This window comes from Archocentrus centrarchus, chromosome 6 (genome assembly GCF_007364275.1).
Source record: "Archocentrus centrarchus isolate MPI-CPG fArcCen1 chromosome 6, fArcCen1, whole genome shotgun sequence".
Classification (NCBI taxonomy): domain Eukaryota; kingdom Metazoa; phylum Chordata; class Actinopteri; order Cichliformes; family Cichlidae; genus Archocentrus; species Archocentrus centrarchus.
This window is the reverse complement of record NC_044351.1, coordinates 13,885,077-13,957,165: the sequence shown is the minus strand read 5'-3', so window position 1 is coordinate 13,957,165 and position 72,089 is coordinate 13,885,077. Positions and strand designations below refer to the sequence as shown.

The following is a 72,089-nucleotide window of genomic DNA, read 5'->3' as shown; positions in this document are numbered from 1 at the left end:
GTGCTTTATGAGTCTGATTGTGTACTTATTTTTACAAGAGAAATTGTGTATCTTACAAATTGAAGTAATAGCTATAAACTGCTGTTTGGATCACTTAATTTTTTATGAACTACTTGATTCAAATACTGAATTCACGTATAAAAACATTATCTTTATAAGCTTAAATATGTCACGAATAACTATGTAATACAACAAAGAAAGAATACTGATACATTAAAATGTATCTGAAACAGCCCCAAATACTGATCCTCAGCGTAGTATATAAACAATACATGCTAAGTGAACTGGACTAATGACAATACAATACACTTGGACATCTTGGTAGTGGTGAACCAGAAAGAAATAGGAACCTGCAAAACCACTGAGCTTTGTCAGCCTACAGTGGATGCTGCTCTAAATGCAAAAGGCTTCCTAGTGTTCGGTCAGTGCCTCTGTGTGTAGTGTCTGTCTTGTGTCATGCTGAGTTAATGTTTTGTGATTCATGACAAATCAAATTGAAATCACCTTGTCTGCTTTTTCCAAGGCCTTCAAGAGGGCAAGAGAGTTTGTCTCTCTCCTCTTCCTCCCACCAGTTTCAAAGGAATGCACACACACACACACACACACACACACACACACACACACACACACACACACACACACACACACACACACACACACACACACCCTGAGGTGCATTAAGTCTGAAGAATTGACAGATGGAATCAAACAGTGAGAAAAGATGAAAGACAAGCCACAATATGTCTACGTGTGTGTGTGTGTGTGTGTGTGTGTGTGTGTGTGTGTGTGTGTGTGTGTGTGTGTGTGTGTGTGTGTGTGCGCACGAGCGATCAAAGCTAATCTTGCCTTTCCTTAAGGCAATGTCTCAAAACACAGTGTCACTGTTTGCGCAGCATAGGCCTGGTTGTGAATACATAGCTATGACTGGAATTACACAGTTTTTCAGCTCCCAGGGAATGAGAATGCAGGTCACTACCAATTGAAGATGGGAAGCAGCAGCAATCTTTTTTTTTTTTTTTTTAGCTGCCAAAAGGACATGTTAATAAAATTAAAACACTTTCAACTTCATCTGCCAGATTTGGGCTTAATTTTGTCTCGTTTGCGAATCAATCCTTGGGGGAAAACCGGAAGGTTTCCCCCATGTTATCGCTGCATTGCGTCATTTCAGAACCCTCACAAAGGAATTATCAGATTTATACTAACCAGGATAATGTATTTCAAAATCAGATATGCATTTATTATGCTCTCAACTGTGTAGCGTGATCGCAGGACACCTTGCAGGTGATTTAGTACAGAGGCTGAGAACCCCTGAGCACTGTTGTGCTCACATAAATGTCAATAACTCAAATAATGTCACAGCACAAGAAGAAAAAAAGATGATTGATATTTGCTGAGACTTTACGCAGGGCTTATATCATGTCTACATTCCTAACATTTTTCAGTGCTGTGTTGCAGGTCTGCTGGGAGCAGTGAGATCTATACTGCTAACAAATCTCTTGCTCATCTATCTTCCTTGTCGGGGTCTCTGCTGGTTTCTTGGCCTTAATTTGGAGTAATTACTTAAACGCAACAAAGCAAAGTGGAGCAACTTAGATTAGCAGTGTGTTACTAGAATCAGAAGACCACTGACTATGGGACTTAGATTAGCAAGGACATTGATAAATTGTGTGTGACTACCAGAAGATAACTGGCCACTGAGTGCAAAGTCTGTTAAGCGTAAAGCCTGCTTTTGCACTGCAAGGTTGGGATCTGTTCAGTTCAGAGTATTTTTTTATTGCACATCTAGTTTTAGCGGTGGTAAAAAAAAAAATTTTGATACACAAAATTATGATCATGCTGTTTTAACACTTTTTAAATTTCCTTTTCCCGTACTCAATGTTCCCTGTTCTTTCCCTTGAGCTATTAAAATTATATTGTTAGTTTTACAAATGGTCTTTGAGTTGATGATTCACTTTTCTGCTTTGTCTTGTGTAGCCAAACCTAAGCAGTGCATGGAAAAACAAAGGTTTATGTACAAGAGGAGCCTGTTTCTTTTTACTGCATTATTTTCAGCCACTCGCCAAGGACACCAGTAATCAAGGATTGTGCTGGCAGGACAAATGCAGAATATCAGCAGATATCCTAGGCTCTGTGCCCTCTCTTGTAGTAGTTAATACTTTTCGTGACAGCATTAAGAATCACGAAATTAAATTCCATTGTTGTTTTTTTCCCCCTTCTTTGTGATTTGGAAAGACGGTAGACTGGTCGGGGTTTGTCGTGTTCCTCACTCAGTTCCTTAATGAAGCGAGTTCTTTCATAAAATAACCACTTGGCAGGCAGCAATTATTAACCAAAGTGAATCTTTTTGAGGTTAATAATATTTTTATAAAGATGGCTAAACATAGTATAATGACATAGGTTATACTGGCAACACTGAATCTTTTATCTAAACTCTCTAAATTCTTCTGTGAATTTGTGCAATTTCATGACAGGCCATCCAGTAGCGTACTTATTGATATGTTTCAGCAAAAGGCCAAAGTGGTCAAACCACTCAAAACATTCCTAGAGTCATGCTGCTAGCAGGCTAAATATTATTTTTGCCTACTTTATAGCTTTTTATGGTCTTTCTCAGTGAATAAAGCTTGCACAATGGCAATAAAGTAAGATTTACTGAAGTTCTGTACTTTAGAGCTGTTTTGAGATACCTGATGTTCAGGTGGAGTGAACATCTTCAGCCACAACATTAAAACCACTGAAAGCTGACATGAATAACTTTGTTACAATGCGATGTTCGGATCCTGGAAATCCTCGATTCCTGGCATTTGTGGGGAAATTACTGTGACACATCCCATCTACCTAATCATTGTTGCAGGCCAGACCCCAAGTACCTAGAGATCTCATGTACAAGCCCCAACAGGTCTTCTGTGATGGGATGAGAAGGAGCTTAACAATTGCTGCATTAAGAAAGGGGAATGTACTCCACTGCAAGTTTTTTCACAGTTTATAGTTTGAATACAGCAGTCAATTCTGCATAGGGAGTCTGACAGGGAACATTTTGTAGATGTCAGATACTGTTTGTACTGTATGCGGACTGAGTGAAAGCAGAAGGCCTCAAAAAGCCTTAAAATAGGATTTAAAAAAATGTAATAACAATTAATGACAACAGGATTTTAATAACATACATTATCTAACTTAATGTCAAGGTTGCTGCAGCAGGCAGGGCAAAGAGGACCTCGAAGCAGGATGTAAGGCAAGACCTGAATTGTATTTAACTTTTATTGAAAATTCAATTCAATTCAATTCAATTCAATTCAATTTTATTTATATAGCGCCAAATCACAACAAACTGTCGCCTCAAGGCGCTTTGTATTGTGGGTAAAGACCCTACAATAATACAGAGAAAACCCAACAGTCAAAACGACCCCCTATGAGCAGCACTTGGCGACAGTGGAAAGGAAAAACTCCAGCAGAACCAGGCTCAGGGAGGGGCAGTCATCTGCCGCGACCGGTTGGGCTGAGGGGAGAGAAAGACATGCTGTGGAAGAGAGCCAGAGATTAATATCAATTAATGATTAAATGCAGAGTGGAGTATAAACAAAGTAAATAAGGTGAATGAGAAACAGTGCATTATGTGAACCCCCCAGCAGACTAGGCCTATAGCAGCATAACTAAGGGATGGTTCAGGGTCACCTGATCCAGCCCTAACTATAAGCTTTATCATAAAGGAAAGTTTTAAGCCTAATCTTAAAAATAGAGAGGGTGTCTGTCTCCCGAATCCAAGCTGGAAGCTGGTTCCACAGAAGAGGCGCCTGAAGGCTGAAGGCTCTGCCTCCCATTCTACTCTTAAGTATCCTAGGAACCACAAGTAAGCCAGCAGTCTGAGACCGAAGTGCTCTGTTGGGGTGATATGGTACTATGAGGTCTTTGAGATAAGATGGTGCCTGATTATTCAAGACCTTGTATGTGAGGAGAAGAATTGTAAAATCTATTCTAGATTTAACAGGGAGCCAATGAAGAGAAGCCAATATGGGAGAAATATGCTCTCTCTTTCTAGTCCCTGTCAGTACTCTAGCTGCAGCATTTTGGATCAGCTGAAGGCTTTTCAGGAAGCTTTTAGGACAGCCTGATAATAATGAATTACAATAGTCCACCCTAGAAGTAATAAATGCATGAATTAGCTTTTCAGCATCACTCTGAGAAAGGATGTTTCTAATTTTAGAAATATTGCGCAAATGCAAAAAAGCGGTCCTACATATTTGTTTAATATGTGCATTGAAGGACATATCCTGGTCAAAAATGACTCCAAGATTTCTCACAGTGTTACTGGAGGCCAAAGTTATGCCATCCAGAGTAAGTATCTGGTTTGACACCATGTTTCTAAGATTTGTGGGGCCGAGAACAAGAATTTCAGTTTTATCTGAATTTAGAAGCAGGAAATTAGAGGTCATCCAGGCCTTAATATCTTTAAGACATTCCTGCAGTTTAACTAATTGATGTGTGTCATCTGGCTTCATTGATAGGTAAAGCTGAGTATCATCTGCATAACAATGAAAATTGATGCAGTGCTTTATAATAATACTGCCTAAGGGAAGCATGTATAATGTAAATAAAATTGGTCCTAGCACAGAACCCTGTGGAACTCCATAATTAACTACACAAAAAGGAACTCAACCCACTGGGCCACTGGCCCACAGCCATGACACTTAACAGTTGTAACTTACACTCACTGGCCACTTTGTTATGCACACAGTCTGCTTCAAGCTGACAGAGAGGCAATAGCTCAATCACTCATTATAGCCAAGCTATACAGAAGAACGTCTTTGAGTGCACAACACACTGAACCTACAGCAGCAGAAGACCACACCACATACCACCCCCGACAAATACGGTAAGAAAAAGGAAATTGGAAACTGCTACAATTTGCATGGGCTCAGCAAAACTGTACAGGAGAAGACTGAAAAAAACGCTGCCCAGTTTGATCAATTTTGATTCCTGCTGTGACATTCGGATGGTAGGGTCAGAATTGACTGTACACAACACGAAAGCATAGATCTAGCCTGCCTTGTGTTCAGGCTGGCGGTGGTTTCTTAAACATGATAATGAGTGCACTGTACTCAAATAACCTCCACAGTCACCAGATCTCAATCCAACAGAGCACATATGGGATGTGGTGGAACAGCATATTTGCATCATGGATGTGCAGCCAAGAAATATCCAAGAACTCTGTGATGCTATCATGTCAATATGGACCTAAATCTCTGAGGAATGTTTCCAGAACCTTATTGAATATGTGCCATGAAGACATGAGGGGGTCCAATCCAGTACAAGTAAGATGTTACATTTAAAAAAAAAGAGGTTGGCAAGTTTAAGTGTCAAAAAATAAAAATTGTGTAGAAATACAAAAATGCTTAGGGGACCAACTTAGGCCTGATGGCCACTGGGGTTGTAATGCAATAGCAGAAACTCTTAAGATAATGACGAATAAAAAAACCTTTCCAATCAGCGTGCTGTTTAGTCTACAGAAATGGGAGGCTGTAAGACAAACGGCTTGTGAATAACAATTTGTTTTGGTGGTGAAGCAAATCGTGCTGTGCATTGACTGTGTTTGCAAACAAATGAGATACAATTTAGGATAACAATATTATCACATTAATAAACACATCTGGGCAATGTTCTTAATCTCAACCAAAATACAGGAATTGCACTGTTCATGTTGAACTGACATCAGTGTTTTTACAACTCTTTTTGATGTGCATTTCCATGGTGAGTTTGATCTTCAATTAAGACATTTCAAAAAAAAAAAAAAGTCTCAGAAACTCAAGAACAGATAAAAAACAAAATCATTGACATCTGTCAGGGTTACAAAGCTATTTCTAAGGCTTTGGGACTCCAGTCAACTATGGTGAGAATCATTATCCACAAATGAAGAACACTTGGAACAGTGGTGAACCTTCCAAGAAGTGGCCAGCCTACCAAAATTACTACTAAAACTAACACACCATTTCTTAAAAAGGTCATCATACCAACAGTCAAACATGGTGGTGGTAATGTTATGGTCTGGGACTGTTTTGCTGCTTTAAGACCTGGAAGACTTGCTGTAATTGATGGAACCATGAATTCTGCTCTCTGATCCTAAAGGAGAATGTCTGGCCATCAGTTCATGTCCCAGAGCTCAAGCGCACTTGGGCTATGTGGTTGGTTAAAAAAAAACAAACAAACAAAAAAAAAAGAAGGTTTTGGAGTGGCTGAGTCAAAGTCAGGACTTAAATCCAATTGAGATGACATTAAATAGGCCATTAATGCTCACCCCCCTGTAGCTGCTTTGTAATTGCGATTCCACAGCCAGTTTACAGCATTAGGAAGACTAGCAATGAAATTTTATTGATTATGCCAACATGTACAAGTGACAGTACGCCTATGAGTTTTCTTCTGTCATCAGTGATTGGACAGTTTATATTTATCCATCCAAGCATCGGCATTACATGACCTTCCTTGAGTCACTCAGCAGATGGCAACTCCAATCAGGCTGCTTATGACTGACAGTCATGCCTGAAAAAACACACAGAGGTCAGCACTCATCTATACAGCACACAGCTGAGAGATAAGACACATGCATGATAACAAGAGACTGATATATATCGTGTACACCTGAAATGTGCACTCATACCACCTTGAAGATTGTCAACAGGACAAAGAAAGCCTGGTGAGTTGATAGATGAATTATTCAGAATAATATGGTGTGTAGTCTTTCACTCCATATTCCCCTGGCTTTTGAGCTGCACTCACCTTCACCCGCCGTAGCTGAAAGTGTTTCCTATAGAGCCACTGCTGGAGTGCCATGAAATATTTAAAAGCAACCACAGCGCACTGAATGACCTACGCGTTTTATTATCTGTTGTCATAGTATGAAATGTTTCTATAGTTTCCCACTTACTCTTTCTAGATTATCTGACCGTTATAATTAAGGCGGAGCAACACTTTATTAATGCGATTTTTTTCTGTTTGTTTTATAATTCCACATTGTGCTATAATTTATTGATCTTGGGGAAACGTGATTTACAGATTTGTTGAATTAAATTAATACATAAAATCTTCATAAACAGGTGTTAGATTAGTGCATCATTGTGCATCAGCATCTGCATTCTGGATCTCAAACTCAAGTGTGTGATGGGTTGGGTCTGTTAATATCGTCAGTTTACAGAGGGCAGAGGTCATCTCATCAGTCACGGAGTGTGAGCTCTGCTCACACCCCCCAGGTCTCTTGATATTACGCCGAAGGACCCATTCAGAGGCACAAATACACGAGTGTGCTCTTGAAGGCAATTCAATAACTGTCTAACGACCTTGTGCAATCGCATGAAAAGACCCTTATGCTGATTGACAATTAAAGTCCTAATCATTATTCTCTCTCTAATCAACAACAATTTCAGAGGAAAGAACTTTGCCACAGATGCCCCCCCCCCCCCCCCCGCAACTTTTTTGTTCATCCACTGTTGAATAAATTATTGTAGCAGTTCTTTATCCCCTTAGCCACCTGCTTTTGCAGATGCAAATGTTTTTCACTTGAGATTGTGGAGCAGGCTGTAAGGGACTAATATGGGCCTGTTCTCATACTGTACCTTTTAATAAAAGGACTCTGGGCAATTTTCAGGCATTGAGAAGAATAAACAGGTTTAATTCACTTATAAAAGTGCTTCAAATGGTGTTACAAAGAACCTGCTGAAGGTTTGCATAAGTGCCTATATGGCAGACTCTGGGCTAAAAGTAATTTCAAGACTACACAGTAAGCACCCTCTACATGAAACAAAAATGGGAATGGGAATTGTGACTCCCAGGAAGATAATCATTTCTTATCATTTCCTTGAGCCTGTCCAAAAGCAAATACTTTGATGGAAGGATGTAAGATTTATAAAGAATACATTATTATGTTGGGGGAAAACAACTCTTAAAGAACTCACTTTGTCAGCCACTACATTTAACAAAACACACACACACACACACACACACACACACACACACACACACACGCGCACGCGCGAAAGAAAAAAGAAACAACCACTTGGCTGCTATAAAGTCACTCAGCTGGCACCACAGCTATAAAGCACTGAAAGGGTTGAACTTGAAGCAATGCTGCTGCTAGACTCCAGGCTGCTGGATGGAAACATGAACATATTTCAAGTATCTTGGCCACATTACGCGGGTTACCTGTGCAGTTTTGGATTAATTTAAAACACTTTAGTTCAGTTATGAATGCTTGCCGCTGAGTATCTATCAGACATGTTACAGTTTTATACCTCATGCCAAATGCTTAGGTCAGCTGATCAGCAGCTGTTAGTTCCAAGCACCAGACTGGCTCTTACAGCCAATCAGTCTTTCAAAGTTGCAACTCTGAAACTCTGGAATAGCCACCCCCTCCAGATCAGCTTGTCTGCCTCACTAACAGCTTTCAGATTTCTCTTTTCTTTAGGCTTTTTCTTTTCTTTTTAGGTCTAATTTACAACTTGCACCTTTCTATGAACAATATAGGTTATTTTCTTTTTAATTATGATTTTGTGTTCCCTCACTGTTTTGTAATTCTGTTTTCCTAATTGTTTTATTGATTGTTGTGCAGAACTACATGTGCCATATAAATGAACTGAAAACCTGATTTGCGCAGCCTGTTTTCAGTCCAGAGGGTAAGCAGGCTGGCGACAGTGTTGTGTGTCACAAGTTACAACTTGCTGTTGTCAATAAATATGTCCAGGAAAGGTAGCAGTGCAGTGGCAGTGTTGTAGTTACGGAGAAAGCTTGAGAGCTTTGATCCCCACAGCAACTGGCAGTCATATGGCTGTGCCCATATTAACTACCAACACATTTGGAATCCCTCTGGATGAATATGTCTGTAAAAGCCTCAGATGTAAACATGATACAAAGGGTTGTGTTCAGTGCTGACAGGCTCTGTGTGTCCTTCTTGTAAAAGGCCTCTTGGAGGATTTTCTTTAAAGCATCAGTGGTTTCTAATGTGTGTGTCAGAGAAAACCATTTCACCATCTCTCTCCATTTCAGACGCAGATGTCTGTTTCTTTCATTTTGAATCAATGGATGCATCAAAATGAGGAAAAAAAGAAAAAAGGTCACTATTCATAGAACCAAGAGCAAAGATGAAATGGAATGGACTGGCATTTGTATAACCAAGTGCTTTTTTTAGTCTTGTTGACCACTCAAAATGCTTATACTACCAGCCACATATAACCATACAGTGCTTTATTTTGTGCACTTAAGTCACTTTATCTACCTTACATCTGCAGACAGTTTAAAAGGTCAAGGTCAAGATATCAATGTGTTTTTGATCACCCCTCTCCTATAATAAATAGGTTTTTACTCAATATAAAAAAAATCAAAACACATCATCAATGCAGAGACCATTTTCATTGCTCAGAACCACTGTCTGTTATATACAGCATACAGTCATGTGAAAAACGTCAAAACTGAGTATACCCTCACTGTTTCAGTAGGAATTAAGAGGGTAAGTAGCAGCCAAATGCACTTCACTTAATCTTCATCAGCAGCTGTGACCCCCTCTATGAAAACAATTGTTATGGCAGTTTGCTGGTCTCAAGCATTCAAGCATGTTTTAACACAATGCCACAATTCTCCCAGGAGTGGGAGGATCTCACCCCTAGGTCAGACCATGCAATACTAAGAGAAGGGGCTGCATCTCAGACTCTACAGGCTTCAGTTAACATGTTAAATGTTAAAGTTCAGTACAGTTTGAAAATGACTGAACATGTGTGGCTTATTTGTAAGGGTTCCCAGGAGAACCTATCAGCATGGCTTAGGTTTACAAAATTGCATCTGAAGAAACCACAAAACATCTGAAATAACATCTTTTGGACATATAAGACCAAAATGAAGATGTTTGACCATAATGCACAGCCCCAACGCTGGCAAAACCCCCCCCCCCCCCCCCCCCCCCCCCCCCCCCCCCCCCCCCCCCCCATACATGCTCCATTTCAGCATAAATATTTCATACCAACTGTCAAGCACGGTGGTGGAGGGGTAATGATTTGGGCTTGTTTTGCAGGATCTGGGAACCTTGCAGTCACTGAGTTGACCATGAACTCATCTGTATACCAAAATATGCTAGAGTCAAAATTGAAGTTCATCTGTCTGACAGCTAAAGCTTGGCTGAAAATAGGATCATGCCACAAGACAATGATCCAAGCACAGCAGCAAATCTACAACAGAAGGTCTTGCAATGGCACAGTCAAACTGCAGACCTCAACCCAGTTAATTTGCTGTGGTAGGACCTTAGGAGCGCTGTGCATAAATGAATGCCCTCAAATCTCAATGAACTAAAGCAACATTGTAAAGAAGAGTCGGCCAAAATTCCTCCACAATGATGTGAGAGGCTGATAAAATCATACAGAAATCACTTAACTTCAAGTTTTGCTGCTAAAGGTGGTTCTGCTGAATCAAGCTGCTGAATCACAGGATGTGCTTAGTTTTTCACAGGACTTTACACTATATGCTATTTACTATGAGAAAACAAGCATCATCAACAAGAAACAAAATCAAAAGAATCTTATTGCTACAAATCAAAACTGAATATGGTTGTGCACTGCTTGTGGCAGATTTAAAATGACTCTTTATTATCCAATCTTGATATAAGAGGTGATTTTATGAAGAGTTAGAGCTGCCTTTGCTCACTGACAGGATGCCAGGCCCACAAGTTGGAGAGTTATGAATCTACTTCGGAGACGTGAGGAGCCAGGTGTGTTAGATTGGACTCGGGTAGACATAACAAAAGCCTCTTGCCACAAAGATTTGCAGTTTAATGTTGCTGTTAAACATTTTTGCCTTAATGCCAGAATGAGCTGTATTTTACTTTATATTCCCGGATCGTCCCACCCACACTTCTTCTCTGGTTTTAATTTGTAGCTCCACGTTGCTGAGGCTATCAGCCGCATTGGCATGATGCAGGAGCCTGAGCTATAAAAGGCTTATTAGAAGTAAAGCAGAAAGTTCTTAAAGTCCTCCTCATAAAAGCCAACACCTGAAGGACTTTCAGTCTGCAGCTTTTCCTCAAATATTTCTTGAGTACACTAAATTAAAAAAAAAATCTAAATTTTTATTAAAATGTGAACAAGTAATCTTCACATAGCTGTTTTGAAGACTTTTTGTTTTTACTCTCTCTAAACTTATTTGTGGCAGAAAGTGGAGGCAAGGTCAGGAGAAGATACCTCCAGTGATTATCAGGAACTCTGAACTTGAAAACTTCACACATCTCTGTGTTGAACGCTCTACCATTTGTGCTTTCTTTTCTTTTTGTCTGAAGTCAGACTCTCAGTCTTTGTTACTGTTAAAACCTGTCAGGGAACCTTAAAAATTCCTAATTTTCATCCTTGCTTTTCATCAGTTATGCTACAGTCACTTCCAGTTTTACAGTTTTAAAGCCCACGGTCCTGATGCAGTGCTTCATTTTATTATCTATGCTTTAAAGAGGGAAGAAAAAAAAAATCCTTTGCAGCCACTGCTTCTAGCAGAGAGAATTAAACTGAGCTCCAAGAATCTCTACATTGTTTTCTCACTAATTATCCAGGACCAAATTGACAGTGAAAGCATCAATCACTGCAAAAGACACAGTTGCTGTTGAGGTGAAATGCTAATAAACTTTGCACAAAAAAACTATTTCATCTCAGGGGGTTTATTGCTGTAATGATACATGATCTTCATTTACAAACACAGAAGTAAGTCTAGTGCTTGATGACAGCAATAACAATGCATCGTCCGTGACGGTGACCGTAACTGTGAGAAAGGCTTTATTTTATTTACTTATTTATTTTTGCCAAAAGTATGTTTTCACGTTACATTTAATGCAGATAGTCAGGCAAATTCCTTTTTTAAAGCTTCAACACAAAACCTCATGCAAAATTTAGACGAATCTCCAGTTTCATGAGTCTCTGTCAGTTTGACTGATGGATGCTGGGGCTTCAGAGTGAAGTATCACGATAGGTGACAGTGATCTGAGGCTTTGTTGTTTACACACAGGTGGGGGAGAAAAAAGCTGAGAGACTATTGGCTGACGCTAAATATTTTATGGAGCTGTCCTCTGTCGTCTAAAATTTCACTCAGTTTCTTCGTGTTTTGAATATTTCGGTGCATGTGTGTGTGTGTGTGTGTGTGTGTGTGTGTGGGGGGGGGCTTTTAAGGACACTGTAAAAACTGGCTGCATTGTTATTTCATAGCAAAATTTCTGTGTAATCGCCACAGCTCTGGCACATCACAGACCCTTTCGACCCACGCCCTTATCATTTTAATTACATAAAGTAATTACTAGAGAAATCAAATCCCGCACATGCAATTTTTGCAATCACAGTAGTGTCCAGAGTATATGCGCTGAACAAGAATCCGAGTAATTTAATGATCGTCTTTGTTTAATGTGGTAATTGAGTCTTGACAGTCGCTTTGAGTTTAATTTAAAAACAAAAGTATCTTAATTATTCCTCTCTGACTACTTTTATGATGAAACTTTTACGACTAAAGAAAACCATGAATAAAAAAATGTCCTAAAGATCACACAGACTCATTTGGTGAGTGGGATTTTGCCTTGATAAATAACTGAAATGATTTGTTGATTACAAGAATCTTCACCTTTATTATATAACACGTTCCCCCTAATGAACAACAACGCTGTGAGATTTTGTTATCTTGAGTTTTGACAGCACAAATGTGAATCCGTATGTGATGATGGTGAAATTAATGGCACAGCTGAAAAAAACAGCGCCATAGCCAAAGTGAGTCTTGGCAGCATGACGACCGCCGTGAGAGTTCAAAGTTTGCGCAGAAGGACTCGGAGAGAGCAAAACTATTTCAGTGCCATGACTGAAATGCCACGACCAGTTTGTCGCTTGCGCTGCTGGAGATGACATTGATTGGACATGTGACTGATTTGCAGAAAACAAAACATTTTGGAGGAGTGATTCAAACCCTGTCAAACCCTTTCTGCTCTTTCAGCAAGGCTAAAAAGATCAAGGAAGAAACGTTGACTTTGAAGTTGTACTTCATCGTAATCTCAGAAAATCCATCCACCAAACTATAGTTTTACCTAAAAAGCCTTTTAAAGTTATATTCTGCAACAGTAAAAGTTAATTTTTCTGCATGTAAATATGCAGCTAACCTCACTCTCTAACTCCATCCAGATGTCAAATTTACTGAGACAGAGCCCATGATAATAAGTATTCACCTTTTCAGTAGCATATTAATGTGGTCATCAGGTTTGTTTTTTGGAGGAGGCAAAAAACAATTATTTTTTGAGCCATTTATGATTGAGTCTTGTAATTTCCGATGTTAAGTGACACCCCGTTGCTTTCAAGATGGGGTTTACAGCTTTGCAACAGGCAACACTGCCTTCGAGGCAATTAAGAAAATACACTTCACTAACTGAGGGAAATCACACGGACAGCTACCCATTATGGGTTTGGCTAACAGAGAGCAGGGTTCTTTCTGCATTTTGGCATTCTTTCCTAGTGGATTCTTATATGGTTTGGCAATCCTCTCAGATGGCAGCACCGTCCCCTAATAGCTGCACCAGTGCTAGTGTTATGTTACCATTTGGACCCATCTCTTGCACTTAAATTGCTTCAACTCCTAGAACTCAGCCTTCAGGCATTAGGTGACCTGGAGCCAAGAGCTCGAACTGATACAGCACGGGTCCATCACCGTGGCCCTTCACCATACTAATGACCCCTTGAGGGGATTCGGGGTGGAAAGAGTTCTCCTCTGAAAAGAGCCCTCTGTGGCATAGAGTTCCCATTGTCATTTGGCCTGGGGATCACCGTGTCACTCCTGGCTTACACAGCCAAGCCCCTACCTCCTCAGCCAATTTCTGCTGCATCTGCATCCCCGCCCCCAAATTTTTGCCCATTTATCTTGCCCCTTCTTTTTTTTAAATTACAGTTGGGAGTGAAGTTAATATAAATGGCCAAATGTTCATTTTTCCTCATTAACCTTTTGAGTTAAAACCAAAGCAAAAGGAAGAACTGCACCTGAATTTCTAAAACTGGCATCTGAAGACTGACTTAGTCATTAGACATTTTCTATTATCAGCATCCACATAAAGAGCAGAGGACATGTAATGACTTGTAGGGATTTGCACATTTCCCTGTTTGTTCTCTGACCTTTATGTAATGCACTTAAGCAAGGCCCCTGAGAAATGCTTGACAACAGCCTTCACTCATTTTATTGCCAGGACACAATGCAGCATCAGCTGCAGGAATAGGATTGGGAGCTGATCAACAATTTGCTAAAAAAAAAACCTAAACGCTTTTTAAAATCTGCAATCTGAATTTTTCAGCTCTTGAGGATGGTGTTTCAGAGGGTAAAAGAAGTACAGAAAAACATTTTCAAACAGTCATTTCCTTGCACTTCATATAATACAAAGCTAAGCTGAAATAATCCCCCCCCCCCCCTTTTTTTTTTGAATATTGGAAATCACATCTGTATCAAATACCCTCTGGGTTTAATGGTGGACTGTGTAAGCTGATCCTCTACATTTATGGAGCCTCCTAAAAAGATTCAAAGAAATCTCCTGGAGCTTGGCTGAAAGGAAGGAAACCCAAGCACAGACAGAATAACTCCTATCATCTGATTCTCACAGATGAAGCAAGAGGGACATTAAACAGACAAGGAAACTGCAGCAGATAATTTAAATTCCATCTGTAAGAGGGTACAGGTATGATAGAGGCGACGAACACCTCCATGCTGATTACTATTGAACCCGGTTGTATGGAAGGCAGTTGAGGCCAGGGGCTTATCATGAATACAACCTGACACCTGAGTATGATCACCGACACTCTCTGTGTAGTGTCCAGCTCATCGAGACCTGGAAGTGAAAGCTCTTTTGCCAAAAAACGACTGCAAAAAATGATTGATCGATTTACAGAATAAAAGACTTCAATACATTGGCTGACTGACATCATTGCAGACATTATTTTGTGACTGAGTGCCGCTAGCAAACAATCCAAGCAGCTCCCTTGCTTTGCATTAATTTATCATCGCTCTATTTCCTGAGCAGATGTGAAGCTCCTCAGTATTTCATTGTAAAGGAAATGTGTAATATTTACTATCTGGAACTGTAGATGAGTGTTTCATATAAAAAAGAAATTCTAGCAAGAATTTCATCATAGCTCATTTCTGTGACAAATGAAATGATCTTTTTAGTTTCATTTTAAGGCTTTTTTTGTGTGTTCACATGCAGTGAAAATGCAATATTTTAGCAGTTTACTGTAGTTGCACCAAATGGCACTTGAGATGGCATTTGGATAAATGTGCTGCATCGGAAATGACCAGCTACACTCACCAAGTCCACATATAGAGACACAAATATGCAAATACAAACTCAGAGGATATTTTAGTCTATATCTCTCTAGTCCACCTCCTCCTGGCTGAACATCATACACAACCTGCTTCAGGCATCCACGTCGGCTCATCCTCCCTTTGAGAGAAGCTGGCAGTTATCACAGCTCCCTCCTCCTGCTGCATGTGGCCATGTGTCTGGGAGCAACACCCAGCAGTCTCAACAGCACAATACCCACAGTGCTCCATGGGAGCACTTCTTGCTTGCCCGGTCAACAGGCCAATGTGCAGCATCAAGACGACATGGCCATATGTTCATATCCTTCGTTTCCCTGCGTTTGAGAAATTCTCCATCACTTCATCAGTGGTGTAACTGAGCATTTCTCTCACTTTGCCTGTGGCGTGTTTGCCAGTATGACATTATGACACTTTATCAACATAACTCGAGGAGAGCTGTCAGGTTGTCCCCTGAATCACCTTTCACCGATGTTTGTGACCTGACTGATCCACCAACTTCATGGGTATATTGACCCGGTATGCACTGCTTTGATACAACAGGGACCAGCAAAGCATTAAAGATATGTCAAAGTATCACAGGCAAAGCACATTCCATGTCTGAGTTACCAGTAACAAAACTATTTTGCTTTTACAAACTTGATTTGGTTTCCCTGGCACAAACTGCAGTACAGGACAACATGTGAAGGGAAGCATGTGCTCATCTACACACTGTTTACACATTGCTTAAGAAATCAAACTTTAGCCAGTTATGAACCCTAGGTTACACATTGCTTTGTATCCGTAATGGACTGCAGGTGCCATCATTTTGTCCCTGCTCAGGCTCCCCAAAAGCTGGGATATCCTCCTCTGAACTTGCTGCTCTAAAGACTGGCCCTCCTGCATCTCACCCCATTACAGCTCTGACTCCCTTTCCACAATTCCAGAGTAATCCAGAGGGCATTATTCTTTTCCCCTTGTCACAAACATCCGGATCATTTGTTACTTTGATGGACTGCCTCAGCTTGAGGAATCTGTCTTGACTTATTGACCTGGCTATAACTAGGGCCCAGTTTATCTGGATCCTGGGGTATCAGAGTCATGCTGTGAACACTGATATGCTGGAGAATGTTTTCAGTTTTAAGGTTGCCTTCATAGGTGCCTGTGATTTGTACGCTCTGACATTTGCTTTTTCAAAAACCTGGTTGCCACTTTACTGTTTTAGGTAATTGGAGGGCCTCCAGGCTTGGTGGTTGTGGGCTTGTTGTCCTGTTTTCACTTTTTATGTTAAAACAATTTCAACCCAACTTCATCAGGGTTTAAATTGAACTAATAAAAAAGGAGAGGTAGGGCGCGGTAAATTGTTTAAGAAATCAAACTTTTAGCCGATCATGAGCTCTAGGTTACACATTGTTTCTTATCCATAATGGAGGGTGGGTGCCATCACTTTGTCCCTAGTGGGATATCCTCCTCTGAGCTTTCACTTTCCTGCTCTAATGCCTGGTCCTTCTTGACCTCATCCCCTGAGACCAGTAAGTCTGAGTCCCCTTCTGAGTAAAACCCTTTCTGCCTCACTCAGCCTTCTGCTTCCCTAAGAATGGACATACTGTAGGTTGAAAGTGGGAGTTAGCAAGTCCCTACCAAGGACATTGTATAAGAGTTTTGTTTTGGAAAGGGTTAAAATTACTGTACATTTCTGAAATCCTGCTAAATTGACAATTTGATTTTTAGCAACAGAAATATTATAGAATGCGAGCATTAAACTTAACCTCCCTTGTTGCCATAAAATATGGAAGCTGCCCATCATTTTGAAAAGACAGCCTGTGTGGTGTGTTAGTCAAACTCCCACAGATGTGGCATCACTAGAAAGCCCCGAATGTCCTCTTGACAGTAGGACTCAAGTAAATTGCATAAATGGTGCTTGATGTCAAGGTCTCAGACAAGGATGAATTGCTGGGTCTTCGGAAGATATTGTGCCCATTAACAAAACTGTAAATATGTAATTTGATGCACACTCAACCACCTCATTAACATTTTCATGCTGATGCAGTACAGCTGCAACTAACCACTTGGATGAATTATTTATATAGATATGATAAACAGATGGAAGCAGAAAAAAAATAGACATTATAGTTTTTTGCTGACCAAGTTTAAATATTCAGAGTACATTGTTTATTCATCTGTTAAACCCCAGGGATATTCCAATGATCATATCTGACTAATATTCTCTTAATCGAGTATTCAAGTAACTGCTATACATTGTGAATTAGAGTTTTTACAGGTTTTTTCTATCATGAGCATTTTCAGTACTAATATTATTCTGTTTCTCTATTTCTACTGACCAAATACCAGAATACCAGAAGAGAGCAGCATCAGATGATGCATGCAGTATATCAGTTAATTGCACATTTTTATTCTTTACATGCAAATTGGAGCAGTATCTATCAAACACGCAGATGACTGGGTCTGTTTGTTTGTGTGTTTGCACAGTGTGTATCCAAAATTAAACTGCGGCACATTCTTTGTCAACAGGATAACCTCTGGACAAGCGATGTTTAGAGAGAGGAGATTAGATTAACTCTTGGACGGGTGCTAATAAATCTAGAGGCAGGAATAGAGAGAGCGAGATTGTGTGTGCAGAAGAGAGCAGATTTTAAAACAGTGCAAAACTGCTAGTAATTTCACCCATGAAAGAAGTTGAGCGGAGAACTAACAGGAAGTCTTCTCCCTCAAGAGGAAACCGAGTCTTGTAACTGTAAAAACAGCTGACCTCGTGCCTTCTGTTGAGAAGGAATGCATGCAGAGGAGACAGAGAGATAAACAGGAGCTCATACAGTACAGAGGATCACCCTCCAGTGCAGACGCACGAGCTGCCTCTCTCTCTCTCTCTCTCTCTCTCTCTCTCTCTCTTGCTCGCTCCCTCTCTCACTTTTCTCTCACTCGCCCACTTAGTATCATTTCATCTCTCTCTCCCTCTCCTTCTCTCTCTCACCACACTCTCAGTCACTGAGCTCTAACGAATGGGGATACACCGCCAAGGAGGACTTAGGGGTGAGAAGAGTGTGTTTCTTTTCTTCTCTGGTGTGTTTTCGTTCTCTTCCGCCTGGCTTCCCTCATGAGCTGTTAATTCCAGCCCTGGTCCTGAGGATGAGGAGGATCTATTTGTGAGGAAGACACAACAAAGGAAGAGAGAACAAGGAGCAACAGGGTGGCAAATTCTGCAAGCAGGAGTGAGCAAGAAGATCTTTTCTTTTCCTCCAGGCTCAAGCAAGGTTAGTAAGAAAAGCTTCTTGTCATTGAAATAAACAGTGCCTGCTATTATTGTTCTATTTTTATTACTTACTTCCATTTCTAAAAGGACATATTCAAAATATTTCCATCCCTCTCTTAAGGCTTCAGTAAACTGTCCCTGCAAAGCATTTATTTTTTATTTTTTTTAAATTGAGAACATTTGATTTTTCAAAAAAGTCCCATAGAAACATTTGAGTGATATTTCTTTTAATAAAGCAAGTCCCCAGGTTGGTTTCTGAAGTGTCACTCCAGGTCAGAACTACTGTGTAATTTCCCTGAGGCACACAGTACAATTCTCAGGTGGAGTCTCTCCTTAGCAAGGCAGAGACTGAGCTTCAGGAAAAGGCGAGGACAGCTCGCTCTCATCGCCACTCCTCAGCCGTCACTTTACACAGGAGGCAATTAAGCGGGATTGGCAGCTGATGCTGCCGGTAACTTAGAAACAGGCGTGTGGGAGACACATGGTGGCACATGATAGGATTTAGAGGAGGAAGGAGCAGCGGAGGAAGGAGATTCCCTTTGTTCGTTCACACAAAATCCCGCTCTCGCCTGGGTGTCTGAAAACTGGCCCAGGGGCAGCAGTTGCAAGCTTTTATGATTTTACTCAACAGTGAACATTGTTCAAGTGTGTTTACTCTTAAGGGTATGTGCATAGGAAGAGCGTGTGTGCTACGTGTGTGGCTGCATGTTTGCCCCAGTGTGTATTGGATGTACCGAGTCTTGCAAGTGAGCCCTCACCTTTTATTGCCACGAGTGGAAGAAATTATTCAGTCAAACAGAAGAAGCGGAAAAATTAATTTAATAAACACTGTAGCTCCCTTCCAAATATTCTGATTACTCTGTGAACCACTGGGTGCCACTGGGTAATTTCTGCACTGTGTGAATGAGCATTTTTATAATTTATACAATAAACAGGCTCCCTAAGGACTCTGGCTTTGTTTTGGGTTTTGCTTACTTACAGTATGTGACTGAAAACTCCCTTTGAAACCGATGAAGAGCTTTTCTGCTCACTCTTTGTCACAAAATCTTCTTGCTGTTGTCAGCACCTATAGGAGAAGTGCGCCTTTAGATGCAAAGGCTGGCCTCTGTCTGCTGTCAGCAAAGGGCCCATGATGGAGGCTTAAGGGAGATGATGAGTGATGAAGTTTGTTAAATATTTGCTGTTGGGTTGGACAGTTTGATTAAAAATGTATTTAAAGAAGAGGGCATGGAACAAAGTATTGTGATCACAGTGTAAACACAGGTGGAGGCATGGACGGGCAGTTTGTCTGGGCTGTGTGTGCTTTGACACAATAGGAGGGGTGTTGCATCAGCCAAACCCTACCTTATATTAATTTCAGTGACAGGAGAGTGACCTGCTTATACAGAACCCCCAAAAGTGACAAATTTGCTTTTAAAAAGGATTTTCCAGCAGCACATTAGGGCAGTGATCGTTCTCATTTTGTGTTTAGTCTGGACTTTATGTGTTGATGTCACATGATCACAGTTTCCTCCATAGGCAAGACAGGAGATAAGTGAGGTCGGGACAGTTTGGTTTGACCATCGGTCATAACTTGAGCACAATTTCCTGTGTCACCTTGTCTCAAGCGCACACAGTCACTCTACTGTGCCTCACAGGGACAGTCATGTTGAGTCCATCAGTGACCAGCTGACTGTCCCAACCAAGAGGAGCCATTGACATTGAAAGGGTACTGATGTGTGCATCCTGCATATAGTATATACACTCTCATTCCACTCAGGCATATGCTTGAATACACAAAAGCAGACACACACATGCACACTCACATCAGCAGAGGCGGAGCAAGGAGAGGCGTCGTGACCAGTGGCTTGGCAGGAGCCCTCAAGGTGAAAAATTTTAGTGAGGAGCATTTCAAATTCAGAACAGATGATCAGGCTGGTGTTGAAACTGCAGAGTAGCTGACAGCACCAGATGCAGACAATCTTTTGGCAGAGGAAGAGTTTTTGGTGCCTGAGTCTCAAACATAAAAGTCAGAGGCGCCGAGCTGAAATTAATACGACTGTGGTTATCACCATGTTACGGGTGGTGGTTCTTATCACGGTCCGGACGAGGCGCAAAAATCTCCCCTATATGACTGTCATCACAGCACACTTAATCCAGCCATATATCTCGACACATCAGAGTGCAGACAGAGTAGGTTATTTAGAAGTGAACGCAAACTCAAACCGTGTTTCTGAGTCTATCTGCGGTCAAGGTGAGAGTGATGCAAATCTCCCGCTAAATGGAAGAGCGCTTTTTGACTGAAAATTGGACATTGTGTCAGCTGCACAGCCTTATAAAGCCAGGACATTTTCAGCATAAAATACTGGGTAATACTTAGTTTAGTTCTTCAGCAACAGGCAGCTGTCGGCTGCAATGATTAAGATAATTAATTGGCTATCAAATTCACGTTTAGATCTTAAGATCAGTAAAACAGTTTTTTTTTCAGCGTCTCCAAATAGAGAGCCAGATCCAGTTGTAATTGTAACAGGGGAGCCACTGTCAGTTGTTGATAAATATAAACATTTAGGCATGATAACAGATTCACAACTTACATTTAAAACACAAGTTTAAAAAGTTGTGAACAGAGTCATATTTGGTTTGGCAAATTTCAGGCGTATTAGGGAAAATTTGTGAGGAAAATAGTGAGCTATTGTCTCTCTAATTGGACAAAAACAAGTTGGACCACATTACACTTAATAGAAAGACTCTATGAGCAGGCCTTGAAAACATTAGATAAAAAGCCAAATTCATATCATCATTGTAAAATTTGAACAAAATACGGTTTCTTAATTTGGGAAAACATGATTACATTTGCAGACATTCTACTTGTGTATAAAATTCTTCAAGGTATGACTCCCCCTCCTCTTAATGAATTCATTAAACAAAATCAAACTACATGTATGTCTACCAGAGCACTTTTGAGAGGGGACTGTAAAATAAGGTTCTTTTGGGCAGTGAGTTTCATCTTACTGGGTGGGACACACTCGGAATACAATACCCACAGAAATGAGGAGCATAACATTCTTTACTTCTTTCTCCAAATCTATAAAACATTGGGTATTAGATAAGTAGTGTCACTGAAAGTTTTTCATTTTTAATGGACTTTTGTCTTTCTGAGTTTATAAAACTGATCTTTAATATCCTATATGAGTGTGTGTTTAATTTGATATGTTTTGTCTTTCAATTATGGTCACATGCCTCATCATGCTGCCAGGGAATGCAGATGAAAATATGCCTTTGTGGCTAATTCTGGCATATTTACATGATGCATTTAAGTGTTCACGTTAATATGCATTGTCCCTTTTAAATAAACATAAACACAAAATGACCCAAGGAGCTACTTACAGTTCTTTACCACTAGCACACAGCATGTCACAATCTACTGAGTTAAACTCAGCATTAAATATTATTTTAATGTTTTTTATTTGCCTCCCACATACTGAATTCCAAAATAGACACATTCTGAATTTGCATGGACACATAAATAAAAAGTACAAATAAAGCAAACTACAAACAAGATAGAGGCACAGAAAAACTCCACAGAGGTCAGCGCAGCTGCAGGTCTCTGCAGGACTGTAACAACTTTCCAAGAACCACAGATGAAAAAAATAAAGCCTTTCGGCACATTTAGATCAATGTTTATTATTACTTTCCCTGTTTAATAAACCAGTAGTTAAATAAAAATAAAAAATTTTAAAAAAGAGTAAATGTGTAAGTTTAAACTTACCCTAGTTCAGCATGTCAGCTGTGGTATACCTCTTCCCGGCCACAAACGGCAGGCAGGTTCATGATAAAAGGAAAAAAAAAATTCACAGTTAGTTTCAGCTGTGAGGTCGACACCCCCCCCCCCACACACACACACTCCTTGAAAGCTTGTTTGCGTTAACATTTTCACCACTGCTCTGACATGAGGTTAATTTGAGTATTGCTTTTCTTATCAAAGGGCAGCTGCAAACCACATTGCTGCCTATTTGACATTTGCAGGCCGAACTATCTGCAGGTGAAAGTGGCCACATGAAGCACGTGTACAGATCAGAAAAAAAATAAATAAATAAGGTTTTTTATCCCACTGTATGTTTATGAAAAAACTTAGAGTTTTACGAGTAAATAATGATTTTGATTCTTGATTTAACCTGTTGATTATTTTGTCCGTTATTTGAATGAAGTCATTGTCCAAGGACCTTTGGAAAATAGGAACACATCATTTCTAAATCCAAAAATAGGGTTTCTAGATCGCTTGTCATGTCCAAACAATCATCAACCCCCCCCCCCCCCCCCCCCCCCCCCCCCCCCCCAAAAAAAATAAAAATAAAATGTTTCAATTTACATAAAACAATCACAACATCTTTATATTTTAGAAGCTGTTTAATATTTTTGCTTGATGGTTAAGTGATTGCTGAAGTCAAAGTCTGCACTTGTGTGCATAATTTAGCTGCATGTGAATGTTATTTTTATATTTATTTCGCTGACAATTTAATAAAGCCAATAATAATGTTAGAATGATATGAACACAATAATTTTCTTTCATTATGAGTCGAATTACAATCTGACCACGGGCCAGTCTTACCACACTTCAACTCACAGCGACCGATGACCACATCGTTCAGGTACGCTCGAGCGTGAAAACCCCTTTGGACATTTGCTTTTCATTTTGATTTCATGCTATTAGAATCATTTCACTTCAGTGGTAGTGAAAAGGAAATTTCTTTAAAATCAACCCAAAACCTAAAAATGCAACACAGATCAGCTTTTGTTTGCACAGCGAAGAGAACAAAGACTTCTATCTGATGTTCCAAGTGGACTGGATGCCCTTATCCGCTAACCCACCCCTCAAAAAAAAAACAAAAACAAAAAAACCATGAACATTTCCCAGCTGTGAGTATAACTGATTAATATCACAAACAGCATGCAGTAGTAGCAGCCAGATAATTACACTGTCTAACCCAAAATAAACAGCAACATGCAGTCAGTTGGTGAGCTCAGAAATGTCTTGTTTTCCAATCTGTGGTGCAGAAAACTCTGCATTTGTTTGGTTAATCTGGTCTGTCAGTAAGACATCTCACTGTGCGGTTCACTCAGCGTTCCCCTGCCCTTTTGTATGGGTGTGCACACTGTGTTTATGTATGTTTTATCCCCAAATGCATGTGTTTTTGTGCGCTTGTTAGTAAGCGAGTGTGTACAGTATGCATGTATGCATTTCTACAGCTGCGTGAGTGACAGCATAATTGAGTCTGTGCATGTCTATAATTTTATGAAAGTGTTAGAACAAGTGAGGAAGAGAACATGTAAGAGAGAGAGAGAGAGACGCTGACAGAACCAGGTTTCCCGATGAAGCGCTGACGTCCCCTTTGATGCCGACTTCCCCTCCATATCGGATTCCACTGAACAGATAATAATCTAGCAAAGGGCTCCAGAGCAAAACATGGCCTGTACCCATCAACTGTATGCATTCACTTCCCTTCTATGTGGCCCCTGTTGTACTTTAGCTCTGTAACCATTAGATGCCAAGGGCGGAGAGCCAGCAGTCTTATTATATTACAGCTAATATCAGTAGCTCGCTCGTAACTGCATGCATCCTGATCCCTTTGGGTGCCCTGTGGCACTTCTGTTCTCAACAACCATACAAGTTTAAACGTAAACATTGTTGCACTTTTTACTTTTTTCTCTGCTTATGGGCAACTGATGAAATGGCCCATTAAATGTTTATCATTATATATAAATGTTAATATGAAGGGGTGAATTTATTTTTTTTTCTCCACATCTGTGACTTGCTTTGAGCTTTGTTGCTTTGTTGTTTTTCTTTTTGTTGTTGTTTGTTTTGTGCGTGTGTGTCTTTTTTTTTTTTTTCTTTTCTTTTCCTCCCTCAAGGGGGTGGGGGCGTTTGACATCAGGAAGGCATTTCCTCTTTTTTTTTTCTTTTTTCTGCAGCTTCTGAAATTAGAGGGTGAAGGAATAATCGAATAACAGACAAGCTGTTGAAATTCAGAAGCAGGTTCCCCCAGTGGCTGTTTTGAATATTAATGCAGTGTTTGCTCTGTGTCTGTGTGTGTGTGTATCTCCGGTCAACACAAAAGGAAAGAAAGAAATCGCATTAATTCAGACTCCTTTGAGCATTAATCCAGCTGAAACAGTTAAATCATAGATGAATGATACTTCACAGGAGAATAAACCGATACTTGGGGAAATGGGTTGGGAAAATATCAACTTGAGTAGACTCATTATTCAAATTAGTATCTGTGCATATTTATTCCTCTATATAAAGAATATCCTCCATTTTTATATTGTATTACTTTCAGTCTATGAGTTCTTTATAGTTGAGGGGTCTTTCCCAAGACTGAAAAAGGTGAGAATTACTGTAAGTAATACTGTAAATAAGTAATTGTAAGCCTTCAGAATATATATATATATATATATATATATATATATATATATATATATATATATATATATATATATATATATATATGTATATATATATATATATATATATATATATATATATATATATATATATATATATATATATATATATATATATATATATATATATATATATATATATATATATATATATATATATATATGTATGAATGTATGTGTGTTAAGCACAAAAAAACATGTTCTGTGAGTGACCTTTCACCTTTGATCGCCAAATTGTTCTTCATTTAGCATTTATTCCAAATTTGAACAAATTCCCTCAAGATGTTCAAGAGATATCATATTTATAGGAATTAGCAGGACATGTGTATGAATGGACAAAGTGAAAAATAATGCCTCTGGCCACAGCTGTCATCCTCAGGGGTAATCTTAATATTGATATATTGACATTTATGCATGACCTCATAATTCCCAGTAATTGGTGCAGCAGCATCTGACCTCTGACCACAGCTTGCTCTCGTGCTGCAGCTACAGCGTGTTGATGCTTCATTGACTTGAGTTTAACCTCCAGTTCAGCCTTTCCACTGTATCACACTGCAGATCAATGTCACGACATAACTAATAACATGTGGAAACTGGTGGTGATCCACATCTTTCTGTGCAAGTCTCTTTATTACAATGTGTAATCGACTGTATGATACACTTGAGGGGCATTGCAGTTTAGTGAAATAAAGCTAAATCTGCTCAAAACTAAACAGATAATTAAGTTATGAAGAAAACCTTGTGTATTTACTTCCACTGAGGTGTGGTGATTTTAAATTACTGCGCGCCAGATGTAGCAACTTTGAATAAGCAGAGTATAAGAGAGGCTCTTAAAGAATCTGCTTATGCTGTCATATAAAAGCATATGTTATTTCACAACTAAAAAAAAAACTGCTTTCTCACTAGTTTGAGTCGTAAATAAGCAGCAGAGAGAAGGAAATACTTGGAGAGTTCAAACATAAAGAAAACAAAACAGAGCTGCATGAAAAAAGCTCAGTAAATGTGTGACACTGGGAACCAAAGCCCCATTTGAGAGCAGTGAAGAAATTTGGTTTAGGAGCATATGAAAATAACTTGTGCAAGTTGTTTTTGTAACAACTCAGCCATTTTTCCTTTGCAGACACGCAGCTTTTGATTTCTTTTGTGGTGGGAATCCTGCAGTTTTAATGACGACTCCAGGTTTGAGTCATGGTGCAAATTTACATTTTCCTCATTTCAAAATCAGAACAGGAATCACCCCAAATAATGGCAGAAATACAGAGCACTGAAATTTCCTGCCTTTAACAGCTTCCATATGTAGCCATCTGCCTGACCTCCCTTCCTCAGAGGTGTTATAGGAAGAGAGAACAGCTGTGACTGACAGCTGCGATGTGCTTGGAGTGAACAAAGGGTTAAATGCTCAAATCAGACGCGTACTGTTGATAAGAGAGCCAGAGGTGCAGAAGAGCCTCTGTAACTTTGGCCCAACCATGCAAGAAAGAGAAAAAGCTTTTATCACCAGATAAAATGAGCATATTGAAGTAATGGTATATAAATTCATCCGAGTGTCAGAGGCAAGTAAGGAGACTGAGGCAACGGCCGAGCACACAGCTGCTGGATTAGATGTGGCATTTTGTACTTGCCAATGTCAATGTTTATATGTGTGTACACTGCATGTTTGTGTGTGTGTGTGTGTGTGTGTGTGTGTGTGTGTGTGTGTGTGTGTGGTGTGTGTGTGTGTGTGTGTGTGTGTGTGTGTGTGTGTGTTTCAGCCTCCTGTTGTATCTGGGTGGAGGAGTTGCTAGTTAACCATTACTTAACGTAAATAATTGTTTCTTTTTGTTTGGTGATTTATTTTTGGGTTTTTTTGCAGGATTTTCAGTAAAACACACACACACACACACACACATTTTAATTTTTGAAATGCACATGAAGCAAAGGCCCCAAACAATATCTCCAGCATATAAATGTCATTCAGTGAAATAGTTCATGATATTTATAAAGGCAGCAGGACAATCACACTCAAAAATTACAGACTGGGTCCTCAGTGAGAGCATTCATGTGCCAATCTCAGCAGTAGGTCATCCTCACTCTTCAAACAATGCCTTCCTTTGGGTTTGCCTTTTCACCAGTGGTGGCCTTCATTGTTAAAAAGAGAATAAAAGTGATGCTGCCTTTGTTACTAAGCAGAAAATGCATGAATATGGATAAGAGGTGTGTGTCTGTGGGAGATTGGGCTTTGTTCCTTAAGTCAGCTACCACTGAGCCAGGGGCTTTAAAAAATGGCACACATCCACACAACTGTGTGTCAGCTGTGTGTATAAACATTTTTTCTGTATTGTCACATCACACATGTGTGTATATGCTCACCATGCTGGCAGACATTATGCGCTATATAAAGCCAAAGTATAATCCATGAGTCATTATGGCTCAAATGACTGTAATTTTTAATTCACCATGCAGTATAATGCCTCACTATAATCCTTCTCTCCAATAATGATGAAAATTTTAAATAAGTGCGATGATCACATCCGCCATATTATCAGTGAACAGCAGCAGGTAACTCTTCATTTTGATAATAAATCCATGCACAGTCTCAGAAATCAGCTCAACAGACATGTCGGGGCTTTTTAGAACAAAGTTATAATATTAGAGCTTCGAGCTGAACTCAAATGGCATTTAGGGAGCATTTCAGGACATAATAGGAAGTTATTATTCTCAAAAATCTGCCAAATGTATGCAACCTGAGGTGAGTTCATTCTCTGTGGGTCAAAAGCAGGACAGCCTCATTAATGAGGTGTAATCCCACTACGATGGCCAGTCAACCAACACTTCTAATAACGATCACTGGAACGGTCCACAAACGGTTTCTTGCAATTTAAGACTTTTCTAGCAGGCTATATAAACTGGCTGCCAAAACACCATTAGCATTTGGAAGGGAAGCAGTGGGGAGTATTATCCGTTCTCATCTGAGGTATTCTTGGCCACACTGTATGAGGTTGTGCATGACCGCTGCCCTTTGTGACCTTTGCAACCTCAAGGTGTTTGCAAGCACTCCGGGTGTTTACAGTGTGTCTGTAATGGCTATTTTGGGGTGAAGTTGCATGGGGTTTGATCTGAGGTGTTAGACCTCTTAAGGCCGACTTGTGCTTATGGGGGTTATCTGAGGGTAAAACTGCCCACTTCATTAAGTTTGGTGTGATACTTTTGGATCTGACACAATTGTAAAAGTCACTGAGGATTTGGAAGTTTTTAGTGGGATTTTCAGGCAGTGTAGGTTTAACACAAAACTTGTAAAGGAGCTGGGTCAATGAATGGCACTGAGTCACTGAGTCTAAAATTTTCTATTTCAAAATTACGTAGACTATGAATTCTCAGGACAATGTGCAAGGAAATATGTGTGTAAACTATGCCTGGGATTTGTGTCTTTACCATTTCAGGCCTGTTGATAAATCACACACAGAGAACAGAAGTACCAGCTTTAAGGCTAGTATTGCTTTTTTGCCATGCTGGTCTGTGTATTTAATACAGGCCAAAGGGAGAAAGCAGAGATCATGAAACGAATATGTTTTAACTGTCTGTCATGACTTTCTCCTTCATTTTTGAAATTCCCACTGGGATATTTGTCTGCAAGTAGAAGCTATTTTAAATCCAGGGTCGGGGAGATGTTGATGGGGAACATTTCCAAGAAAAGCCAAAAGAGCCCGGAGTGGGGTGTTAAAGCAAATCCAAACAAACAATGCTGGCTTTTGTCTGGGAGATACTACCGTGTCAGTCTGCATCACAGACACAAAAAGTCCCCAGGATATGTCTCCCAAACCCCAGAGCCAAACAAGTCCAGTTATTCTGCATGAGTCACAGGCTCGCTACCAAAGAAAACTGAATGCAAGTGCCAAAGCGCTGATGTGTTGACAGATGAGGACTTTGCTGCCTGCAGGCGGCTCGGAACTTTGATGGAACGGCAAGTGTTGGGAGCTGCTGCAGAACAATTCCTGGAAGGCGTTCTGTGGCCTTGAAAGTGATTTAAGGGTGACAGCTACTGGATCTCTGTGACATTTAGCAGTCAAACTCAACAACACCCAGTCCTCTGAGTCGCTTGATAGAGCTCAGATTTTCAAAGCTGTAGGGGCCCCAACCTCAAATCAAAGTCTGAAACTGATCCTCATTGTAATTATGATTACTGATGAACCTGTCGATTCCTTGTTAATAAGTTGAATTCTTGATGATACTGAACAAAGCAGCAAATCAAAAATATAAACAATGCATGGCAATTGTTGGTTAATAATTTAGTTAATAGCAGATTGCAAAGCTAATTAATTTTCTGCCCCTAACTAACTAATATTCCAATAGTTTCAATATAGCTCAAGTGAGACAGACACCAAGCACTGCACCTACAGCTGCTTTTCCCATTATGTAATAAAGGCTTTATCAACTGATACTTAACCTTAAGTGTTCAGACTCTTGCAAAGACACATGCAGCATCAAGTGAGCTGGATTCATTCATTCTGCATCACATGGAAACAAGATCTTTGTTGATCTGCATTATGTCAGATGAGGCTCCAAGAATTCTCATTCCCCCAGCTGACTTTGAGGCCTTGATTGTATAATGAATTCAACTTATTAGACTCCAGTAGCTGTCTCATTAGACCCCTCTCTCTCTATCTGCATGCATATATTTATTGCCCTGCTAAAATTATTTGTGAGAGAATCACGCTGTTAAATTCCCACTCGGTCAGGGGGAGACTTTTTCCTGTGAGTTAGGGTTTCCCAAAATTTCCCAAGTTTGTAAATGTATAATAATTAGCCTTCTCAATATTTTTTATGTGATTAAAGCTTAAGGAAAAGCGTCAGATTCCTTTTCTCCACCAGCTCCAAAGTTATGATATTAGTTGTTTACCCGACTTGAAATGTGGCTGGTGCAGTGTAGCGAGAAGAACTGAGCAATGTTTGTAACTGCTGCTGCAGGAGTTTTATTTCCAGATGGATGCTGATATTGCCTTCTTCAGAAATACCAGCCAGAAGTATTTCTATAGTAGATTAGCTCAAACAATATGATGCGATGCTGCCATTTCTGCCAGGTATTATGAAACTGAAGCGAGTTGAGTTATGATTCTGGTTATAAGGAGGGAGGAGGGAATTTTCAGACAAATAGCTCTATTATTTTCCAATCTGACTTTGTAATTCAAATTGATAATAAATTAAGGGTGTGAGACAAAGTGAAGGCAGAAGGCAGAATAGTTTCTGTCAACATGACAGCTCTCAGCAGGTAGAAACACTATGTGCCTGCAGCAGATGCTACTTTGATTACAGTTGTTCTCTCATCTTCTGCTTGCGTTATGCTAACAAACCATTACCAAGTCAAAAACAGAAACAGACCACCCATGCAGCAAAGGCAGGACTGCACAATGGCTGAGGCTATTATGCTGCCATATCGACCAAACTCTCCACAACAAGCCCTATGGCAACACTGCTGTGTTTTTCTCCCTTAGCGTTTTTTAAGGATTTTATGTATTCATTTCCTGTCCACAACATTGTGGGTGGTAATTACAAGAGGCTACACTCTTCCTTATGTCCTCCGTGACGTTAAGGTCTCCCAGGCAACATCCAGGCTTTAGACAAAAACATGTTGCTGTCGTCTTTGGGCTTTATTTAGAATATTTGACCTGGAAAATTTATTCAGGTGATGGCTCATGTAAACCAAAGAAGAAACTCCGTTCATCAGTCAAATTTATGTCGAGGACTGCAGCCCAGAGCTCAAAGTGAGACAGCACAAATAGGCTCTTATTGCTCTGATCACTTTGTAATAAAAAGATGTCAGATCAAAAACACCCATAAAAAAATTTGTGGGTGTAAAATGTACTCAAACAATGAATGAAAAACCTTCTAGTTATTGGGTCCTTGTTTGATGGTGTCCAGTCTATTCCAGTCTCATCTCTGTGTTTTATCCTTAGACTCTCCTGTGTGAAGTCAGTCTTGTGTCTGTGGTTCTTTACCTTTCTGTCTTTGGTCAAGTTCATATGTTTGAGTATATGTTAGTCATATGTGTTAGTTACTTCCTCTCTTAATTTGATAGTATCTAATGTCTTGTTTCCCCACTGAGTTTCAGGTGTGTTTCCCATTTCCCTAATTACCTGGTGTGTATTTATTTTCCGAGTCTCCCTCTTGGATGTGTGTCTGTCTGCTCCGAGTTTTTTAATTTTCAGTTCCCCTGCTCCTGCCCTGCAATCATGTTTAGCTTGTATTCCTGCAAGAAACGGCATTAAAGCTGCTGTTTTGAGTTCATTCCTGTCTCCAGAGTCCTACTTCCTGTCCCCACACTCTGCCTGCCACACAGCCTTATATGACACTTGCTGTGTGTCTGTAATTTTTTTATGTTGAATTTCGAGACCTCTTGCGATTCATCAAAAGATACAATTAGAATAATTGAAACAGAATATGATGGAGAAACTTGTCCTTTTATCTTGGTTGACTGGGTTATGTCACAAAGTCAGAGCCATTGAGAAAATCAACCTTCATAACTGCTTTCAAGGCCAGAAAACAAAATGTCGTGCTTCATTTTAGGTATTTAGATCCATCATTCAGTACTGTTAAAGATGCAACTATCAAGCTGAAATGCTATCTTCAACATATTCCCAAACAAACATTTTTTTTTTGTTTTTTAGTTTCTGAGAGCTATCCTGGGTAGATATATGCATATGCTGAAGCAGGCAAAATTTGTGTGTTATAATGGAGGCTTCACCAATATATTGGTATGGATAGATAGACATTTTAGCTGCAGGTAAGATGATGCAGTCATGGTAAAAAAAAAAAAAAATTTAAAAAAGAAAGAAAAGAAAAAACCCCTCTTTCAATTATGAGATTTTACATATCACAACATCATAATAAAAAATGACAATCTCAAATGTTGTTAAATACAACTTCAGATGAACAATAACACATGACATATTACACTGTGTCATTATGTATTCAATAAAAAATAAGTCAAATGTGGAAACACCTTGTGAAAAACTAAGTACACCCAATGATTTGGTAGCTTGTAGAGCCACCTCGAGCAGCAATAACTATGACTGGGCCATTGCAACACTTTGATTCTTTTCTTTTTCAGTCATTCTGCTGTAGATTTGCTGCTGTGCTTGGGATCATTGTCCTTTTGCATGACACAGTCGTGGCCAAGCTTAAGCGGTCAGACAGATGGCCTCACATTAACTATACAGAAGAATTCATTGTTGACTCAATGACTGCAAGGCGTCCAGGTACTGTGGCTGCAAAACAAGCCCAAAGCCCAAATCATCACCCCTCCACCACCATGCTGACAGTTGGTATGAGCTGTGTTTGTTTTTCTCCACACATGGCGCTGTGCATTATGGCCAAAACATTTGAAGTCTTGTGGTTTGTTCGGATGCAGCTTTGCAAACCTAAGTTGCACTGGCATGCTCTTTTTAGAGAGAAAAGGCTTTCTCCTGGCAAGCATTCAAACAAGCCATATATGTTCAGTTTTTCTCTAATTGTACTGTCATAAAAATTAATATTCAACATGCTAAGTGAGGCCTGTAGAATGTGACATGTAACTCTTGGGGTTCTATTTTTATTTTTGCAGTTTCTCTGAGCATCGCATGGTTGGGCCTCAGGGTGAATTTGCACCGCTTCTTGAAAAATTGTTTTTATAGAGGTGCTCACACTTACTGATGATTAATCAAGTGCATCTGATTAATGGCTCCAGGCTGCTACTTAGATGCTTGATTCCCATGGAAGCCGTAAGGGTGTACTTAGTTTTCACACACTGCCTCTGCAGTGTGTTTCTGCTTTGTTTGATAAATAATGAGACTGTGTAAGACGTAATGCCCTGTTACTCATCTGAGGATATATTTAGCTAATTTTGAGACTTGCTAAGGACCAGATACATTTTTTTATGTCCTGATATATAAAACCTATAAACAGAAAGAGGATGCACTTTCTTTTTCGTATGACTGCATTTACCCACAACAGTGGGTATTTGTACACAAATTCAAAAAAAAAAAAACAACAACTTTAAAACAATTTTTTTTTTTTTTTATCATTATTGTTTTTTAATTGCCCTTCAAAGAAAACACACAAAAAATGCAAAAATAAACAATCCAAACTACTGGTGTCGTCTGATCAGTGGACAGTTTTTTATCCACAGTTCTGTCACATGTCCTACATATTCACCAACCATCACTTTCAGTGGCTGAGGCTGCCACTCCTTACTCACTGATGCTTGTGTTGCAGACAATTCAGCCCTCTGTGCCAATGACAATCATCAGATCACAGCTCTAAATCTCCTGACATCATATCCTAATGGAGCACTGTAGTGCTTCTGAGTGAAGCTCTAATGTCATCAAATGTGAATGAAATCCAATTTATTATGATGATAGTCAAATGGAGCATCAGTTAGGCAGAGGGCTGCAACAGAATGTATTTGGATGCAAGCCCATCTGCAAACCCACAGTCACTTAGCTACTGCTCGCTCTTCCCCTGTGTGAAGTGGGAGTCTCATCTCTAAACTGTACTTCACTCCGGATGCTCATGTGTTTTAGGGTGATTGATAACGCACATTAACATGGATTAAGGGCAAGCAAAGCAAGAGAGAGTGCATTTATGTGCTCTGAGGAAACTCTAATAATGAGACACAGAGGGCGCATAAATATCCAACTACTATCACCCATGGAAGAAAAAGGTTATGTGAATACTCAAAAAGACAGGACTAAATGTTTCTTCTAAAAATAAAGCTAAGTTGGAGAGAGAGAGCGAGAATTATAATCTCGAGCTTTTGCTTTTACAAACTTGAAAGCTTCTCAGGTCAGGGACACTGCAGGCCAAAATAAATAAATCATGATTTTTAGAAAGCATAATAACGTGTCACATACTTTAAAGCTAATGTTTGAACAAAAATAAGACTTGGACAAGGATGTTCATGAGACAGGCCCGGCTTATCGCTGTGTATAATCTTCAAATAGTCCAAAAATCTTCCACTGCGCTTTTCCTCATCAAACTTCTGACAGATTTGGGTCTCCTGCTGTGTTGTGATGAAAAGTGTGCTGCTAGCTTCACAGTGGTTACTGCAGCAATTGGTCACTTAATATTTGCTTCTTTCCTCTGCGACTAATGAAGAACATGCGGACAAGTAAATGAAATCTGTACGCTTTTTTCAGGAAATACAGTATTTCCTCTCACAACAGCTTTTACATTTACTCAGAGAGTGGGTGTTTCCATGGTCTTTATGTATATTTTAGTTTGATTTGAGACATAAACAGCACGTAGCTAGACCCTCCATCTGTGTCGCATGCTGGGCTGAACAGTATGTTCTATTTTAAGTCCCAGGGAGCACCATACACTGTGTGCAGTGCTGTGTATGCCTGTCTACATGCGCTTCTGTGTATTTACAGTACATATTCTGCTTCACTACCATCAGACTCATTACACAAACCCCTGAACATTTATGTCTTCTTTGCAAACAAGCCCTGCGCCGTGATGTTGTGAACCTTGCCCTTTTATAGCCTGCGCAGCACAGGGAACAGCGGGACACCATGTGAAAATACAGGGATACAAGAAAATAATGTATATAAAAGACCACAGCAGTAGAAAAGAAGAGTTGATGTGTGAGGGGAGTGGGGTGGGGGATTAGAAAGGATGGGAATCCCTTGTTTTACTTTACATGTTGTCATCTGACAGTACACTAAAGCTTTCACCAGAAATAAAAAGACTGGAAAAAAATATATGAAATGCCACTCTAACAAGTCTCCTGGGACCTCAGTTGCCTGGCTTTCTGAAGAGGGAACAGCTTTTCAGATCAAAAAATGCTTTAAAAGACTTTGACAGAAAAAGCTTGCCGTGCTCCACTTGCAGCTCATATTCTGTCCATGTGGTCCACAGTAGCTTCATTGTATATTGGTATTGTGACCGAGAGATTTTAACAAATAGGAGGTGGAGCAGTACCTGTAATTGATCCTATGAATCACGGAGAATGGGATTTTCCAGATAGGCTGGAATTTGAAGGGTTTGGACTTTAGAGTCTTCCAAAACATGTTTTTCATTGGTGCATGACTCATTCACATGGTTACATGCCATATTTATAACCAGCAATAGGTCCTGTCTCAACTAGAGAAAGATGGTTGTATATTTTATTAAGGTTATTGTTTATCCATCCTGGAAAGGGAGCGTATGTCTTCTTAGGGATAGAGTCTGCATTAGATTCAGTCTAATCAGGTTAGACAGTCAATGTATTGCTGCTCCTCCTGGTTGTGTACCCATGTATGCAGTTCCCAAAAGATAGCAGCCATATTCTCAGCTCTAATCACATGAGATTTTTATCATGAGGAATTTTTTTTTTTTTACCATGAGTAGGACTGGTGTGACCTGCTGGGAAAGACATCTAGGCTACTCTTATTAACAGTCGGTGCTTGTTAACTGGTGTAGATCTTTGTCCTTCTCCCAGTACTCAAATCACCTCCCTTTTTAAGTCTGTTTAGGTCAACAGCAATTTGGATAAAGTCTAGGTATTCCATTCGGATGACTCTCTCTGCCCTCAGGTTACTTTGAGGTTTCAGTTTTCCATGAATGGCTTTGGATAAAATCTTAAGCTCTGGACCTGTGAAAGACCTGTAATTCGGAGGCCTGCATTTTCCGCTTTTACAGCTCTGTAGACCTGACAGCTTTGCCGCTTTCTGCATCAACTGCCCAAGTGTGCAAAAAGGTGTTAAAGGTGTAAAAATTGCCAAATGCTGTTTTCTCCACAGCCAGCCTATTTCATCCTCAGTGATCCACTGTGTACCGGCTGCAAAACAAGCAATGCCATTTTAAATAATCAACTGATATTTTTTCAGGATAGCCTTATCTCTAGATGATTTTATCAATCTGTTGTTTGGTTTAAAAATAAAGGAGCTGAAAGATTTCCACAAAATATTCCAAAGCGCATGTTGATGCCATTAAATGTATCACTTTATCTGAATACCAAACCTGAAAAATATTCTGTTTACTTGGAAAATTACAACATAATAACATAATAACAGTTAATTAATTGATGCAGCTCAACTTTCAAAGACAAGAATGTAAATCTGGAACAAATACTGAGCATTAGTCCACACAAACATTAGCTCATAGTTAGCAATGAACTCACTCTTCCGCAGATGTGGCTACTTGTGTAAAACCCTTAAAAAACAACAAACAGCAAAACAACAAATCAAACAAACAAAAACGTAGCTCGTTGCTGATTTATTCCTCCTCATTATAGAAAACTTGCCATTTCTGACCTGCTGGCCAATGCCCCACCCCCACCATTTATCTTTTGGTTGTGTGTGTTCATGTGAAAGAAGCAAAACTTTCCAGTCTCCCTCCAAATGGATGTACATCTATACCATACATCAGAGTGTTACCAAAACAGCTCAAAAAAGACAGAGGCTGGTGATGCAACATTAGACCGGCTTTGATCCACTGATATGCTGAATTCTTTTCGTGGCAAGAACACTGATGGCCCTCTACACCCTTGCTTTTGCTCTTTTTGCTTAGTTTCTCCTCCACTGTCAACCTCTGTCAGGTTCTCAATAATTTAGGAGCCAAGTTTGTAATATTTTCCAACCAGCTTCCAGAGAAGATGTTTAAGTTTCTCTGCACATACACACAGCTAAAGCGATCAATGCTTTCTGGTACAGTTTTGTATAAACCTGAAAGTCAGAAAAATGGGATTTTAGCAGCAAACAAAAGGTGGTTTCGCATTAAATTTGCAAATGGTTCATTTACATAGCTTGCAATAAATTACCAGTAGCATCACCTTAAACTAATGCACAGAGAGAGATCATTTATGTGCAAATTTCTCTGAGGCTAACAGAACAGAAACAAGTGTGCCTAAACGAAATGTCCTGCCACCCCATTAATCTTTCTTATCATCAGTAGATGGATGGCTGTGGCGATGCGTCGAATGGTGATAATGTGGAAGAAGAATTCATGAACCCCTATAATGCATCACTTGCAAGCAAAGTTCTCTATAGCAGCTCTGCAATCAAAACTTTACACTGTGCTGAAAGAGCAGATTATGTGCAATTCATTAAATATGCGTTCTTCTTAGAGCACCGTACTTTTAATGCATGGTATGTGCAGTTTTTCTTCACTGCGGAGCACAGTTCACAGAATTACATAACTGCACATCTAATTTGAGATGTGGTTTTGTCAATTTTATTAGAATCAGCTAAACAACTGACAACAGTTTCAGCTCAGGGAGGTAAACATTTTCATGATTGCCACAGTAATTTACCATGACTTATAGACAAGAAAAAGCAAGCATGGAACAACTTTTAGCCCCAGTGTTGTCAGAGTGCCAGTTTCAATTAAATCGAATGCCCATGTGGTCCTGTTATGTAAGCTTTAGGACAGATTTCGGAAGGCATCATGGGTGCTCACTGCCAGACAAGCTGTCCACACAGTTGGGTGGAACTTCCAGAAATCCAAATCAAATAACTTAATCTTTTCTCCCCCTGCTTGTCTTGTTCCCATTAGGAGCCCTGACTCTAAGCAGCAGCCATGTGAGAGAAGCTGTCAGCGAGCAGAGGATGCCCACGTCCAGCTAAAACAGAACAGCCCTTCCCCCCTTCCCCTCCCTCTCCCCCTACCCTCCTGCTCCCTTCACTTCTTCCCACATGAGGACAGGAAGATGACTATCTCCAGCCGGCAGTCCTTCAATGTCCTGACGGTCATCTTCCTCCTGCTGTCCACTGCAGGTCTGTGAATTTTAGTCCAAGCCTATTTTTGAGTCTGCCTATCTGCTCCCCCCCCCCCCCCTCCCCCTTTTTTTTTTTTCTTCTGAGCCTGCAGATGTTCATATCAGAGTTTCAGGTAGTGGTGCTCCTATTACTCACGCTAAGGGCAGTTTCTACCAACTTTGGATGCCCCCAAAATATAGGTGTCAGTCCTTTGCTGGTTGAGCCACTATAGTGTTATAAACTGAATACAGGGAGCAAGCCAAGAAAATCAAAGTTTTACAGACAGAAAGATGGATGTTTACATGTGATGGCCAGAAGCTGAGTCAGACACATTTAACATTAGGGTGCTTTAAACATTTACTGCCAAAAACTTACTTTTATTTGGCAGGAAAAGCTCTGAACCTTAGGGTGCTCTATAAACGAGGCCATGCAGTGTAAACTGTGAAGGGAGCACATTATAACCCCAGAAGCTACAAAGAGAAGAACCCAGCCAACACATATCTTTTAGATATGAAAAACACATTATGCAGAAGGAAAAAAAAAAAAAAATATGCCGACTCAAGTTTGAAAATGACAAAACAGGGCGAGGAGGAGGATGAGGAGCGAGAGCGAGAGCGAGAAATCGGCACTACAGCTGGCAGGAGCAAGCAGCAGGTTGAAAACCCATAACAATCAAAAGAGTGAGGAGAGTGTTATTCATGTTAATGCCCTCCTCACTCAGCACCTATCTTTGGTTTGAAAATGGCCGTTTTCATATTTCCAGGAATATGCATCAAACCCAAAGATCGATGATTACAACTACAGAGCAAACTGTGTGTGCAGTAATGCTATGAATGCTGAATGAGTGCCAGAAATGAGAAATAATACCCAAATTTCTCCTGACTTTGGCAGTAATGCAGAATGAAATACAACCCTCAACAATCTCTGCAACTGATTTCTGATTTGACACAATGTTAAGTCATTATGTCACACATATATATGTAGGTTTTGTATATAAAAAGCACATAAACGTGTTGTAGTTAACACTAAAGACTATACAGCAGAATCACTAAAGCGCAATACTTCAGATATCTAATTGCAGCTCAGAAAAGTAAATTGATAATAAACAATTAAGACTTTAATTTACTTTAGTCTTTAAATTGTTTGGAGTGATGCTCATCACGTGAACCTGATGGTCAAGCTGCAATTGACTTTTTAATTAAAAAAAAAAGGTAGATTGATATTATTATCATGCTTATATTTTTTAATGTAATGATGATCATCAAAGCTGTTTTTTATGTTTGAACAAGCTGAGGCAGAAGAGCCCATGCCCTGTCTTGCAATTTTAAAAATAGTGATCTATATGCATGCGTTCTCCACCTTTCTGCCAACCTTCACAGCTTGGTAGATTTGGTTTGCCGACAGAGAGACAGACAGACTGAGTGAATAACAAACAAACAAACCAACGGCAAAGCTAATAACACCAAGAAGATGCACACAGCACAGGATGTGCACATTACATTTACAGCTCACAAAAAAAAAATCCAATTGAATGACTTTCTTGTGAGTGAAAATCATTTTGTTTTCTTTGTAGATGCTCACCGAATGAAACATGCCAACCTTTATGTTTCAGAACAAAGACGAACTGCAGATGTGAGCGCAGTTACAAATAAACTGTGATGGGTGAGCACTGATGTGGTGCATTTGCACCACTGAGAGAAAGAGAGAGAGAGAGAGAGAGAGAGAGAGAGCCACAGCACTTTTCAGACTGCAGGTAGTAAACAAACTGTAGTTCAAGAGCCAAGCTGTTAACTGTATCCTAAATTTCAAAAGGTGTTAATGAAATTAACCAGGTGGGTTTGTTTACAATGCTATCCTTTCCAGAAGCAGCTGTTGTTCATTTAAGAAGCCAGAGACTTCCCTTGAACTCTTCTCATTCCAGCTGTGCATCATTAGAGAATTTTATACTCCACTTACAATTGTGGAGGGCCTCTTCTTCTTTACTACCAGGTTACTAACCCTCAGCCGTTGACCTTCTTCTTTTAAAGGGCATAAAAACATGAGCTGACTGTAGAACTTTTTCATGGATTAACTAACTTGCATTGTCAATGCAAGGGTCAAATGAAGAGCTTTCTTTCACTGGAAGCCATCCTTGACTTTCAATTCTACTGTGTCCTTCAACACTGTTTCATTTTACAGCCTCTACAGCTGAAATTAGCATTGCTGAAGCAAAGATGGCCAGCAAGCTCATTATAACCTGAAAGAGGTCTCTTTCAAATGCTGATCTGCCTTGGCCTGAGATGAGTGAAAGACCTCTATCACACTGCAGCATAAGTGGACCTTCAACTAAATCACAGCAAAAACACTTTAACTGACAACACAGCCATATTTCCTGGCTCCGCTCATAAAAGGAAACACATGAGAGAAAGATAAATAAGTTCCAATATAACTAATCTCAGTGCACTTCAACGTGGAGTGACATCATTTAATTTGTGATTCAGCTGAGAACTGTCAGCCAAAGCCAAACAGCACTGCAAGAGCTGCAAATGAAACGCACAGTGCCACAGTGATAGAAATCATATCAAACTGTCAGTATATTTAAGCAGAGGTCCTATTGGACCTGTCGTGTTAAACATACCTGAAGTTTCAAATAATGAAGTTAGCGCATGTACAAGTAAACCCAAGCGAGCCAAACGCTCAGGCTGCAGACTGCTCTAAACTGGTCTGAGATGAGTGAAAGACTTCTATCACACCGTGGCATACACTAAGTGGACCTTGAACTAAATCACAGTAAAATGTGTTTTACTGACAACACTGCCAGATTTTTAGGCTTCCTGATGAAAGGAAAAACATAAGAAAAGGATCACTCAGGTGCACTTCCCATGAAGTGGCATCATTTAATTTATGCTTTGACTGAGAATTACCAACCAAAATGGAACAGAATAAAAGGACTGGCAAATCGGACTCATCTCAGACGGGGACGAGTCGGCCTACAGGATGGAGGTCAAACGTCTGGTGTCCTGGTGCAGCCACAACAACCTGGTGCTGAACGCCCAGAAGACAGTGGAGATTATAGTGGACTTTAGGAAGCACACAGCCCCTCTACCCTCCATCATCCTGACTGGCACCCCCATCACCACAGTGGACTCATTTCGCTTCCTAGGAACTACCATCACCCAGGACCTCAAGGGGGAGCCCACCATCACCTCTGTCATCAAAAAGGCCCAGCAGAGGATGTACTTCCTGCGGCAGTTGAAGAAATTCAACTTGCCAGTAAGGACCATGATGCAGTTCTATACTGCCATCATCGAGTCCATCCTTACCTCCTCCATCACTGTGTGGTACGCTGGAGCCACCACTAGGGACAAACAGAGACTACAGTGCGTTGTGAACTCTGCTGAGAAGGTGATTGGCTGTAACCTCCCATCTCTCCAGGACCTGTACACCTCCAGGACACTGGGGCGTGCAGGTCGGATCACAGCCGACCACTCTCACCCTGGGCACAGACTTTTTGACCCTCTCCCCTCAGGCAGGAGGCTACGGTCCATTCGGACCAGAACCTCCCGCCATAAGAACAGTTTCTTCCCCTCTGCTGTTGGACTCATGAACAATAACCCTAAGACTGTTACCACCACCCTCCACAAATGCCGATGACCCTATGTTTATGCACCTGTCTGTTTGCACTGATGTACATATTACTTGACTATAGTTTACATTCTTTTATCTTTTAATTATTCTCTGCACGGTATATTTTTTAATATTGTGTTATAGTTATAGTTCTAATATCTCTGTATATTTGTAATTTGTATATTTGTAACATTGTCTTATAGTTTTTATACTTATTTGTTTTTTGGTTTTTTGTAAGCATGAAGTACCGCAGCAATTTCCTAATGCTGTGAACCTGTTCACCCATATGACAATAAAACCTTCTGATTCTGATAACGCACACAGAGCCATTAATAAGATTAAAATCTTATTAGTGTATTTGTAACAAAAAACCTGTAAACTGCAACATATATTGTGGTTTTCCTTATTTTGTATCATACCCTTTCACATGAAACTTGACCAAAATTTCAAATAATGAGGTGTGTACGCACAAATAATCCTTTAAACATTTGTTGTTTGCAAGGGGGAGCCAATCAGAAGAAGTGTCTTAAAGTGTGTTAAAGGGAGTGTGGTTGTAACTATTAGCAAAGTTAAAATTCCTTGTTTCAAAGGATGAACTGAGGTGCTGCACCAAGTCCCAGTAGACCCATAAGAATTATTTTAAACTGTGAATCATGCAAAGCTACTCTAGTAGAGTCCAAGAATAGAATTATGGAGCTGGAAATGAGCATTATAAATTTACTGTAAGATTATTTGAAAAAAAAAATGGCCACATAATCTCTCCATTACAGACTGCAAAGAAGTTTAAAATGTAATTGCACCAATACATGCTGTATATTTGTCACTGTTTCGGCTTCCAGTGCTCATGGGCATCTGAATAACTATATTTATTTATTTATCATTTTAGACAGGTCATAGGTTGTTTTAGGTATGAAACAATGAGGATGCCAAGCAGGTGTCATTAATGGTGATATCAGCTTTATAAATTTCTCCAGTAGATTGGTCATTTATTATTGGTTTGTGATTCTTGTAATTTTATGTGCAGTTCCTCACTAGTTGCCAGAATCCGTAACCAAACACATTATTGTTTTTCCCCACAAGGCAGCAAGGACGAACAGATTCATTTCCCTCTAAAGCTGCAGGGACTTGTTAGCATATTACAGCTGAATGCTAATAAGCCAGAGGACCACTGCTTCATAATGAACTGACTGTTTCCACCTGTATGACTTTCTCTGCCAAATAATTACACTTTTCAGGATGACTTTGCCTATATGAGTTCCTGTTCAGAGTTCTGGAGTTAAAATTCTTTTTTTTTTTTTTAGTCATGTTTCACATATGACTAAAAAATTTGCCTTTCAACACAATTCTGACTACAACCAAAACGCAGCCGAGGCCGCTTGTTACTGTACTGTAACTGTGCTGAGTATTTTGGGTTTAGTTACAATGATAAAAGTGAGCAGGCCAACAGAGACTAAACTGTGTGGCTTAAGAACATTGTGGCTAAAGACGAGAAACAAAGCTGCAAGTCTGGCACCACCTACACATTATTTCGTTCACCCACTAATGTGTCAGCATCCACTACTGCAACAAGTGTCATTAGGTTCTTTACCAAGATCCCTGGAATTTCACGAATTCCAGCTCAGCTTGTGCTTATGCAAACTCTTGTGATGTCAGGATGGTGTGTGTGACAATATAAAGAAAATAAGATACCACCCTCTAGTTTGAATGATTAGCTAATCAGTTTAATATTCTCTGTGTTTTGGGGGCTGCTGTGTTCCTTCAAGGATAAAAATGACAGTAATTTTGCCAACATGGGCCTGCATGCATAATGTAAGATTTACGCTGATTATTTTTGCAAAAACACAGTGCTTTGTGTTCCTTGTCCTATGCCATAATTATTAAATAAATTCAAAGCAGCCATGTATTTTCAGAGGCAACAAGCATTCACTATTATGTTTTTGCAGTTTGGCTGTTGTAGGTTGAAAGGTGCTTCCTTGAGAGCTGTTGTCATTTTCAGAACTGGGAGAAAAACACAAATTGTGCCTCAAAGGTCATGAGCCGCATTTCTTCTTTGTGTGTGTCTCCTGAATATTACATCTGCACTTTCTTTTTTTCCTTTTTCACCACTGCAGCCCTCTCAGCTCATTACCGAGTGTGTGAACCCTACTCTGACCACAAAGGGCGGTACCACTTTGGCTTTCACTGCCCACGACTCTCAGACAACAAGACCTACATGTTCTGCTGCCACCACAACAACACCGCCTTCAAGTACTGCTGCAACGAGACCGAGTTCCAGCTGGTCATGCAGGTCAACCTCACCACCACATCTGATGGTTATGCACACAAGTGAGTAATAATCCCTTTATGCTCTGCATGTCCTCTGACAAAACATCTGCTCTGCCTTTTTTTTTTTTTCATTTACTTGGTTTTGACAAATTATATTTAACATAAAAAAAACCCATTGCAGTAAGGATCTCCAGGCACCCAGTGTTACTCAAATCCAAAGCTTTAACATTGCCCAGCTTAACAGTCCATGTCACATGTTGGGAGCAATAACATATTGTTGAAAAGCGGGCTGCACAAGACACATATGGACAAGGACTGAGCGCATGAAGTTTTATACCTGCATATATTTGTAACAGAGTCTGTTTCTGACCCTTGTTTTAGGTGCTTGTGTGTCATCATTATCAGTTTTCCGTTTACCAGTTTGTCAATAAGGACATATAAATGGAATATTTAGAGTGCAATGAGTGAAATGCAGGAAAACATAAAAATACATTTACTCCACTGACTCAGCATTGGTCCAAGATTTACACTAAATGCTAGTCAGTTCTTTCTTGGCCTATAATGGAAATTTGCACCCCTCAGGAAGCTATTTTATTGAGTGGTGCACAACTACTGAACTACTGTTCAGATAGTTGTGCTAAAACACAAACAAACGAGACCAGAAGCTAACCTACTTGTCACAGATAATTAGGGAAAAACTGGTTGTGCTGAATCTCAGAGAACTTGGAGAGCTGCTATAGTGACAGATGAATTTACCTCAGATCATATGAAAACAGCTTGTTTTGGTCTCCAGAGTTTCTTGACAGTATCGTACTCACTGACACCATTTGCCTCTTGCACAGAGAGCTTGTTGACACTGACCTACACCTAGAAGAAGAAGTATTCAGTACCACCACAGAGGAAAGCGTCTGCTAAAAGCAGCCCATTTGTTTTGAGTATGACTCCCCCACATGATACAGTAGCTTGCAAAGGCAGGTGTTAAGTGCTGGCTATTATGTTAAGTCATACTGTAGTGTCCTAGACTGCATCACAGTAAAAGTCTATGTAAGATTGTAGAGCTGTATCAGTGCGGTATTATTAACCCATGCCAAGATATGACAGATTTTTCACAGAGGACAAATGAACTTAAAGACATGCTCATTGCATGGAGGATAAGCAGATTTAAACTGAGTGAAGGTCATAGAAAAATGTGCCTCCTCTTCTTCTGTGGGAGCACCCAGTGGGAGGCTTGGGTGACAAAACCACAGCTCTTTGTACTAATGCCCTCCCAGCATGCCTCTGTCTCAAATGGTACACAGTGCCCCGCAGCAGGTCATGATATTTCATTTTTAGTGTCAGATGGCCCGTTGGGCCTCTCTTTTATCTCGGCTCAGTGGCCAATAAGACCAGAGGCTTGATATTTACTGCTGGCCGAGCGAGTTAAACTGGCCATAATTTTGCTCTCTTCTTACACTTCATGGTGAAAATGGGATTATAGCTTAAGATTTACTGCAGTTTGAGGTAAAACTAAAGGCATTTTGACTCTGAGCGTTTCACTATTATGTGCAATGTTGTATGCCGCCTTCGATAAAGTTACAGAGCAGCTGAAATAATATTGAACTGAAATGTATGGAGGAGTCATCTGAGAATAAATGTTCAAGAAATTAACACGAACATATAAAACATATGACAGATAAACAAAATTATAGCAGGTGACTGACAGATTTGTCTATCGTAGCATTCATTCAAGCAGCTCAGATGCTGGTTTTAAAGCAATTTATTCAGCCGAACCTCCCTAAGGCTGCGTCGTTTCCAGACAGTAGTGGATCCAGTTGATTTACTGAATTACCACTTGAATGTCATTTTTGCTAAGGGCTTTAATCAATGGAGTCACACTAATTGCATATTAAGGCAAAACTAAAAGAACGGTTTCACTTCAAATAAATCTCTATTTTGAAGTAATGTCCTGTGTCATCTCTGCCTCTCAGAGTCAGAATATTTATTCAACCCTCAAATGTGTGTAATATTTCCACCCTACATGCCCGGAGTATTTAACCAGCAACGTGGCACCAAAAGATAATTTAAAATTTTGTTTTTGTTTTTTTTTTTCAAATTCTGCTTCCCCAACCACTCAGGAAGCTATTTTCTGAGGCCCGTTTCTGCTCATTCACCTTGTTATACTTTATGGATGTGGGTGGACTAAAACAAAGATCAAATGTGCCCCACATAAATTCAGTTGGATCATGTAATACATGAAGAAAATTTATGAGAGGTGGAAAATGAGAGCACTGATTTTTAGAGAAACTATGTAGGAGCCAAAACGAGATGCATTAAAGTCTCCTGTGCTAATGAAATTCTTTGTCCAATTTAGGAAGCAGTATATAAGAAGCAGTAAATGGAACAGATGGAGGTTTTTTAAATATATTTATTTTTTAACTAGTTTTATCAAGGGAGGACTTGATGAAAGTTTTGGTCTTGCCACATAAACTGCAAATATTCACACCTGGCAGGCGCTATCATTGCTTTCAGGATTTGAGTGCAGCACGAGGGTAACTGGATCATAGTTCTGAGGATATGAAAGTATTTATCATCATCTTTTTCAGGTTGCCCAGTATTAATTCTCCCAGTCTCTCTCTCTTAGTAATTATACAGCCCTGGTTGGTGTGTGGATCTACGGCTTCTTCGTAATGGTGCTGCTGGCTCTGGACTTTCTCTACTACTCAGCCATAAACTACGAGCTGTGCCGGATCTATCTGGAGAAATGGGGTCTGGGGGGACGCTGGCTGAAGAAGGCTCGGAGTCAGTGGCACAGGTCCATGCCGGAGGAGAGCGAAGCCCAGGCTCAAGCCCAGCCCATGGTCCCCAGCCACTTCCAGCCCAGACACAGCCTCAGAGGGGAGAGCCACAGCCCTACGCTCCTTCCCTACAACACATCCACTGCATGGTAGGTCACTGCCTGTCACATGACAACTGTCAACCTCCTGTTTGGGACAAATATCTGCTGGAAAACAATTTATAACTTTGAGAACACACATGGCCAACCACAAACCAGCCCAGTGGAAGCCTATGTTATGTTAACCTCCTCTGCACAATGATGATGATTTCAAAATTATATAATGTTTCCATCCCATCAACACAAAACCCACGAGACAGATAAATTTCTACAGATACTAAAAGTATTTATCTCCAGTCAAAAAGGGAAAAAAATATATGCACTAAATTGTCCAAAGTATTCACTTACCCATCCAAATCACTGAATTCAGGTGTTCCAATCACTTCCATGGCCACAGGTGTATCAAACCAAGCACCTAGGCATGCAGACTGCTTCTACAAACATTTGTGAAAGAATGGGTCACTCTCAGGAGCTCAGTGAATTCCAGCCTGGTACTGTGCTAGGATGCCACCTGTGCAACAAGTCCAGTTGTGAAATTTTCTAAATATGAAATATTCCACAGTCAGCTGTTAGTGGTATTATAACAAAGTGAAAACAATTGGGAATGACAGTAACTCAGCCACAAAGTGGTAGGCCATGTAAAATGACAGAGTGGGGTCAGTGGATGCTGAGGCTCATAGTGCACAGAGATCAGCAACTTTCTGCAGAGAACCACTACAGACCTCCAAACTTCATGTGGCCTTCACATTAGCTCAAGAACAGTGTGTAGAGAGCTTCATGGAATGGGTTTCCATGGCTGCAGCTGCATCCAAGTCTTACATCATCAAGTGAAATGGAAAGCATCGGATGCAGTGGCGTAAAGCACACCGCCACTGGACTCTCCATCTGGCAATCCAATGGATGACTCTGGGTTTGGCAGCTGCCAGGAGATTGGTACTTGTCTGACTGCATTGTGCCAAGTATAAAGTTTGGTGCAGGGGGGATTATGGTGGGGGGTTGTCTTTCAGGAGTTGGGCTCAGCCCCTTAGTCCCAGTGAAAGGAACTCTTAATGCTTCAGCAGACCAAGACATTTTGGACAATTTCCTGCTCTTAATTTTGTGGGAACAGTTTGGGGATGGCCCCTTCCTGTTCCAATATGAGTGCACACCAGTGCACAAAACAGGTCCATAAAGACATCGATGAGCGAGTTTGGTGTAGAAGAACTTGACTGTCCTGCACAGAGTCCTGACCTCAAACCGACAGAACACCTTTGGGATGAATTAGAGCAGAGACTATGAGCCAGGCCTTCTCATCCAACAGTAGTGTCTGACCTCACAAATGTGCTTCTGGAAGAATGGCCAGAAATTCCCAGAAACACCCCTAAATCTTGTGGAAAGCCTTCCCAGAAGAGTTGAAGCCGTTATAGCTACAAAGGGTGGGCCAACATCATATTAAACCCTATGGATTAAGAATGGGAGGTCACTCAAGTTCATATGTGTGAAGGCAGACAAGCAAATACTTTTGGCAGTATAGTGTATATAATTTTTTTCACATCTGCTAAAATTTATATACTTCTATCACAGAGAAATTTAGAAACTGTGACACTCTCATTTGATACCACACAGTAGGAAGTGTTACATAACAATGTGTATATATTTGTGTATCTATTGTACAAAATAACTTATTCTGCTCTGATCAGCATATTTCCAGTAGAGACCCTCTTGCTATTTGACAAAAAACATTAAATGTTCAGATGCTAAGAAACCAAATCAGCCATCCCTTTAAGAAACATTTCTTTCATTCTGTGTTTTTTAGCTCACTTTCTTTATCTCTCATTTGCTTGTCTGAGTGTTTTTCTTTGCACTCATTGTTTTGTTGTGTAGAGAGCAACATGGCAGGGAAACTGTGTGTGCAGCGGGACAAATTAGAGCATTTTTAGCATACTTTCCCGAAGCCAACAGCAAGGAAACTCAAACATTCAGGATTCTAATTTCCTAGCAGAGTTGCTTGTTCAGGGTACAGTGCAAACACAGAGATATAGATAGCACTCTCATGATTAGATCCAACTAGGGGTATTACTAACTATTAGTTCACTTAAAACCACAGCTGCTCAGAGTTTAACAGAACTTTTAGAATGCCACCCTTCCTCCCACTAATGGATAATTCTCTGCAAAGCATCTGAGCTGTATGCATCCTTCATCTCAAAATAGCTGCACTCTGTCTCAACATAAACCTTTGTTTAGGAGAAATTTGGTTTAGAGATTCTTGGTTTTAAGTCTGACCAACTCATTAGGGAGCAATCATTAATAATGAATAGAAAAGAACAGGATAATGTGAAAGCTGCAGTGCCTGCCTGGGGCCCGTGGATCATATTTAACTTGAATGAGTCGACTGTGAGTCGCATTAGAAATCATTTGTGGAGTTTCTGCGGCAAAACACCATCTGCTCAACGTTCAGCTTATCTTTTTTATTGCCGCTGAGAGCAGTCACAGGTGTCTCACGGTGTGTTGGGCTGCATGTGACTGTTCTTAGAACATACAAGCTGATTTATGATGCCAGGAGTGACCCATAACACGCTGTAGCTGCAGGGAAGTTTTCTTCTTTTGCCAGACATTGTTTAAACTTTCAGAATATAGCTACACAATCACAGACCACAGCCTGAACAACTGTACATTTTTGTGCAGTCAATTTTTCATCCGGTTCTGTGTCTCCAGACACTGTGCACCCTATCTGTCTCTGATTGTGGTTCAGTCTCCTCCTAGAGGTAGACATCTCTCTCGGGTCATGATAATTTAATGTGGGCAGAGTTTTGACAAATGGCTTTAAGAACCACTGTGGACTGTAGAAGCCATAGATAGAAGAGCTGAGATGCTGCAGAGGGATCCTGGGGCTACTCTGCTGGTATAAACGTGGTTAACTAACACTGAACATATCCGTGGAGCCTCCTCATTAGACATGAAGTCAGTTCAGTATGATAGGACTCATCAATCCTTGACTGGTGAGGTTGACCTGTACTGGCAAGAAGCCAGCATTAAGCCAGAGGAAGTCGATTTAACAAAGGTGTTTGAAATAGCAGCAAACTGCTCATTAACTAAGTGGGCTCAGAAAATGAGAGCATGCAAAGTTCATGGTAATTCATTGTGATGAGTAATGGGAACTGCTTTAGGACTGATAGTGTTTTGGTATCATCTTTTGTAACATCTCTATCTAAATAAAAAGAGTAAAAATGTAACCGCATTTTTTATAAACAGGACAAAATTTACCCAGAGCTAAATATGTTCTTGCATAATCATTTACATCAATAATAAAGTGACAGCTGCTGGGAGCTAAATTCAGTCACCAGCAGTTTCTGGGGCAAGATCAGAATAGCCTTGTTTCAGTTTCACACAGTGAAACACTGCTTATACTTTTTCCTAAATATGTTAAGAAACTGTAATGGGTGATTCTGTGCGTATATCACAGTTGATGATGCCCACACAGTGCGTCATTAGATGGGTTTTATTTGTGGGGGTATTGATCTTTATCCTCAGAGAGGATGCAGAGTAATAGCTCAGAAAACTGGGCCCACTTAGTTGGACATCTGTTGGCCAAGTGTAAACAAACAGAGATGGGGTCAAGTCCCACAACAGGCTCAACAGCATCTAAAAACAACCCAGTCGCACAGCAACTATGGAATCCAGCACAAATGGTAAAGCAGTCCTGATGGCAGGTCGAGCCTCCACTTGCATAGAGAAAGCGCAGCTTTGCGCTCAGCGTGTGGGAATCCTGCTTACCACGTTGCACGTAAGCAGGCTGGTATGTGCTGCTGCAGATCTACTCGGGGTTCAGTGTGGGCGGCCTGAGAAACTGTTATTACCTTTCCTCAGTGGATGCCCTTTATTAAAATCTCATATTCACGTATTCACTTCAGTTTGAATAAATAAAGGAAACTTAACTGTCTCTTTATTCACCAAATGATGTATGAGCCAGGTGAGAGGAAAAATGATTAGCCTGCAAAACAAGGCATTATGGATTATCTTGACTTTATAAGGAGGGCACACTGTTTCTTTCCAAGCAGATGGATGTTTTCTCACAGGGTAACATTCACTAAGAGGAAGCAACAGAGTTTTGAAAGCCACTATTAGAGAGACAATCTTTTTCTGTATTAATACATACCATGGGTTAAAAGTGGGACAATGCATATCCTGGTGTTGAATAGGATTGGACAATTGAGGTTTGACCAATAGCTTGATAAAAGCATGAAAAATATTTGTATGAGAGCTGTTTGCTCTGCACATTTATATATCTTCTATCTAGTGGGCTGGGTGTGCCTTATCCCTGCAGATGACCTGAATCATCTAAACAAAGGATTCCCAAGGAAGTCCTTCTGTAGCTGAAAGATTGTGGACTAGACTGTGGACTCATTGTGCATAAGTTTGATACTGTAGGAGTAGTGATTCTTGTAAATTTTTGACAGATGGATGGAAGACGGATGCCTCCCCATGGCACTGGTCCTTCAACCGGATGAGATGAAAATGAAATCAGGATTTTGGAAAAAATATTTGTGCATAAGTGAAAAGGAACACACAGAAAAGATTCCTAAATGGGTCAACTGGTTAATCTTTATGGAGTAATTGTCACAGTAATCAAATATATCAGCTATAAGTACAAAGGACAGAGCTTAAATTATCTTAGCTTTATTAGCAGAACATCACCTGGAGCTGTTTAAAGCTGAGCTAAAAGTAACAAATATCTGAAATGCTGTTGCAGTGCAGATAAATCTCTACTGGAAAAGGAAGCATCAACAACTTAACATCACTTTACTGAATTAAACAAAAGTGATTATGACACCATTTACTCATATTTTGGACAGGGAAACATTTTCTTCCATTTCCTTCCTTTATGCTTGGTTAAGCTATGAAGGTGCAGACTTTTATTTACCACGCAGATGTGAAATCAAGCAGTGGTAATGATTTTCCCTTTTAGCTCTCAGCAAAATAACAAATTTTAAAGTGTCCAGTTTAAAATCCATTCACATGAATGCATCCTGGGTGACGTAGATGGAGTAGCAGTTGAGCTCATATGACCAAGATGTGGTGGCACAAAAAGTACTGAGAACCCATTAAGATATCACATTGCCACAGCAGCAGGGCTTTCATGCAGCCCTTTAAAAGCACTTCCTGGAAGTTCAGCAGCATTACAGCCCCGCTTGGTTGTCCATCCATGGCTATTAGGACATTAAAGGTTTGGCTGGGTTCCCAGTATCTGCACATCCCTCTTTGCCTACTTGTCCACCTCTTTGCAATTAGTGGTACTGAGGAGCAACATCACGACACAGGAAGGCAGATTTAAAGGAACTGGCTGTGAAAATCTTCTACATCATCACTCATTTACATTCCTTGTGTAGCACGCCCGCTTTGACATTCCCCGTCTCATAACTGGAACAAATCTGATCTTCTCCTGTCGTTCAGTCTGGCTTTTTACTGCATATATTAATTACATTTTGTTTGCTGTTAGTCAGTGCTGAGTAAGACTTACCCTGCAAAAATATGTGTGCGATCTGGTTTTAAAAGAAAAAAAGAAAAGAAAAAAAAGATGCTGGTTTGCTCATGTTCGGTGGTAAAATAATAATAATAATTAAAAAAAAAAAACAACTCAACTTTGGTTAATAAATTCTCAGCATCAGCAAGAAGCTATAGATAAAAGTGAGTGAAATCAGATGTTGGGCAACATCAAATGACACCACTTCACATCAAGCAGATCACGTCACAGATTCCCTTGGCGGCCGATGAATCACTTGGCACCAACTTAGAGCAGCACCACACGCCAGCAACTACCCACTCCCTCAAGGCTGGTAGCTTACTGGGCCAGCTGAGCTTAGCCATGGGTAGAATGGTCTAGGTGAGGAGGCATCTGTCAGCATATTCAACATGTACTTGACTCACCAGCCATCGTAAACACAGCCTCTTACAGTCAGTCATCAGTGGACTCAGTGTTATAGCCCGTCTAGTAAATGCCACCTCCGTCACTCAAGCAGTCTGTCAGTTACATGAGATTGGTCATAGGTAGCCATGCCCAACACCTGCACCTTAACACCTGCTGTGCTGCCTGCAGAGGACGCTCAGCTAGACTCAAAAGGCTGAAACAGAATTTCACATTTTCTTATGTTTTTTTCCTCTGTCAGTGTGATCAAAGCCTACCTCTGTCTCCTGCATATTCACATCCATCTTTGAACTCACTGGCTCGTTTTACTGAGGTAATAATGCAATTGTACATTATGAAATTATTCCTGGCCTGTCTGTCCACAGAGCGGCATGCCAAGACATTGTCCAATTAAAGCAACACACTCCATGTGGTGTGAGTTAATTAACATCATAGATGCAACAAAGACAGCCAGACGCAGAGACAGTTCTGTTCTAAAGGGAAAGAGGAGATGAGCGGGTTTAGCTCTTTGAAAGTTGTGCAATGACTTCTGGCATTGCCAAAAGCAAGTGGGGTTGGTGCAACTTTCCGTGTTTATTTTTGTGCTGTGTTTCTGATCTTTTATTAGATGTGTTTTCACACATTTACTTTGCATTTTCTCTAAAGTGCAGAAAAATATCTTTCAAGAACCAAAAAAACACTCTGTGTCACTCTGCTGATAAAATAATATTTCTGTGTCCTTACAAGGACGGAAGGTAAATCACCACTAAGGTGTGGAAAGTGGAAACTTTTATTTTCCCATTAAAGTGTGGTTGTATTGTTTGGGCAGCAGAAATGACTTCAGTTGGTGGATGTGATTCATAGAGCTGTGGTGGGCTTAGAGTCTTAACAAGAATTACAGACTTGTTAAAATATTCCTGTGAAGCTGGCTGCTTTTTGAAAAGCAAAGCTGGCCCATTTTATTAGTTTTTGTGTTTTCTGGCCTTGAGCTCATTTTCAAGCCAATATGCTGTTATATAAAGATCAGTGTGGACCATGAAACACAGAGCACATACACTGAGATATGAAGCTAAAAGTGTTGAGTCTGAGTCTTTGTTGTCCAGGATCCTGACAGTTTTTCCCAAACAACTTTTGTGGCTACTCTGGAATTTGATGATACAGACATGTACCCTCTTGGCTATCAGATGGTGTTTTGGAGAGGATAAAGCAACAATGTGTCCACAATTTATGAACCATTTCCATCATGTGCATTCTATTTGTAGACATGTTTAGTATTCTAAATACCATCTCATGGCCTTCATCACTGGTGGTTGTATGTCAAGGAAAAGGTTTTGTCATTGTCACATTACCTAAGTATGTGACAAGAAAGTTTAGTTATGTGATAACAGGTGCAGCTTTGCTTAAGTTCAGAGCTTTGATTCTGTCCACTCCACTGAGGTGACTGATTTGTATCTGGCCTGCTGATTTTAAACAGAGGTTTCTTACCTAAAACATAGTTGGTTCAGTGGAGTGATTAGTGATGATTAGCCAATCAGCACAACACTGCTGTTGAGCTCTGTCCAGCAGGAATATTTTAAAAGGCAAGTAATGGCTTGTTTTCCGTGCACCGAGGCATGACTGAAGACAAATGGAGAACCATGCCCAGCTCTTTTTATTTCACCTTGTTTATTATTATTATTAAGATTTATTATGCAAAATTAAACTCTCCTTCCCCATAGTAATTGGCTATAGTGGCCCACTTAGGGTGGCTGGGGCTCAGGCGGTAGAGTGGAATGTCTAACAATCGGAAGGTCCGTGGTTTGCGTCTCGGCTCCACCGGTCGCAGTGTCAAAGTATCCTTGGGCAAGATATTGAACCTTGAGTCTGAAATCTGAAGCCAATTTAGAATTGCCTTAAACCTGCATCTTTTTTGTAATGGGCAGTGGGGAGGGTTGCCAGAATATGTGTGGTTATGGAGAACTCTATGGGAAAAGGCCCTTGGCTAACTGAACTGTGACATCAACACTTTTCTTATCAGTTCAAGGTGTCAATCATTAGTTTTAAGTCATACTGACTAAAAATTATATTCTTTTTGTAAATGCTCCAATTTAGAGTCAGAAGGGAGGCTCATGCAGGATGTGCTTTTGCAGTCGAACCTTGTGTCAGACAAGTCACTATCACTATGCGTGTGCCTCGGTTTCTCAGCCAGATCTCGTTATCATGTGATGTTTCAAAAGACCATGTGAGGGTTACAGACTGAGCCTCACTTACGTCACAGCAGCCGGTGTGCATTTTTTCATGTAAAGAATGCAACCAAGCTTCATCGTGTGACAGAGTTTCACTCATCCCAACTAAATGAATCATCGCTAAGATGTGGTTATCAGCTTCAGAAAAAATATGAAGCTGTACGCCTGTTAGTTATTCATTTATGTTAGAAGCTTAAGAATGAGCCTTAATGCTTCATGTATGTTTTTTCTTTTTTCCTTCTGGGCAGAATGATGCTGCGGGTGGATAAACTGAAGAGTAGCAACACCTGGCTTCCTTACATGGTACAGAGGAGATGTTCCCCAGTCACCCCTCTCTGGACCACAAACACAGCATCACTGGTGGGCTAGCCATACCGTAGTAGCTAGAAGTGACTACTGCCCCTTTCTAATGAGCACAAAATACCCACGGACTAACAGAAGCAGGTGAAATAGCTGACAAAAGCCTGCAAAGCCACACAGAGGAATGTATTGCTGCTGCTACAGCAGAGGAGAGATGGAGGCATTTATCTGCTTATAGGGTTTAACCGATCCCCTAAAGTGTCTGCCAAAGGCCTGGAGTACCCCAAACAAATCCAAGCTGAACTGGATAAACTGTACTTGCAAGTGAGAAAGCTTGCCTGTTAAAAAAAAAAAAAGAAGAAGAAAAGAAAAGAAAAAAAAAAGAAAAAAGCTTCTTTCTAGATATAAAATGTTTATTAAACTGCTGTGTCACTTTGTGTTCAGTAGCAGTTAGACACAGTTGTGGGTTATCTATTTGGTGATTTATTTATGTGAACTAGTCAGAGAAATACATGAGTGGCTAACAATCTGAATATGTAATGGCTTAGGTTGATGCTGAGCATCTCACTTAGAGTAGAATGTTTTTGTTACCTACTGAAACCAGACTAAATGCCTCTGCAGCCACGTTGAAAAACAAATACCTTTGTGTAAAAATGTTGTTGGTCTCCTTTCTGCAAAACAAGTAATTTCTTTAAACAGTTTCCGAAAGGGACGTAACGCCATAAAGTTAAACTGCCGAAGCTCTAACACGAGGGTTTTCTCTCTTCACACAAACATTAATGAGGATCAGGGATGCCTTCACAACAGCCACAGTCTTTATGCTAATTTAAACATATCCTTATCCCTTGGCAGTGAGTCTACAGACTTAATTGAAACCCTTACTTATAAAATTACGAGTGTGTTACAGTTTTCCATAACATCACCCGCTGACCTATTTGACCTTCCTCATTACTAGGGCTGCCTGAGATCAGCTTCATTAGCAATATGATGCAAAATAATATCCATTACTTTCTTTATATGAAGTGTTCCATATCCCACATTGGTAACAGGTAACTGTAAGTAACTAGCCATAATAGAAAATGTTTCCAAAAGAAATATCAGTTAAGCCCCCTTCACTGCCAGCAATAATGTACAGTAGCCTAACCGAAGGATGACATGGTATGTAAATTTCAGTCAGAGCCAGTTAAATGAGCAATGGATAATCACTGAGGTGTATCACAGAAATTTTGGCTCCATTTGCATATGATAAGAAGGTGATGTCAGTGAAATGGAGATACAATATTTCTTTTTTTTGTGTCACCTCTATAAGACAAAAGACTGAGTATTTCTGACTAAAGGAAACTCTTGCACACTCTCAGCATATTTCCTAGTCCAAACTGTCATCTTTTCAAACAGTCACTGATAACATATTTATTTAAATTCTTTGTTTTATTTAACCTCAGCCAAAACCAAGGAGGGAGTTAATATGTGGAATTTGGGATTGACAAAAAAGTGAAGCAATTATTAAACTGTTTAAGATATGGCTGCAACTAAAGATTTTTATTTAATTATTGATGAATCTGCCTATTACTTTATCACCAGATGAATGAATTGCTTGGTCTGTGTTTCAGAAAAGTGAAAATAATGAATTTATCAATATTTAACTGTCACAATGGACAAAGAAAAGCAGCAAATCTCACATTTGGAAGATGAAACTAAGGGAATGTTGGTCATGTTTGTTTTCAAAATCAATAAATGAGCTGATTGGGTTTGGGGGAAAAGCAAGCAAAGCAGGTGCTGGTGCCAGTTTTTAAATGAGTGACAGTGTGTGAAGACCAGGTGAACAGGAGGTAGGTACAGTAGAGGGGGGAGGGAGGGGGGCTTCTGTCCCAATCTTGCATCAGCTGCTGAGCCTGTACAAGCAGCACTTTGCATGTGCACTCAAAGCTAACAGGACCTACTGTTAATCGTTCAGAGTTGGCTGTCTGACGCAACAGAAATTAGACTTGTGTCTTGCCTTCATTTTCCATCTCTCTGTTTCATGAAGTTTAAGTGGAACCTGACAGAACTGTGGTGAAGTGCTATAAGTGGGGCCTGCTAGCGTCATCCTCAGTTATCAGCAATAATATTCAAATTTGTTGAGTTGTTAGAGCAAGTTAATCCCCATTTCAATAGCTAAAGTTTAATTGCGTGTGTGCGTCCCAGCAGGCTTGTGCCGTCGCTTTCAGGAGCAGAGAAGCAGGATGAGTCCGAGGGAAATAATTGGCCCGGAGATCAGCAGCGGTTCAAAAATCGCATTCTCTTGCTGTCTCTCACTCTCTCTCTCGAGCTGCCTCCCTATTCCCAGAGTGTGAACAGCAGTAGGAAACAGGGCAGGAGAGATTTTTAATTAGTCCCCAATGCTGGAATAATGTGAAATATCAGATCCGTAAGAGACTTGTCGCTTTCAGGGCTCCATGCTGTGTTTTGACCTGTAATGAGGAACAGGACATTTGTTCTTATCACCAATAATGTAATACAGTAGTCACACCCAGGGAATTTAAAAAGCTTCATTTTGCCTCTGACAAGCAGTAGCAGGGTCAAAAATGGAGTCCCTCAAGTGATATATGAGGAATCTTTCCTCTGTTTTCTTTTTTCTTTCTTTCTTTTTTTTTTTTAATGTTACAACTCAGCTTTGTGATGTTTTCTGTTTTGTTGAAAACAGTCTTGACTCTGGCCTGATGTGATGTGGTACTGTAAATCGTATCAGCTCAACCCTCTTCCCATGTCAAAAAAATAAATAAAAATATATATATATATATATATATGAAATAATATTTACAGTTAAAAAACAATGGATGGGAAGAAGGAAGCACACAGCTGTTTCAATCTGTCCAGGTTGTCATGGTAACAGTTGCCTTACAGTTGAATACCCACCTGTACAAAGAAGCTTTGTAGTGGTTGATACCTCACTTTTTTTTGGGTGTGGTGGTGATGACGATGATGATAATGTGCACCACGTTCTGTCTATGTATTTACTACTAGATAGACTGAGCAGTACAGTTTTCAGTTCGATTGTTATTGCACTTGTTGACTTTGTATTGTCACGACAGGGAGAAATAAAGTTTTATCTTTTCCAGCGTGTTTAAATGCCTTTGTGTCAAGTGCTCTCTGAGAAAAAAAAAATGCTGTATTGTTAATAATGTCGGAAGCAGTGGTTCTCAAACTGTACAGTGGGCACCAGTGGTGGGGCAGAGAGCAAAATGTGGAGTGAAATGAAGCTGAATGAATATGCTGTAGTAGTAACTGGTTGGCCTTCCTTTTGCCTCCAGAGCTGACCGAATTCTTTGTGGCACAGATTCAACGAGGTGCTGGAAACATCCCTCATATTCGTTCATACTGACATGATCTGCCAGCTGTACATCCATCATGTGAATCTCCCGTTCCACCATATCCCAAAGCTGCTCTGCTGGATTGAGATCTTGAGACTTTGGAGGCCACCTGAGTCCAGTAAGCTCAACGTTATGTTCAAGAAACCAGTCTGAGATGATTTGAACTTTGTGGCATGGCACGTTAACCTGCTGGAAGCAGCCATCAGAAGATGGGTATAAATTAAAATGATGCTCACTTGCTACTAACTACTACTACTTGCTACTAAGTGTGGCAAGAAAATGTCAACCACACCATTACACTACTACCAACAAGGTATGATCTATCCATGTTTTCACGTTATTTAAACCAAACTATGATCCTAACATCTGAATGTCCCAGCAGAAATCGAGACTCATCAGACCAGGCAAAGTTTGTTCAGTGTTCTGTTGTCTATGCTGCTAGTAGCTGCTACTATGCTGACCTTTACTTTACTAAAAATGTAGCCTTTTTAATCTTATTCTTCTAATTGGTTTGAAACAAATTGTGGGGTATATTGCATCACCTAAAAAAAAAAACAAACTTGTTTTTTTTTTTTAGCTCAGTAGTCACTCCATGCAAGTCTTGAGAAGCACTGTAAAACCAAGCTCTGCTGTAAACCTGAAGCAGAGTAGTAACACGTTATGAGAGAAGTGTAAAATTTGTCTGAATATTTCAATAGAAGTACTGTGGAGGTTTATTTTTTATGTTTATTTTAACCTCCTGTTAATCACTAACTAATTTGTTTGAATTTTCTTTCTTGAACTCTTGGTAAACACATTTAATAATTTATCAGTTTTCAACTTTCCCCACCACATTTTGATTTTTTTTTTTGGCAACGTTGCATTCTGCCAGCTGCTCTGACAACTGTTGTTGGCATATTTTATTCAAGCTGGCTAGATAGAGCTAATCATAATTAACTATCTCCTGGTTAACACACACTGAAATGAAAATGAAAGAAAATCCTCATAAAAGAGAAGAGGTGTTAGATATGCAATAGCATTTAGACCTACATAAGCTAATGATCTGGATAGAGTCTGGGGAGGGCACGCACTCCACTGATATACTTCATTGACTGATTGGGGTAAAGAATTTTTTTTAATGAGCTTCCTTAAAGGGCAATTAAAATCTCTGTTTTTCTATTCAGGTGGTCTTTTTTGACTTGACTGATAACCTTTTTACTGCCTTTTCTTAACTTTTGGTTTTCATAACCCTTAGAATGAACTATTTTGCTTTTTTTTTTTTTTTTTTTTTCACTCAGTCAATACACCATGACATGATGCATCCAGCCTTAAGGCAGTGACCTTTTCAAGCTGCCAGAGCCACATCCACACTTGGTCGACAGGGAAACATCATTAAAGCAACGAGCTGATGGTGAAAAACTAAGGCAAAAGACATGCAGCGACAGACAATGTCAGGGCTCAGCACCTTGCGTGAAATCAGACACCTGCTGCCCCTCGTCTTTCACAAAGACCCTGGCAACCAGGAAGTTTGTTATCACATTGTCGAGGTCCCTTTGAGCTCTCCTAATAAGGCCTGACTTGTACTTCTGTACCAACCGTCATGCACCTCTGTCAGTCATGCTGTCACATTCAGCTCATCAGGCAGTTTCATACTGTCATATTTTCTCCACTCAATCCATCTATATCCTCTGCCTTCCTGTATGCCAGTAACCAATGCCCTTCCCATCTGCACATATTAAACCAATTGCTACCATCCATCACCATTTAAAATCCATTGTCTGGATTTCCACATCCTGCTGTTACTGTGGAGCCTCAGATACATCCTGCCAACATTTATCTATTAAAACTCCATTAGATCTCTACTCTCCAGTGCCCCGTCTACTCAGGCCGGATCTTCTGTGGTGCTGACCCACACTAAGATCCATCTGTAGCAGATATTATTGTAACCATTCAAGAGTGCACGTGTTGTACTGCAGTGGGAAACCACACCTGACTACTGTAAAGAAGGACCATACAGGACTGAATGAAGTATGAGCTGGACTCAAACTGAATACAGTGACAGAATCATATAATATATATATATAATTAAGTCAATTAAACAAATGAAACCAATTATTTTCTCCCTTCATTGAATATTTGACTAAATTTCAAAATAAAAGACCCAGTGCAAGCTACATGTTCCACTTCTGAAATGCTCCCCCTGTGATATGAAGCTCTGTAAAGGACAGGTCAGCCCCTAGCTGGAGACAAAACGTCACAGAAATGCATCTGGGATATAGCCAGGATATCTCTTGAATCTAATCTTTTCAAATCTATGTTTTTCAGAGTCCTTAACCTATATTTTAGACCCTGACCTATAGTTATGACTTATGGGACCATTTAATCAAGACATCCCAGAAGTATGAATTAACCAAAACAGTTTTGTTGGTGCAATGGTCAAAAATTTTGTTTGAGATTGAAGTGTGACCATGGAGTCATGTGGCTAATCCTTGTTTGACTGACAGGGTAGTCAATTTCTTATTTTCATTTATTTGTTTTGTTTTTTCATTTTGACAGCCTGCAGTTTTTAAATGTTATTTTTCTATGCTTTAGTTTAGAAGATGGTGTTTGGTGTCATTAAATGAAAGCACAGACAGTGATCCTGCATTGAACATGTTCATTTTGTTAATGAATATACATCTATTTGGATTACAAGTCTAGGACATACGCCAACATCAACGTAGCTGTGAAATCAGAAGTGACAGTAATAAACTTAATCCCACCAAAACTGACACGGCTTTATCTAAACACCAGCACCCGCAAGATCTGCAGCCGCAATGTAAGACACTTCACCTGTGTAGTGAAGCAGTATAATAATATAATTTATTTATTTTTTGCAGTAGCCGTCCCTAATGACAGTAGGAGCAATGGTACTGCGAAATCAATGCTCTGCAGTAAAGATGCACTGATATGTTGCCATAAAAGACAGTAAAGCAAGCTGTCAAGGGTTCAGGTTAAAACGCTTGTAAGTCTCAGCTGAAAAATTAAATGTAAAATGAAAACCTGACAATGTGTGACAGAAACTTTACCCAGATCTCTGGGAAGCCAGATTTACAGTGAAACAATTATGCATATCGTCTGTACACAGTCGCTTACATTCCAAAAGCCAATAAGGCATCATTTTCAACAACAAACCTACCGCAATGAATCATTGCCAATGAGCCCACAAGCAAGCAAGACTCAAGGGGAATTTCAGCACTATAAAAATTAACAGCATGAATAAAAGTGCAACAGCAAAACATCAACCATAACAAAAAATACTGTTACAGTCAGCCACTTCAAGAACATGATTTACAATTAATATCATGTGGTACTACAGATGGTGGAGCAGCAATAAAGAAAAAAGAAACCAAAAAAAGAGAGAAAGCCAGTAGGCACCAAAAATACATCAAACGGATCTGACAGAAAAATAAAAGAGACAGTCTCATAGTTTATTGACAATCCCAGAAACTAAACTGTGCCAACACATGGACTCACAGTTTATGTAAGCACACACAGCTATCTCATAACAACTTCCACTTTTGACTTTTTTGTCAAAGTGGGAAGAAATTGTGAAAAATAGCAGTTAAAAAAATGGACAGTGACATCGGAAAGAACAGGTATCGTCTGGTTGCTTTGAGCACCAAACCAAGTTTTTATTTTTCATACTGGTCCTTAAAATGTTAATAAAGTAACTAAACTGTTGCCCGACTAGTTTGTTTATGGGAGACCACAAGTTAAGGAAAAGGCCAATGTGAAAGTTCAAAAGGTTAATAAAAATGGGTGGGGCTTTAAAATGGGTTTTTATATAGTCATGGCCATTTCATTAGGCACATTCACCCGCTAATTAACACAAATGTCTAATTGGCCAATTGCACAGCAGGAACTCAGTGTATTTAAGTATGCAGCCATGGTCAATTCAAAGCATCAAAATGGGGCAGAAAGGTGATTTAAGCGACTTTGAACGTGGCATGACTTGTATGACTATTTCAGAAACTCCTGATCTGCTGGGATTTTCCCTCACAACCATCCCTAGAGTTTACAGCGAATGGTCCAAAAAACAGAAAATATCCAGTGAGCGGCAGTTCTCTGAACGAAAATAACTTGTTGATACCAGATTTCAGAGGAGAATGGCCAGACTGATCCAAGAGGATAGCAACGCTAATGCAAATAACCACTCATTACAACCAAGTATGCAGAAGAGCATGTCTGAACACACAACACATTGAAACTTGAAGCAGATGGGTTACAGCAGCAGAAGACCCCACCAAGCCCTCTTCTGTCAGGTAAGAACAGGAAGCTGAGGCTACAGTTCACACAGGCTCACCAAAATTGGACAATAGTTGATTGAAACAATGTTGCAATACTTTTATCAATGAATGCTGGTGGTGTAATGGTGTGGGGATATTTTCTTGGTGAAATTTGGCACCCCTAGTACCAACTGACCATTGCTTAAACACCAGACCCTAGCTGAGTATTGTTGCTGACCATGTCTATCCCATTATAAACACAGCGTACACATGTTCTGATGGCTGCTTCGTGCAGGATAAGGTGCCACGTCACAAAAGGAGAGGGAGGTCTGGGTTTCTCCGCTTAGGCTGTTGCTCCCTGTGACCCGGCCCCGGATAAGTGGAAGAAAATGGATGGATGCACAGAATTACCAGAGCTGTGAAAATATATTGGACTGCTTCACTGTGCCATGGTTATTTCAAAATCATTCATAAAATAATTAATTTGATAATGCCTTTGACCATTTATTTGATAATAAACACTAATTCTCATTATTAACTGGATGTAGACAGTAAAATTGTCTTCAGAGTCTACTTAAACTGCTAGAAAATATCACAGAAGATGATTCTGCAGCAGCTCATGTGTTGCATCAGTGTATTTTGCAGATCGATGTCTGTGTCCAGTACAGCACTCCTGCTATATAGTTGCAACAGATGCTCAATACTCTTGCTTGAAGGTGGCTGAGCCTTAATCTCACCCAGACTGTTGGCATATAGAGTATTGTGCCTGCTAACTGAGAGTTCAGCTAAGGACAAATCTGTGAAGAAATTACATCTTATCTAACATGTTCAGTACAATAATACTTGCTGTATAGTCTAGAAATTGTGTATTACTTTGTGAAGCATGCTTAAATATGCAGATTATTTGATATGCAAAAAAAAAGAAGAAATGAAAAGTAGGAAGGGTTTGATTTTTCACTACTAATTTTCCTTCCCCAGGAGATTTTCTATGATGTCTTGCGTGTCTTTCTGTCCTTCGGTGACCTCCCACTTGAAAAGATATCCGTGTTTGGTATTAGCTGCTAAAGCCCCAGCTCACTATAAATAATGAGGACAGGTCAGATTCAGAGGACAAGTTTACCCCAAGAGACCTAGTGGTTTTCTAGCATAAAAAATGAAGGTAAACAAAACTTTTTTTAAATCAGTTTTCATTATACAGTATCTGTCGTGGTCACAGCACCAAATAGGAAGTGTGGATATTCAGTCCAATTTACTTTCAGCAAAACAAGAAGATCATTCTCAGGAGGAAATAATGTGCTCTGCTTTTTATTTATTTATTTATTTCTTTAGAAAAATTCAAGTGGCACCAATTTTAATGGAGCAACCCACTGTGAGGATCATGTATAAAATGGCATGAATTATATGAAATATAATTCATGCCATTTTATACATGGCATGGCATGAATTATATGAAATATTTGAAGATAAGAAACAGGGACAACACTTTGCACTGGCAAAAACTTTTTAAAAACATTTTATAAAATGCATAAAACTTGATCATAAACTAACACCTTTTTTCAGTAAGTGGATGATTGCATTACTTTAAAAAAATACACTTACAAAACCACAGGGGATCTTGCATCTATTGAAACTCCTGAAGAGTAATTTCCTCCTGTAATTTTCACACACACCTCCTCTGCTGCCTCCAGCTCTACAATGATTGCCTTTAAAATATAATCTTCCTTAAAGATTCTTGAGTGTGGCGACACACATGTAGTGCTTGTTATCCTTTAATGGGGTTGAAGGCTCAGTATGAGCAGGGAAACTGAAATAGCAGGATGTAGCAGACGTCTTTCGCTGGTCCTCAGAAGAGTCCTGTAACTTAGGCTCTCATCAGTTCCACCAAAATAACAGAGGAGGTGACCTTAGATGTCTTTCCCGTCTCAGACCCTTGGGTGAGCTCCTCTAGCTCCTCAACACTATTACTCTGGAAACAAGGGCTGACAGTCAAAAGGTTTTTTTTTCCCCTCTCACTGGCACCCAACCTGGATTTATGTTAGACAATTTTTTTTGCTTGATTGAGTTTAAATGTGTTCCAGCTTTTGTTATTTTAAAATCTAAATAAAGAATTCTTAAATACTTGACTTCATTGCACCTTCTGACCCATCCTTATGATGTATCTCTTTATGAAAAATGTTTTCATGTGTGAACAATTAGACTCTGAATGCTTACACAGCATATTTGACCACTCTACTTAATAGTTCATCAAATGCATGTTTAAGATTACTTTTTAAACAATTAATTTCAAATAAACTCACCCAGAAACTTTGAGCAACATTAAGCATTTTTAAGCAACTCATGCAGATAATATTAGGGTATTAAGCAACCCAGCTGCAGCTGATAAAATCAGACACTCAAACTGACAGCTGTTGGCTACAAATGAAAAGCCTGTTTTTGTCTATCCCTCTGTGAAATCTGGGACAACAGACTTTTAATTACGACTGTTATCGCAGTGACTACATCCTGTACGTGCTTTGCCTGGATCAAAGTTTGTTTGTGCTCATAAATACAATAAATAAAACCAAAAAAGGTCAGGAAATAAACATTTTAGTGCTATCTTTCTCTCTCTGTTAACATTGATGCTCTTAGCGCCCAGGTGTCAGTAGACAGCAATGCTATTTACACCCACCAGGGACACATTTCCACGCTTTCTGGCAGAAAGGCCAACATTATGAAAGGGTCTCTTTTAACCACTGTTGTGATTTGAGGTCCAAAGGCAAGCAGGGTAAATTCTAAAATATCTACAGGTGTGCATGTGAGAGAATGTGTTTGTCTGTCTCTGTGTTTAACCCTGTGGGGTCTGTCCTGTGGGGACCGTCCAGGGTGCACCCCCACATCTATCTCAAAGTCAGCTAGGATGGATGGATGGATGAATGGATGGATATCACTGTTTCTATGCTTGTTTTTCTGCAGTGTATTGGGATGAGAGCACAGTGGCCGTCAGAATTTGTATTTTTGAATTTATAACAAACTCCTTGTAACAAACAGCAGTTTCAAGCAGAAAACACTCAGCCATTGCGTGACTGTTTATTTCTATCATGAAAAAAAAAGTAGCATATGGCCATATCAACAAGGTTGAAATCTTGGGAGCATCAAATCTCTTTATTTTTGAGCTGTGCACGCACCTCTCCAGAAAACTGTCACCTCTTTCTTAGCCAATATAAACATACATAAATATATGTAACAACAGCAGAATAACAACCAGTCTATTTTTTTCTGAAAAACTGATCCTGCTTTGTTGGCTCTGTTCCCCTATTCATGCAAGGAGAGATGCATCTGTTCAATGTGACAAGGGAGGCAGATATTACTCATGTTTCCTGTCAACATTTTGGATGGACTGCAACAACTATTTGTCTCCTGGGTTTCTAGGCATGGAGACGGCATTTGCTTTCTTCACGATCAGTTTATTAGAAATCCTCTGCTGTGGTGACTCCAGGCAGTAATACATCTCAGTAGCTTAAAAAATAGTATTAAATGATTTCTGCAATATTCTCACCCCTTGCCTAATTCAGTAGGTATAAATTATGTATTTCTATTTCCCATTATGCAGGACCTGTCTTTTTATGGAAGCAACGTTAGCGTTGTGCTGTCCTAATAGAAGAAGAAGGGCTTGTTGTTGGATCAGAGCAGGTTTAATCCCCTTAACGTTTATCCTAGAACTTATCCTTGTTTTTTTCTGATGGATTAGAAACTGGTGTCAGACTAAGCTGTGACCTTTGATATGCATACAGTGGCTAAAAGACTTTAATCCTCCGATTTTCACTCAGGTTGTTGTGTGTCACAGCAATCGCCACAATGGATTGCCAAAGAAACCAAAAAAGTCCAAACAAACTCATATAGTCTTGTGACTTATTGCCTTATTATTTTTAAACATTATTACTTAACACTTTAAAGACAAATAAATACTTTTATTCTTGGACTCTACAAGATTATTTTTGTTGCATGATTCACAGTTTAAAATGATCTTCATTTGTACTTTGGTGCAGCCCTTCAGTTTATCCTCTGTCTGAAACAAGCCCCTCTCCCTTTAAGCCAACATTTTTCCGATTGGATGTCCTTTGCAAAATGCAGATATCTGGGACTGCTGTGCTTCCAGCCAGAGATATTTGCCTTAAATGACCATATTAGGGATATTTTGTCAGTGACACACTAACCAAAAAGTTAAAAAAAAAAAAAAAAAAAGTGGGAAATCAAATATTTAGAGCAACATAACGCCTGAGTTTTTGGCTTACAGGAATTACTTGCATACATACTGATCTCATTAATGGACCACATTTCATATGAGCATCCACCAGTGTGACAGGAAAATAACACAACACATTGTAAGACATCTTTAATACACAGCTACTTCATGACTCACATAAGAATTAAAAATATTTACCAGTTCCTACTGGTTAAAAAAAAAGAAGAATGGGGAACAAAAAAGTAAGAACCAGGCATTTCAGAGTAAGAGAGAACTGAGTAGTTTTGTAATAACTACTCTACTACTCATTTTGTCCATATTAGGAAACAATACTTTAGTTTAGTGAAGATGGTTTTTACTTTTTCTTGTGTTATCACCACAACCAAGAAAAACAAAGGCTTATCTCGGTGACCACATTATACAAAGAGGACACGACACCAGAGTTTCATCTTATCAGCACGAGTTCTCTCAGTCAAACAGAAATTAAAAAAAAAATAAATGAAAAGCTGGACACTGACAAAGAGGAACAACAAGGAAGGGAGTCTGGGCTAGCCATGCAATATCCTGTATAGGACTGAAAACATCCTTCCTTAAACTAATGAGGCAAGAAAATTAAACTAACAAAGTAGTGAAAAAACACACTACCAAAAAGGGGGGGAAAAACACAAAAAGCAAGGGTCTGGAAAGCCGCTTGGCTGAAATCATCAATTATGCTACCCGGCACACCTCCGAAAGAGACAAAATTACCAAGGGAGGAGAGAGAAGAGGGGGACTGAAAAGAGGAAAGAGAAACACAAGAAGAGGACACACAACACTAGGAACATAAGGAAAAGGGGTTATAGAAAGATCTTAAAAAATAAAAATACTCACCTATACTAGGATACAACTACACTAATACTAGGATACAATTATTTAGTTTCTGCTAGCAAGCTTAAACAGAATGGGTACACACCTTCAAATAATGAGGAACTTGTCAATCATTTATGCAGCACAGCAATGTACTGAAATAACAATGTTATGCCAGTAGGTACTGTTCTTTATAGTGCAATACAATGCAATCAAATGATTCCCCCCCACCCCCACCTTTTTCTTTGCAGTTATGAAGGCTGTAAAGTTTTAACATTGACACAGCAGGAAACTGCTACGTTTTGGGTACCATCCTAATTGTGAAAAATGTTCTGAATTCCTGAAATCCCTAACATTTAATCCTATGCTCTCCATAGTATTGTCTTCTTCCCCATATATCCCGGAGCCGATTCATTATTTTCCTTACAGAAGAAGCCCACCAACCCCCGACACTATCAACTAACACACATGAGGATGGCAGGTTGACAAGTGGGATGCATTTTGGTAATTTTGTTAACAAGAGGAATGGCATGCAACCCCAAGCAAATTCCTACTATAATAATATTACAGTGCATGTAATATTCTAAGAACTGGTAAGTACTTTATTGTTACCTACTTACCTAATAATACTAGGTTGCAATCACAAAACCATTAACTCTTAATAATACGTAAACCAGAATACCTAGAAATGACATTTATAGTACATATTATTTACTTAATCATAGTTACATGTATCCATCCAGTTAGCCTCTTAGGAGGAGCATTTACATTAGCAGAAACAGCCCATTCACCATCTTTCAGTCAGGATATTTGCTTCAACATTGTAACCAGACATTCTGGCTTTGTAATTTTTACTCATGTAATGATCTAACTTATTGTGTTTATGCCTGATTTGATCATCCCTGAACTTCAAATTCCTCCACTGGCAACAACATATTCAGCATCTGGTGAATGTGAGTATATATTCTAATAAAAAATTTAGACTAACCTATTATGAATCACAGGCAGAGGATGATGGGGAGGTGGTGCAGGTTGGATGGAGGATGAAGAGCTTATCATTGGTGCAAGCCATGTTGTGTATCACTTTGCAGTAGAATGCAGATGTCTATATTATATGAGTCATCAGTAGTGGGCAAGGCAGTATGGAACATGTTTCCATCGAAGTACTTTTATAAAGTAAGTTTAGATAAAGTTGGGAAGCATTAAAATGATCACAATGTGAACTTTAAAAAAATGCATTCTTCAGTAGTTTGACTGAACACTGACTGATGTTTTTTGCTCCCATAAGTAAATATGCAGTCCATTTTTTAACAAGACAAATTCACATTTACAGTGACTGAGGATGAGGAGTTCAGAGGCTCTAGATTTGAATAGAAAAGATAAGCAATTTGGATTCATAATGCATAAACTGTCCACTAAATGATGAACAGCAGCAACTCACACCTCAGTGTCTCTTTCTATCGCTGTCCCTGGCACCTCTAGCTCGTATATTTCCGTTGGACAGCCAAGCAAATTTTATGCGAGCTTTTTAAAATGTCAGTGCAAATGAAATGTGAATTAAGAGTATTTTCCATCGCTGTGCTGAAAACAAATAAACTGGCCTCCCAAATGTCAACAAACAGATCTGCGAGGACACTATAGAGAATGAGAAGTGCGAACGTGGTAGTTGATGCTGTTTAGTGTCACAGGCAAACAAAGACACATATACTGCAATTTATACAAAGTAAGTCCAAAACATCTAACTAAAGTGGCACAGATAAACAGGTGTTATTTGCACTTGGGGTCCGTTATATATCAAGCTTTCTATGAGAAAACCACCAGTGGTTTGAATAAATTTCATGCAATTGAAAATAAAAAAATTCTGCTTCTTTGTAAACAGGAGATAATCAAGTGCATTTTCACAGTTTTAGCTGACTTTAATTCAACACATAATTTGCAAAAAAAAAAAAAAGTACGTGCTTTGCAATAACCACATCTTTTGTCTGCATACATGCTGCACCCTCTTGACACTGAGTTGTGAACAATTCAGTGGATAAAGGGGGGGGGGGGGGGGGGTCACAGACTGGCAGCACATAAAGAAGCAGAGAAAGAAATCCACATTGTTTATTCAGAAATGACAGTCAAAGACAGGGGTGTCATGTCCTGGGCCGTTGGCCCAGCGTTTTGTGTTAGTTTATTTCCTAGTGTTGTGATATGTCTGCGTCTCTGTCCTGAGTCTGTGCCTGTTCCCCGTGTTTAGTCAGTATGTTCCTTGGTTTGTCACTTCCTGTTTATTTTGACAGTCTGGTTTTCCTGTGCTTTGTGTTCAGCTTTGCTTCCCCTGTGTAATTAGTTTCATTTGCCTCACCTGTTGTTCCCTGCTGTTTCCTCTTGCCCTGATTACCCAGTGTGTACTTAAGCCCTCAGTTTTGTTTTGTTCTCTGTTGCGTCGTTGATGTTTTGTGCCCGCATGTTCCTGTGTTCCCTGTGCCTGCCCTTCGTCTCCCTGTGCCTCCCTTCCAAGGTTTTTGTATTTGTGTTTCCCCGTAGAAATAAATCCCCTTTTTAGTTATGTTTGCTTCTGGAGTCCTTCATGTGAGTCCTTCCTCGTCCGTTTCCTTCCCGGCCATGACAGAACGACGCAACCATTACAAAACCCCCTCCGGCTCCAATTTTTTCGACGGCACTCGTCTAGCGCTGGGGGGCCCGGCGTCTTTGAACAGTCCCCGTCATCGTCACTCACCTGCCTCCCCTTTCGCTGATCCCTCCCTTCCTCGGCAGCCGCGGAGGAGAGGGAGTTCCCGGCAGCAACGGCGGAAGGCACCCCGAGACCCGAGCGGTATAACGCCGCGGACCGCTTCACCACTTCACACCCAATCCTCCGTTTCCGTGAGTAACACTGGCTTCAACGCTACTATGCCTGCGGACAATTATTCCCGTCACCCCCGCCTTTCCCCTCCCTGAGGTGGCAAAGCAGACCATTATCTGTTGGGTGGATTCACTGGTTATGGACCTTCTGGCTGACCCATGTGAGCAGGAACAGCAACAGCTCACGGCCCAGCTGCAAGGGCTAGTCGATGATTACCCTTGGTTATTTGGCTCTCTGCATGGGTTAGTGCAGGATTTCTTAACCTCCACCCTTCACCTACAGCAGTCCCCAGTGTCAGCTCATTCTCAGTCCCCAGTGTCAGCGCATTCTCAGTGCCCGGTGTCAGCTGTGTCTCAGTCTCCCCAGTCAGCTGTGCCTCAGGCTGCTTCCACGCAGTCAGCTCCTCTCCCTAGCTCGCAGTCAGTCTCCTCGCAGTCAGTCTCCTCGCAGTCAGTCTCCTCGCAGTCAGTCTCCTCGCAGTCAGCTCTAACGCCCTTAGCTCCTGCTCTCTCTAGCTCGCAGTCTGCTCTTTCTGTCTCCCGGCCTGCTTCCACGCGGCCAGTTTTGACGTACTCAGGCCCCTCTAGCCTTCAGTCGGTTTCCCTAATGTCTGTTCACCCTAGCACTCTGTCAGTTCCTCCAGTGTCAGTTCCTCCAGTGTCAGCTCCTCCTCAGTCGCAGTGTTCCCAGTCAGCTGTAGCTCCAGCTCCTCCTCAGTCGCAGTGTTCCCAGTCAGCTGTAGCTCCAGCTCCTCCTCAGTCGCAGTGTTCCCAGTCAGCTGTAGCTCCAGCTCCTCCTCAGTCGCAGTGTTCCCAGTCAGCTGTAGCTCCAGCTCCTCCTCAGTCGCAGTGTTCCCAGTCAGCTGTAGCTCCAGCTCCTCCTCAGTCGCAGTGTTCCCAGTCAGCTGTAGCTCCAGCTCCTCCTCAGTCGCAGTGTTCCCCGTCAGCTGTAGCTCCAGCTCCTCCTCAGTTGCAGTCTCAGACCCCTCAGTTAGCTCCAGCTCCCTCTGCTCACCCTGCTCCCGCTCCCTTGGCTCCGGCTCCCCCTGCACCCGTACCTGTTCCGCGGGTGGGGGCAGCCACGGACGGGCTGACCTCTGCACCCGTTCCTGTTCCGCGGGTGGGGGCAACCAGGTCCAAGCCTTCGCATCGGTTTTCTGTGTTAGCTGCAGCAGCAGGGTCTCAGTCAGCTCTAGCGCCAGTCGCTCTCCCTCGCCTTCAGTCAGCTCCAGTAACTCTTCCTCGGTCCCCAGTGTCAGCTGTTTCAGTGCCCTCTCAGTCAGTTCCCTCAGCCCCTGTCTTAGTTCCTTCGGTTTTGGTCCCAGTTCCCTCAGCTCCTGCTCCTTCTGTAGCTCCAGTAGTGTCAGCTCCCTCTCAGGCCCCAGTGTCAGCGAGCTCTCGGTCTGTCTCCACGCAGCCAGATCTCCCTAGCTCTCGGTCTGTTTCCACGCAGCCAGATCTCCCTAGCTCTCGGTCTGTCTCCACGCAGCCAGATCTCCCTAGCTCTCGGTCTGTCTCCACGCAGCCAGAGCTCCCTAGCTCTCGGTCTGTCTCCACGCAGCCAGATCTCCCTAGCTCGGTCTGTTTCCACGCAGCCAGATCTCCCTAGCTCTCGGTCTGTTTCCACGCAGCCAGATCTCCCTAGCTCTCGGTCTGGTTCCACGCAGCCAGATCTCCCTAGCTCTCGGGCGGATTCCACGCAGCCAGATCTCCCTAGC

At 40.4% G+C, this 72,089-nt stretch overlaps 1 protein-coding gene across 2 annotated transcripts; it reads left to right on the top strand.

The window, feature by feature from the left end:
* The first annotated feature begins 18,262 nt into the window (after nucleotides 1–18,262).
* On the top strand, nucleotides 18,263–56,692 carry shisal1b (shisa like 1b). 2 transcript variants are annotated; one of them, XM_030731794.1, is made up of 5 exons: nucleotides 18,267–18,581; nucleotides 37,508–37,728; nucleotides 43,428–43,641; nucleotides 46,202–46,504; nucleotides 54,808–56,692. In XM_030731794.1, coding segments are annotated over exons 2-5 (585 nt in total). In that variant the 5' UTR covers nucleotides 18,267–18,581; nucleotides 37,508–37,661; the 3' UTR covers nucleotides 54,809–56,692. The 2 variants fall into 2 exon arrangements, with proteins under 2 accessions (XP_030587653.1, XP_030587654.1); XM_030731793.1 differs by lacking the exon at nucleotides 54,808–56,692 and having other exon boundaries at nucleotides 18,263–18,581; nucleotides 46,202–46,508.
* The last annotated feature ends 15,397 nt before the right edge of the window (nucleotides 56,693–72,089 follow it).

Coding starts and splice junctions, on each gene's coding strand:
- shisal1b (XM_030731793.1), top strand. CDS start 37,662: ATGACTATCTCCAGCCGGCAGTCCTTCAATGTCCTGACGGTCATCTTC. Junction 37,729..43,427: donor CCTCCTGCTGTCCACTGCAG/GTCTGTGAATTT, acceptor TCACCACTGCAG/CCCTCTCAGCTCATTACCGA. Junction 43,642..46,201: donor TCTGATGGTTATGCACACAA/GTGAGTAATAAT, acceptor TCTCTCTCTTAG/TAATTATACAGCCCTGGTTG.